Consider the following 69,499-nt stretch of genomic DNA (forward strand, 5'->3'; position numbering starts at 1 on the left):
TGAGGACAGCTGAGAAATGGGGAGATTCCAGGTCACAAAGAGAGTCTGGGTTGCTTTTATTTTGGGGAACAAGGAGGTTGGTGACCCCGATAAAAGTGATGTAATGGAGTGGTGGGCACCACTGGGAGGTGAGAAAGTGGAAATGAGAGGAAATCAACACTTCTTTTGAAGACTTTTTCTGTGAAGAGGAACAGAGAAGTGGAGAGGTGCTGAAGGAGAATTCGAAGTTAAGGAAAAGTTTATCTTACAAATGTGTGGCTGAAAATGATTATGATGAAAACGATGGAATTAATGGGCCAAGGAGAGAGGCAACAGCTCTGTCTGCCTAGCTGTGAGGTGAGAGGAGCCAGGGCCAGGGCACACACATCTTGGGAACAGGAAGGTCAGGAAGGAGCCAGTGCAGGTGCTGGTGCACTTACAGGTGAGGTGGTAGAAAGTGGATGGTGGTCACCTCTTTCTTTTTATATTCTAAATAAACATTCTATTTATTTTTTAAAAAATTTAAAGAGATTTTATTTATTTACTTTTAGAGAGAGGGGAAGGGAGGGAGAAAGAGAGAGAGAAACATCAGTGTGTGGTTGCCTCTTACGCACTCCCAACAGGGGACCGGCTCACAACCCGGGCATGTGCCCTGACTGGGGATCGAACCAGTGACCCTTTTGAGCCACAGCAGCCAGGGCTGATTTCTTAATTTTTCAAAAATAGTTGACATTCAATATTATATTGGTTTAGGTGTGGAGGGTGTGCACCTCTGTTGGATATCTGCAAGGTAGATGGACAGGGAGGGAAGGGAGAAGTTGTGAAGGTCTTGGGGAGGAGGAGTCAGCTACTCTGGGATGCAGAATCTCTGGGCAGCCTATGTGAGGTTTGAGGTCACTTGGTAAAAACAATGCAATCAGTCTGGTTGCACGAATTTCTCTGGCTGCGGGCAGCTGCCAGGCACAGAGGAGAGTTGGGTCCGCCCAAGGCTGGGGCTTTGCTGGACAAATTAGATGGAAGGGGAGAGGAGTGTGAGGGAGTGGAGCACAGAATCTAACTGGGACAAGGATAGAGTGGTGGACAGCAGCCATACGGATAGTCACAGAGGGTTACTCCAGTTCCAGGGAGCGGGGAGGAGCCGTATTGCCACACTAGAGGAAGTGGGCTGGAAGGAGGGAAGGAGGTGGCCAGAGGCAGATGGTTGGAAATAAGATGCTGTCACTCCGAAGTGACGATGGAGTGTCACTGTCATAAAGACAAAGTTCAAGATGTGCCGAAGCCGTGGGCAGCTGAGGCTGAGCTGTGGTCAAGGGGCCAGGAGGCCATATTTTCAGGGCATGCTGCTTGTGCACTTAGAGGCTGCAGGGGTAGTGACAGGAAGTAGAATGAGGGAGGACAATAAGAAGGCACTACAGTCTTCATGAGACCTGCTTGCCCCCCTCTGGGTCAGAGGCTCCTTGGACACAGCAATATCACCAGTGCCTGGCACAGCGTAGGCAGGTGATAAAACATGAATGAATGCATGCTGACTGTGTTGTTTATCTTAAGCCTTGACGGTTGAGGAAACTGAGGCCAGGGCTTCCCCAGAGTGTCTATGCACTTGTGTAGCAGGAGCGGGGTTTATTGTTTTTTAAGATTTTATTTATTTTTAGGGAGGGGGAAGGGAGGGAGACAGAGAGGGAAAGAAACATTGTTGTGTGAGAGATTGGTTGCCTTTCACATGCCCTCAGCTGGGGACCTGGCCTGCAACCCAGGTATGTGCCCTGACTGGGAATTGAACTGGTGACTCTTTGGTTCACAGCCTGGTGCTCAATCCACTGAGCCACACCAACCAGGGCAGGGTTTTTGGGTGTGCATACGTGTTGAGCCCCTTCCACCCACCCCTCCAGCCACCCCTGTCACCTTCTCCCCACCTCCATCACCTCCTCCCCAGCTCAGACCTCCCAGCCTCCAGCTGGGTTCCCTCAGATCAGGCCTCCACACTGCCCCTTCTATGGTTTGACTGTACCTCCACATAGGATGAGACCAAGATCACTGCAGGACAGTCAGGCTTCTCATGCTCAGCCACTAAGTCCCCTCAGCCCCTTGGAGCTCTCTATGTCCATGCTCTTCCCTTCCTCTCTGTGTTCACTATGCCCGCCCTTGGCCTGGGAGCCCCAGGGCCCCCTGCCTGCCTGGTGCAGCCCGGCCTGCCCTTCACAATCCACGCAGAGGGCATCTTGCTCCTCCTCTGCCCAACTGTCCTACTCTGATGCACACGGAGCTGTAATTATCTGCATCCTGCCCACCTGCTGGAGTGGACTAGAGACTACTGGGAACAGAGATCAGGTCCAGGTCATCCATGTCCCTGGAACCCAGCAGAGGGCACTGATGTTTGCTGCAACGGATGTGAGGCAGGGTCTATGTGCCTGTGTGAAGCCCAAGTGCCATTGCCAGGAGTCCAAGTGAGGAGGTGCGGGCTGTGGGCCACAAGGCAGGACCAGGGCGGGAGCTAGAGGCTTTATTCTCAGCACACCTGTACACAGTACGCTGGGGGCTGGCAGGGCTCTTGAGGGGCTTCCTCACAACACCTGCTTTGTCCCTGAGGCCAGAGTGGGTGCAGTGCTGTGTCCCCAGATGTCCATTGTTTGCCCACCCTCTCGTCCCATGCCCCGCCACAGCAGGCAGGCGTTCAGGGCCGGTCACAGGGAACCGGGCCCTTCTTTCGCTCTCGGCTCAGTAGCGTTACCAGCTTGGCCTTGAAGCCCGCTTGAGTACCATGGCGGCCAGAGACCCCGGACTCGTCACTGTTGTTGCCAAGCTCCAGCTCCAGCAGCCGCCTATACTGCGCCTCCAGGCTGCTGTCGGGTGCTGGGCCAGGCCAGCCCAGGTCCTCGCTGTTGTGGTAGATTGGACTGTCCGGGGGACTGCAGGCACCAGGGCGCTCCCGCGCAGGGCCCCCCAGATTGGGTGGTGTGGGGCCAGCTTCCAGCGCACACAGATTCTCATAGAGGTGCTCGCTGGGGACAGGGGGCCCGCTGGCCCGCTTGCACACAGCAGCATACAGCCCGGCCTCCACAGGCAGTGGCGGCAGGCTCTGTGGCCCAGGCTCGGCTAGGCGTGCCCTGCTGGAGCGCAAAGGCTCAGGCCCGGGGGGCAACTCCTCAAGCTCCCCAGGGGGGTCCAGCGAGGGCAGGGAGGTGGCCCGAGGCAGGGGGCAGGGCCGGAGCCCCACCAGCTCAGGCAGCCGCTCCCTCTGGCGAGCAATGGCGGCAGCCACGACCCCACACAGGTCTCGAGCTCGGGGGCTGCTGAAGGCGAAGAGGCCTGCGCCTGAGTCACAGCGGCGGCCAGCTTCAAAGGAGAACACATCCTGGTCGTGGGAGACATGGGTGGGTCAGCAGCCAAGGGGTTTCCCGCTTTCCAGCATCCCCTAATACCCCCACAGCAGGCCCAGTGCCCCACCTTGTCAGAACCAAACTTGCGCAGAAAGTGGTAGGGCCAGGTGTAGAGGGCCTGCGGGCTGGCTGGCTCGCTCAGCTGGATGGCATCTTGGCTCAGCAGCAGGACATAGGACCCCTTCAGCTGGCAGCGGGCAGCTGCCTCTGTCCTCTGCACCACCACTGGAAACTTGTCCACTGTAAGCAGAGGGCACGGCCGCCATGGTTCCCCAGAAGTCCCAGCCCTGCGTGTGGGGGCACTGAAGCTTTCCCTGCACCTCCCGACTCACCTTCCTGCAAGGAGGAGTAGATGGAGTTCTCTTCCATGGGGACCAGGCTCCGCTTAGGAGCCTCTGCCTCCTCCGCTGCAGTGGAATATTCCCCAGTGCCCTGGGGAATGGGTCAAGGTCAGAGATTAGAGTCTCCCACCAAACCACTTCCTGCAACCTTTTCTTGGGGAGAGAGGTCACCTGGGACTCCTGACAAGCAAGTGAATTTGGGGATCTGGTGCCAGTCCCAGCTCTGTCCTGACACACCGCACAGCTCTGGGCACCCCTTGTAGCCAGTTCTCCTCCTACAGTCCTGTCCTTCCCCAAAGGGTGCTGAGAGCTGTCAAGCAGGGACACACAACTGGATGGCCCCCCTCACCCTTGTGTGAGGACAGGGACCAGGCTGGCCCATGTGTGTACCCCACAGCTTAGAGCAGTGAAGGGGCAGGAGCTTCAGGGTTGGAACAAGTCAGCTGGCCACTCACTCCTGGTTCCTTTGCACCCCCAACCACACATCCAGTGCCCTCCCTCCTTCAGGGTGACTCTCAGCACAATGCACCAGGACCTCCCTGGCGCACAGGAGCAGGGCCAGGGCCAAGCACAGCAGGTTCCTCACTGGTGTCCTTTCTCCTGTTAATAGCCTTTCTTTTAATGTAAAAAAAATTTCAAATTAAAAAATTAAATATACAATGTAAAATTTACCATTTTAAAGTGTACAATTCAGTGTTCTGTTTTTTTTAAGTAAAGTCGCAAGGTTGTGCAACCATCACCTTTATCTAGTCCCAGAACTTTTCTTCTCTCCACATGGAAACCTGTACCCATGTCCCATTCCTGCCTGCCCCCAGCCCCTGGCAAACACCAACCTGTTTTCTGTTGCTGTGGGTTTGCCTATTCTGGGTATTCGTATAAATGGAATCATGCAATAGGTGGCTTTTTGTATCTGGCTTCTTTCACTTAGTGTAATGTTTCTGTGGTTCATCCACTGTGTAGTGTAGTGTAGTGTAGTGTGTCAGTACTGCCTTCCTTTCTATGGCGAATAGTATTTCATTGTATGGACAGACCACATCTGGTTTATCTATCATTGGCTGAGGGACACTGGATTGTTTGCACCTTTGGGCTATTGGGAATAGTCCTGCTCTGAATATTCCTGCACAGGTCTTTTTTTGAACATCTGTTTCAATTCTCTTGAGAATTGTTGGGTCACATGGTCACACTTTCACTCATTGAGGAACCCACCAGACTCATTTCCTTGTGGTCCATCAAGCCCTGTTAAGATTGAAAACTCAGTCCCCTAGCTCAACCCCCAGAGACTTCTCCTCTCACTAAGAATAAAACCCTAAACTCTACATGTGGCCTAGGAGCAACTCCCACCAAACTCTCTCCCCTTGGCCTCCTCCTGGGCCCTCCCACTGCTTGCCCTCCAGCCAAATCAAACTCTTCCCTGCCTCCGGGCCTTACTCACGCTGCTACTCCCCCTGTTCAGGACACTCCTGAGACCTCAGTGTTGGAGAAACACTTCTTAGATGTTTGCCTGCTGGGTTGTCCCTGAGGACTCAGGCCTACTGCCCCCTTCTGAGAGGCCTCCTTGGACCATTCTGCCTAATGTCCCCTGGTTCACTCCTGGTCCCACTCCAGCCTTTTATTTCCTCCACAGCACGTTTGGCTATCTAAGATTCGTTCTGTGGTTTCTGGGGTGTTTCCCAGGCTCCTAGGTGCTTGGCAGGTGCTTGGCAGGTGCTTGCTGCGTGACAGGGTGTGAGTGAATACAGGATAGATTAGGTAGGGGTGAGGCAGTACCCTGGACAGCCCCTGGGTGCCCTGCCCGCCCATCCTGTGCTCACCGGGAAGGCCAGCTGGCAGATGGGGGCCACCCACGCCTGGCGGTGCTGTGCGGCCAGCAGGTGGCTGCGCTCGGTGGTGGTGAGCAGGAAGGCACCAGTGTCACGGGGGCAGCTCTCGCAGTCCACGGGCAGCACAGATACGCAGTCAGCCAGGCGGATGACCCGCCGCTCTCCCCGTCGGCTAGGACCTGCTGGCCTGTCCCCAGCTGGTCCCAGGCCACCATCCCGGACCTCCCAGCTCTCCAGTCGTGCCACACCTGATGGGCCCCCTGCATACAGAAGAGCCCACACCTTCCGCCAGGACTTCTGCGGGAGATGAGGACGGGGTGAAGCCCCTCACTGCAGCAGGGCTCAGCAGGAGCCACCCACCACACACTCCTGGCCACCTGGGCTGGCCTCTGCCTCCCCCAATGCCTCAGGGCCTCAGAGAAGGAGGCCTTGCTGTAGCCAGCCTAGTGGGGGTGAGAGCTGTGCTTGGGACCAGTCAGCCCTGGGTGTGAACCCACCCACACTTTCCTGACTGGTACCCCCAGAAGCACTAGTGTCCTGGGCTCTCAAAAGGTCAGGACATGAGATCAGGGCTTCTACTGGATTAGGTCTGTGAACAGACCACGGGACACTGCTGTCATGTTGGTGCCCCTCCCCCCACAAAGGTCACTTGGGCCACAGGACTAGGACTGTGGTGGGAGGGAGGCCTTATTCCCATGATGACAAGGAAGGAAACATGCAAATAGTGTCAAGCAAAGGAAACAGACTGTTTATCTGCCCCTGCAGCAGCTGCAGTTGAGCTGTGGGGGTGCAGGGCTGACTGCCTGAGGAGAGGTGAACCCCCGACTATGTCCTATGACAGGCCGAGAGGAGCTGAGCCCTCTTCTGCAGGGTGGGGCTCCACCTCTGGGGGCTCCTCTAGCTCAGCCCCTGGCCCTCCAAAGGGTGGAAGGCGGTTGGATTAGTCAGCCTTCCAGTTCTGCCCTGCCCCGAGGTTTGGGTTCTTGGCTCCTCCTGACTTATGGCTTCCCCATCTAGAAATGAGGCCAGGTCTCCCTGACCCCACATTCAGGTTCAGCTCACCTGCTCAGGCTGAGGATGAGGCTCTGTCCCACCCCCACCCCTGAGTTTGATCCCCCCATCCTGATTCCCAACCCCATTCTCCCAGGGAGGCTGTCTGAAGCTGGGGTGGAGGCCCACCAATGATCCTGAGCAGCCAGGGTCCCCACCTTGCCAAACTTGATGTGTTGCTGGTAGAGGATGCCGTCCTTGATGGGGGTCTCCAGAGGCTCCATGGCCGCGGCAGGCCCTGGGCCGCCACTCCGAGGGCGTGAGGGGACTGGTGACAGGCTGAGGGGAACTCCTCACACTTCCCCTTCTGGCCACTTCCCCTCCCTCAGTCCTGAGGCAGCTGCTGGCTGGGGGAGGGGAACCCCTCCTTCAATCAAAGAACTAGGATGGGGGGTAGGGGCACCACATATTTCTTCCTAAGGGTCCTGGCTGGCCAAGGTGTCCACCCATGCCTTGCAGGGGCCACAGACCACCTGAGGGCAAGTGACCTGTGCCTGCACCTGAGTCAGGTGGGCGTGAGCACCTGACCCGCAGGTTGGTTCCTCAGTCACAGTCTTTGACCCTTCTCATTTCCCCCAGGGGGCAGCTGTGCACCCTGGGGTTTGGCATTCCTGCAGCCAGTCCCACAAACTGCTTGCTTCCCAACTTGCAACCCTGGTTGGTTGGCTTGTCCTTATCTCAAAAGATTTGTAACACTCACTTGCTCTCTGCCTCTTCACAGCCCCCGCCCAATGCCAGACTGTGTGTCTCCCCTTTGAACCACTGCCCCACCTGGGCCCATGCATCTCTCCCCTTCCTAGGCATTTTCTGGCTCCCACTGCCCTTGGGTCTAGCCTGGGCTTCTCAGCCCCACGCTCTAGGTGTTGAGTCCCGACCCCAGCTCAAGCCCCCAGGGGTCCCCTCACCATTATGCTACTCTGGGCACGGGCTCCCTCTTCCTCTGGGAGGCCTCCCCTGACCACCCCTTGCCTTCTGAGCAGAGGACCCCAGCAGTGAGCCCGTCCTCAGGCATGGCCCTGGCCACAGGAATGCAGGTGGCACACCCCCAATGGGACTGTACACATATATGCTCTCTTTAAGCTTTGCTTCTTGCTAGGGGCTTGTATTTATTTTCCTTTCCCTGCTGGAAACCAGTATCATGACTCTGAATTTTAGAAATCGATCTGAATTCTGTAAACAGCCTCATGTCATTCATTCAATAACAACTCTGGAAAGAAGTGTGTAAACAGGCTGAGGAATATAGTTTGGGGGGTCACATATGGAGTTTAGCTTCTCAGGCAGGAAGCCTTTTCCAAGGGCCTCCCGCACCCGGCTTTGTGCCAAACAGGGACCAGCGGCACAGAGCTGCAGCCTCACACCGGACCTTTGCATTCTGCCATTTCAAAGATGAGGAAATCAAGGCTCAGAAATGTTAAGTAACTTTCTCAAGGCCACACACCAAGTGACAAACATGGCTTGAGCAACTGCTGTCCTGCTGGGATAGGCGTGTGGCCTTGCACACAAGGTGCCTGGCACAGGGGAGGCACCATCAAGGCTGGTCCTCTGCCGACCCCCTGCCAGGTGTTGAAATCCTGGTCCATTTGCCAACAGTCTCGTGACTGCTGCCCACGTCCATCACACCTGGTCTCTCTCTCATTCACCTGTGAGCTGCCCAACAGACAGCCTCACACAGAGCATGCCAGGGAGTGCTTGTAGCCTGAGTGGCAGTCCTGGGTCACCTGCTGCCCCTCAGCAAACAGAGCAGAGGGTTCCCTACCAGGAACAAGTGGCACCAGGAGCTTCATACAGCTGACAAGAGGGAGGCTGGGGGAGGCCTGGAGATTTTGACAGCCAACCAAAGGGATCCAAACACCTTACCAGATTTTCCCATCTACCAATGTGGTGCCTTGAGTCACAAATACAGCTAGCCCAGAGGGGGCCCCAGCTAGATGCCTCTTTCCACAACTTAGGTGACTGGGTGTGGGTGCCCAGGCCCTGCCTCAGAAGGGCTCTGGAGGTGAGAGGGCGAGGCTGCCAGGAAGCAGGGGGCAGGCGAGGTGAATGAAGCACAGAGGCAGGACTAGGGCTGAGACTCCAGAGGCTTGAGCTTTAATGGCAGCAAGAATATGAATTCCAGGGGCACAGAGGGCAGGCAGCCAGGTGCAGCCTGGCTCAGCCGGGGCCAGCTGGGCCGAGGATGCTGACTTCTTGTCTGGAGGGCTAGTGTATGGGAGGCTGCTGGAACCCAGGGACAGAGGCCTCTTGGAGAGGAGGGACAACAGGTGGCTAAAAGTCCATGGAGCTGTGGGCCAGGTAGTCCTTGCGGCCGATGTTGCTGACTTGCTTGGTCTGCATTGCCTCGAGTTTGGGGCAGTCGGTGATCCGATGGCCCAGGCCCCCGCAGAAGGCACAGCCTCGTTCTCCTGGGGGCATGGGGTATGGGGAAATAGGGGTCAGCATGGTGACAGGGCCAGGATCCATGCCCCAGACCGTGCAGCCCCGTCCACTGATGTGCAGTGTGGACTTGTTTCATGGTGTTCCTGTCATGCCCCCAATGGACTACTGCCCCCTGTCCCACAGTTACCTCCGATGTCCAGCATGGACTCATCCCCACAGTGCAGCACTTGTAGCACAGGTGGCACCTTCTGCTTGGCCTCCAGCAGCAGAGCTTTGAGGTCCATCAGCACTGATTCATCTGTGGGGACAGCGGGAACCGTTAGGTCTGATCCTGGATGCTGTAATCAGGACCTGGAGGACTTGGGGACAGCAGAGGTGGCCCTGGCAGTAGACTCACCGCAGGCCTTGTTGATGAAGGTGGTGGCGATGCCTGTGTTTCCTGAGCGTCCGGTGCGTCCAATTCTGTGCACTGCAGGGAGAGGAAACAGCCTCTGGCTCACTGCCAGGCCTGGGGCCCAGCCCACACCCTAGTCCCGCACCCAAGTCCCACACCCCAGTCCCACAGCTCCCACCATAGTTCTCGATCTCCTCAGGCATGTCGTAATTGATGACGTGCTGGATGGCAGGGAAGTCCAGGCCCTTGGAGGCTACGTCTGTGGCCACTAGAACATCCTTCTTGCCCTCTCGGAATGCCTCGATGGCCTTGGTCCGTTCCTCCTGGTCTGGGGAGGGTCAGGCAGGAGCTGTCAGACAGCAGGAGTCTGGGGAGTAGTGGCAAGCCAGCCAGGCAGGGGAATGGTTAGGTGAGGGGCCATTATAGCAGCAGGGTCCATGCTTCGCATGTGCTGTCCTGACCTTTGCCCCCATGGATGGCCACGGCCTCAACCCCCTTGAGTAGGAGGTACTCATGGATGGCGTCCACATCTGCCTTCTTCTCTGCAAAGATGAGCACCTGTCCAGAAAGCCCAACCTGTCACGGGACTGCCTCTGCCCAGCGTCCCCCACCGTTTCCAGTGTGCTGCCCCTTTCCCCTTCCCTCTCATCCTGGGGGCCCTGGGCCAGCCTGGCTGCTACACTCACGGGTGGGGGTGTCTTCTGCAGGCACTCAAGCAGGTACACCATCTTGGCCTCCTCCTTCACATATTCCACTTCCTGCCACCACAGGGGCCAAGTCAGGTGGCCCTGAGAATAGGCTACCAGCCATGGCCATGCTCATAATGCTGGCCAGGTGGTGATTATAAACAAGTCTCTTGCCAGCAAGGGCTAGGCACCCCAAGAATGTTTCCTGCTGAGGGTTGGGGTTTTGAATGAGACCCCAGTGCCCACAAGGTGGACCACCCAGCCACTCTAATCAGCAACTAAGGGGCCTCAGCAGGGCCACCCTCAGTGGCGAGGGTGCCCACCAGGAGAGCTTGCCTACTTGTATGACATCCAGGCTGGCAGCCCCCGCACGCCCCACATTGATTGTGACAGGCTTCACCAGGGCGCTCTTGGCAAAGTTTTGTATCTTCTTAGGCATGGTGGCACTGAAGAGAAGGGTCTGTCGCTGGCCCTGAGGAAGAGGAGAGCTGGGGCTGAGAGCACAGGGTGGGGGGCTGGGGAGGCTGAGCTGCTGGGATAGTGGTTGGGCAGCCCTGATGGTGGCAGGAGTGGCCTGGCCAAGCAGGGATGGGCACCTTAAAGTAGGAGAAGATGGTGCGAATATCGCCCTCGAAGCCCATGTCAATCATGCGGTCAGCCTCGTCCAGGGCCAGGTAGCGACAGATGTCTAGGCTGACCATCTTCTTTTGCAGTAGATCCATGAGGCGCCCAGGGGTGGCCACCATCATGTGCACACCACTGGGGACCAAAGAGGGATGATGAGGTTGGGGCCAGCTGCTCAGCCCTACTTAAAGGCTGGCACTGTGACTTCCACCCTCTGACCTCCTTCCTGTCTCTCCTCACCTATCCCCTCCTCCTTACTCCCACCACCTTGCCCTATGTACAGCATACGTCTCTACTGGAGCAAGATGCAGCTTTCCTGACCAATCTCTATATTCCAGAGCTCTCCCCACCCATGTGGTCACCTCTGCCTGGCATGCCCTTCCCCATTCTCCCGGGTCATTCCTCTTGCTCCTAGATAGGCCACCGCTGGCACTCCCCCAGCTTCCTCTGTAGGCCTGGAAGGGCTCACTTTCCTGGTACACAGAATTCAACTGCTCTGAGTCAACATCTTCCCTAAGACTGGAAATGCCTATCAAACACGGACTGGGTGTGACCTGACTGTGACGACAGACAGCTGGTGATGTCTGCTGAGGACAGCACTGTGTGGCAAGGGTACGGGTCCAGCCCTTCCCAAGTGCCTCAGCCTCCTTGCTGGACCACACACTAAATGACCCTAACCTTCCTGGATATCCCAGGTCCCACCTCTGGGCCTTCTGTCTAGAATGCCTGATCCCTTGACTTTCCAGATGCCTCTGTTTCATCTGCTGTGTTCCCATATTCCCTCACCACATCCGATCCCACCCCAACCAATCTCTTCATGAGACTAGAGACTCCTTTAAATTAGGCCCCTGTAGGGACCTGCAGAGTAGCTAAAGCAAAGGACTCTAGGGGCTGTGCGGAGGCTCTAGGGGAAGGACTTCTCATGCTCACTGTCGGATGGTCTCCATCTGCTCTTTGACAGACATGCCCCCAATGCAGAGCGCGCAGCGCAGGAGTGGCGAGCTGTCCTCCTGCAGCAGGTGACAGTAGTACTCCAGGATGCCATGGGTCTGCCGGGCCAGTTCTCGCTGCAGATACAGGGAGAGGGGCTGGTATCAGGGGACAGTCTCATTGGTGCCCTGCCCTCCAGGCCAGCCGATCTTACCGAGGGGCAGATAATGAGTCCATAGGGCCCTTCACGCTTGGAGAAAGGTAACCTCTTCTCTTGTTCTAGGCAGAACATGATGACGGGCAAAGTGAACACCAGCGTCTTGCCTGAGCCTGTAAAGGCGATGCCTATCATGTCCCGGCCAGACAGACTGTTGGCAGAAGACAGGCCTGCAGGTGAGGTTCAGCAGAATACATCCAGGGACTGCTTCTCCAGCTGGACATCTGCTCCTGCCCGTCCACCCTCCTTCAGGTCCCAGGTCTACACTTACATGGTGGGGATGCCCTGGATCTGAATAGGTGTTGGGTGATGGATGCCCTTCTTCTTCAGGCCTCTCAGGATGGCTATGGAAAACAACCCTAACATCATGCATGTGTCTCACAGGTACTTTAGCAGGGCCCAGAGCCTGTAAAACTGGCCCTATTTCCCGCAAGCTACAGATAATGAAATTGAGGTCCAAAACACGAGGGAAAGAAAGACTGACAGACAGACCTGTTCAAAGCCGCTAGGCTAAGTGCAGGCAGGATTCACATCCAGATCTAAGGTCAGTTTCACGTGCCCAATGGAGGTCCCTAATGGCACACAACATGAAGTATGTTCAGCTGGCACAACTGAAAAAGGAGCCTAAAGAAACCCCTCCTCAAACCCTTCCATCCCCACAGGCTATGCTGCAGCTGCTGAGTTCAGTGCGGGCCAGGACACAGCCTCACAGATGTTTGCCTGTCCAAGTGTGGTGCCTCCCCCACTCGTCACGTACCTGCAGGAAACTTCATCTCCTTGAAGCTCTTGATGGGTGGTGGGATACCATCTCCTTCCACCAGGATGTGATACTTCTTCCGTACTCGCTCATGTCGCTCTTCAGACATGCTCAGAACGTAACGGGGAGGTGTCCAACTGTGAGAAGGTGGTAGGGGTCAAGAAAGGCACTGGGCATAGCTGGTTCTGGCATGTCCCTGTCAATCTCAGCCACATACTGTTCTAAGTAAGACTAGCTGCTTTTCCACAGACTGTAAAGACGCACCTGGTTTTGATTGGATCGTCGTATGTGATTCCCTTAGCCATCTCCTTCACTGACATCAAGGCTGAGAAGAAAGAAGTGGCTCAGGGCTGACTTCTGCTTCCCAGAGGCCGGGCCCCTTGAGATACAACAGGCCTGGGCTTGTGGAGGAGGCTCAGTCCACCTCCGCCCTGCCCCAGCTACAGCCATACCTCGGCCCTCAGCAACACTCTCCAGGATCTTCTCCTCTTCCTTTAGCTGCTTTTCCTTGGCAGACTCCTTGCGGGCTGAGAAAAAATGCAGACAGTGTCAGAGCAATGCCAAAGCGGTGCACCAAGCCGGGCCTCCAGCCGCCGCTGGGCTCACCTTCCGCCTTCTCTTTGAGGTGCTGGTGCTGATCCAGGAGGCTGACGTTGGACTGAGGGCCCAGCGGGATGTCGTCCTCATCTCCCCGGTAGTCACTGCCACTGTCCTGCTGCTCCTCCTCCGCAGCTCCCTTGCGTCTTCGCTGCAGCAGCTTCTGGAGCTGAGATTCCACCAGCGTCTCTCAGAGCCGAGCCCAACACAGAGAAGGGGATCGCGCCCAGGATCGTACCCCGAGGTGCAGAGCCGCTCTACCCTGAGATGAGGTCGCCAGTGCCTCTGTGCCTGGGGGCCACGCTCCCGGGTACTGACACCTCCCGTCCCCGTCGCCATGCGAGACCCCATCCCCTACCCCCATTGCTCCTGCGCCCCCAAGCTCTCACCAGCAGCTGCCGGCGCTGTCGCAAAGGCACATAGGGCACATAGTCCTCGTCGTCCTCATCTTCCGCCTCGGAAGGGCTCCCTGCGGCAGTCGCCTCATCGGCACGAGCCCGCTGCGGAGACACAACAGTCAAGCCCAGCCCCCCTCCCCGTCTTAACTGCAGCTCTCCACCCGCGCGAACCCCACCGCTTCGCTCCCACCTTCCGCTCGGGTTCCGACTCCTCCATCTATTTCTGCACACAAGCGCCCCACGGCAAAAAAGCCCCGCCTTACCTCTGAGATCCAACCAGATGCGAAGGAGGGGCCGTCGGCGCCTAGCAACGACTTCTGAGTGCCGGATCGCGCCAAGGGACATACTTTCTTCTGAGCCTCTGTCCTGAGGCGCGGCGTTAACGCTCTCCGTGTGGCTACGCAGCTGAAGCCAGAGCTGAAAGCGAAAGCGTCAGGCAAAGCATTGTGGGATGCTGGAGGATTTGGAGCCTGCGCTAAAGGCTCAATCCAAGCCCGGGGGCGGTGCAGGCGTCCCGAGTGGAGCCGCGGGCCCCGCCAGCTGCCCAGCCTCGCTCAGGGCTTCACGTCACCGGCGCGCCCCCGCGGGGGACACTGCGCCCTCTAGTGGCTGGGGAACTCTCGCCGCAGGGCCGAGGCGGCAGAGTGCGGTTTGCGGAATAAATGACTCAAGCACTGCAGCTCTGAGTCGTGGCCTCATCTGTGAGACATTGATGTTCAGAGTAGAGAGGGGTAAATAAAAATGCTGATGATGGTGGTTTTTAACTGAGGATCTGTGCATGTGTAAGCGATTATTGTACAATGTTCTAATAGAGCTCACAGGAAACCTGAGGATTCGAGGAGACACTGGATCTGAGCTTCCAGGGAGGTGTGGGTCTCAGAGCGGGAAATGGGGAGGAGAGGAAGAGGCCTCCTGACAGAGGTTCAGCCGGAGGGGCCTAGCCACCTGCAAGTGCAGATCCCCAGGGAATAGTGATCCCTGAGCCCGCATGGAGCCGGTTAGTCAGAGGAAGGGCTGGAGAGGAAAATGGGCCCAGAGCATGCAGGGCTGTGGCTGTCAGAGTGATTTTGTCACTGGAGACCTTTGAGAGAGGAGTGAGGGGCCAGTGTTGTCTGTTCTTTCTTCATATATTCAACATGAGCATGTGCTGGGCACTGTGCCGTGCTGAAGCAGATAAAAGATGAGCAAGACACAAACCTGGCTTGTGAGATTATGGGTTTGTTGAGGAGACAGAAAATATAAGTCTTGAGTAGTATCAAAAGACATGGTACCACTTTGGGAATTATCACAAAGGCAGGGCAAACTGATTCTCATAGTAAAAGTGGCTTCTCAACTGGGAAGTGAAGAATGAGCAGGGATTTATGAAGGAAGTATAATCTGGTAAGTGTCGCTGGTTCGATCTTCCAGTCAGGGCACATCAGAGAAGGAAAACTCTGATTCCAAAAAACCTCCGCTGCCTTGCGGCATACCTCTTCAGGGGAAAGGCTAAGGGAGTAAACCCCGACAGAAAATCCGGAGCCGGAGTCCCTAAGGCGGTTTGACGTTGTATTCAACACTGGCAACTCCTGCGGCGCACCTGAAGCCAAGCTGTATCGACTCCGTCTTTCCCTTGGACCCTTCAGCTGCGAAGAGAGGGGGGGTCTGCTGCATGGGCAATAGCAGACCCTCCATATTACCCTGCCCAGGCTCTGTAGCTTCAGCGTCATCGCAAGATGTCAATTCAACACGGGAGGAGACAGATACGATGTCACTCCCGAGTCGGACTGCACAGCCATTCTCGGCGGTGCAGATGGACTCTTAAGAAGCTACACCATCGTCTCTCGAGACGGACGGCTGCCGACGACGACGACGACGATAATCTGGGAAGAGGGGAACTATGTGAGCAAAAGTCAGGAGATCTAAGGGTGCCAGGCCCAGCTGCAAACTGAGGTGGTAGGTGTGGCTGGAGCAAGTGCTGGAGGTAGAGGCCAGGCATAAGGAGCCCAGGACGCCACTCACAGAAGTCATGTCTGTAGGAAAACTGCTGCTTCAGTAAGACCTGTAGTTTTCAAATGAGGCAGTATTCTAGATAGCTGTGCCAATTCAAATGCAGGACAGGAGGCCAGTGCAAGTTCAAGGGTGAGAGGAACACAGGTAATAAATGTACAGAAAAAGGTTTCACAGGGGAGTATCCATGCTTCCTTGGGGATTGGGAAAGGCCAGGGGCCAGGAACTGTGCACTTGAGAGCAACGCTGATTCCCTTTAGGAGAGGAAGCCAGCACTGACTGCCGGCCAATGGTGCAGCTCAACCAAGTGGGGATGGGGAGGGAGGAGGGAGTGTTTTTTTTTTTTTAAAGATTTTATTTTCAGAGGGAGAGAAACTTCAGTGTGTGGTTGCCTCTCACAGGCCCCCAACTGAGGACCTGGACTGCAACCCAGGCATGTGCCCTGACTGGGAATCAAACCGGTGACCTTTTGGTTTGCAGGCCAGTTCTTAATCCACTGAGCCACACCAGCCAGGGTGGGAGTGGTTTCTGATCCTGCTCAACACTTCAAAAAGGGATCTTAGTGTTTTTATGTCCACTACCTCAATCACTCCCCCCTGAGCTCAAACTAAGAGTTGGGACACACACATCTGAGGCATTTTTAGCAAATATATATTAAAACCTGAATTTACAAACCAGATTTACTTGCTGGGGGAAGGGGGGGAGGGTGAAGTAGTTAGCTTTACTTTACAGAAGGGTTCATTATCCTCTTAACTCTCAAGTATTTAAGCTACATCTCATTCCCATCGGAAAGTCAGATCCAATTTATAAAATCTCCATCTACCCATCTACTACCGTCCCACTACCCCAAACACCCAGGCTACAGGTGTGCTGCCCATAATGTACCCAAGCCTTCCCATATCAGCTACCCACAGACCAACTTCCATTCCTCTAATCCACCCATTTTACAGAGGCAGAAACAGGGCTGCTCCCATTTGAGGCCCCCTAACAGGAGGAAAGGGCCCAGAGACTGCAGTCACATGGGCCCATGCTCTCTCAACCAGGCTGAAATCACTACAGCCTTCGCTGTCTTATCTTTAGTTTCATTTATAAAAGTCCCATTTAACAGTCCCACTCAAACCAACTGCAATTAGGTGGAGACAATGCTGCCAAGTCATTGATACACAGCATGTACCTAACATGGTTAGTGACTACAACAGGCCCCATGCTTCTGATCACTTCCCTCACCTCCACCCTGACCCAGCCCAGCAGGTGACCAACACACAGACTCTGTGTCCAAATGTTGCTTTATCTTTCGGCTGGAAAGATCTTCACAGTATCAAAAGTAAAGAATTAAAAAAAAACCAAACAAAAAAAACAAAACAAAACAAAAAACCAAACACAAAAAGAGCAGTGTTGGGCCAGCAGTACCATCAGCCCCGCTGCCCACAGGCCAGCCCAGCCCCCGGGGCTCTGAGTGTGGAGGCTGCATAGCACCAGGAGGTGGCTCTGTGGAGGTCCTGAGGGGCCCCTGCCCAGCTCTGCATCCACTCAGCTTCTGGTTGGTCCGGATGGTGGGAGCAGGGTGGGGCTTGGGCAGGTGGATGGGATATGGAGGAGGAAGAAACTGTAGACCTTCAGCTGGCAGATGGGCATCTCAGGAGTGCCTGAAGACGATGGACCCAGCAGGGGCTGAGGAAACAGAAGGGCATGGCCACATGGTGAGCAACGGCCTTCCCAGGCCAGCTCTGGGTTTCCATGGGTCTCCGCAGGGCAGGAACAGTTGTCTCCTACTTTTGCTCCCACTGACTTTCTCAGTCCCCTCCAGCAGAGCATGAAAGTTAAGACCCTGCCAGGAAACATGGCCACAGCCCTGGCATTCTACCCACAGGTGAAACGTCACCCTAGATCACGAGGAACATGGCACCATCCCCAAGGAGTCCCCAGCTCTCTGTGGCAGTATGCTGTCCCAGGCCAGCGTGGTGACAGGCAGGGGACAGGCAACCTCTGTGCCCAGATGCACAGCCCAGGCTGGGCCCAAGTCCGTGCCAGCAGCACTACGTTCTCTCACACTCAGGGCTCCCAGCCCTGCTCTGAGGAGGCGAAAGGTCAAAGGAGACGGGGAGGGAGCATCTCCTGTCTTGGGAGAGAGATCAGCCAAAGAGACATAATATGGCTGGAGGTTTCCTGGATGACAGGGGAACTGGGCCTGTGGGAGGAGATGCACACCTTTTTCTCAGAAGGGGCAACAGGTGAAAGTGGGGTCCCTGCTACTCCTGGCTCCCGTGGAGGTGGAAAAGACAGGCAAGAGGGCACCCTGACCTGGCAGAAGCTCTTGGGGGTGTGAACATCTCAGACTGGCAAAAGATCAGGGAGCCCAGACCCTCAGAGCAGCAGGGCTGAGGCAGGACTGAGGCGGGTCTGAGGACAGCTGAGGCTCCAGGGCAGCACAAGGGTGCACAGGGATCTCATCCCCAGACGGTGCCCCTGGGGAGCTGGGGCCAACAGCAAATGTGGGGGATCCTGACCCAAAATGGGAAAGCAGACAGACTCAGCCAAGGACCCAGGAAGTCTACTGCTCTGGCACTGGAAAGGGGAGGAGGAGGGCAGGGGAGCTCAGCTTGCCTGCCCCGGCATCCTGTTGCCGTAAGGGTACTGTGTGGTTGCCAACCAGAAGAGGCCTGACCCGGAGATGCAGCTCAGGGTCAAGACACGCACTGAGCACAGCATCACAGCCTGCCTGCCGGCACCCCTTCGCTTTTATACTACGGTTCTCAGTCCAGAGCACCACTGGTCAATAACGCAGACAAAAGGGACTGTACTGGTGGCTGGAAGGGGTGGCCAAAGGCCAGCTGGGGGCCAGGTCTCTCCTGTCAGGGGAAGCTTCCCTATCAATTTCCTCACAGAACCTATCCTGTCTTGAAAGAGAGGCTCACCAACTCCTCTGTGCCTAAACGACCTCTAAGGCCTTGGCCCAGCTTGGCGGTGCCTCGCTGCTCCCTCAGGGCTGACCCTGGTAGCCTGCATGGAGGAGCCAGGACCAGCAAGTGAGATTCAACCCCGAGGCTGATGTCAGGGGTGGGGGCAGCCCTCTGGGGCCCGAGTTGGGAAGTAGAGGTCTGTCGGAGATACCCTAGGGATGGCAGTGCAGGAAGGGGTCCTTACGAACATGGACAGGGTTCAAAAGAGGGCCTGGCCCAGGGAGGAGCGATGAAGGGGCAGAGCCTGTGCCTCTGGAGAGCACAGGCTGCTGTGCCGTCACTGCGGAGGTGCAGGGGCCAGGGGTCCAAGTCCTCAGTCCAGCTCCCTGTGCTTCAGAGCATGCAATGGTCTGGTGGACACAGGAGCTGGCAGAGCACTGGGAAGGATACATGTGCTGCCGGGGGTCTCTACCTCACTGTGCTGTGCTGGGAGTGGTTTTCTTGAGGCTGAAGTTGGTCCAGTTCACAGCAACTTTCTGACGTGTTTGCTTTGCGGAATCCAAACAGAATCTGTCAGGTTTGGGGGGGCGACAGAGCAGAAGCACAATCAGAGACTGCCCCCTACCTACTGGACCTCTCTCCTAGATCTATGTGTCCTGGTCTCTAAAGCCAGGTCAGCTCGGCACAAGCCCCCCAGCTCCTGGGCACTGGGAACTGTGTTGGTGGGGGGCTATCTGGATGGGGCACCCACAGGCCCAGGGAACAATGTATGAAGAGAGCTGATACTGCCTTAGGATACTGCCCCCTCCCCAGCTGGTATTTCACTCCAGACATACTGGGCTGCCTTCTGTTCCCCGGAGGGCATCGTGCTTCTTGCACCCTCAAACCCTTGTATGTGCTGACCCTGCTGCCACAAACATCCTTTCGGTTTGCCAGGCCCACTCATTCCTATTCCTCTAGTTTCAGCCTGGTTACCTCTCCTTCTCAGAGGGCTGCCCTGGCCGCCACACCCTGCAGCTTGGTCTTCTAGCCACCGCCAGCTCTACCCCCTTCCCTGTGATAGCGCTGATTACCAGACTGTGTGTTTAAGTTTCCTCCCCACCTAGCCTGGCTGATTCACTTCTGCCCCAGAGCTCAGACCAGGCAGAGCAGAGGAAATACAGGGGAACAAATGAAGTGAACGAAGCTGGAAAAAACCCTGGTTTTTAAGGATCTGACACACATGCCTCCTTCACTGGGTCCCGGGCACCTTCCCAAGTGCCCTGTCCTGCCAAGCAGCTGCCTGGGTGCCAGGATGGAGGCCTGGAGGGAAAAAGCCAGGGCAGGGTGGGGGGAGGCTCGACACCCAAGGGCTCAGGGCCAAGGAACAGACCCTTATGAAAGATCTGGGTGTGGGCAGGACAGTGGGTGGCCCTACACCTACCTCTTGAAGTATTCCACTTCCCGGTCAGTCTCATCCATCTCCATCCCATCCATGTCCTTGGGCAGGAACACGTCGTCTAGGAAGACACAGCCAGGAGGGCTCAGTGCCCGCAGCCGGGCCAGCACTGCCCTCCACCCCGTGGATGGGCAGGGTGGGGGTCAGCCACCGTTCCTGGTGCACTCACCCAAGGAGGCGGCAGACTTCTGCTTGTTGCGGCTGCGGCGGCTGCGGCCCTTGCCCTGCAACAAGATCTGTGGCCTTGCTGGGCCGGGGGGCTGTACAGACTCTTGTTGTGGAGGCTGTGCCTTGGCCTCACCTGGCCAGTTCCGCCAGGAGCTGCCCTTCTTGTCAGCTTTGGGGCTGCTCGCCAAGCCTGGTCCTGGACGGCTCCCTTGGCCCCCTTCTCCTGCCTCAGCACAGCTGCCCACCCTGGGAGGCTCTGGGGTCTTGCCTGGCTGTTTGGGGCTGGAGGTCTGTCTCTTAGCACCAGCAGCCTCCAGGCTGGCTGCAGACTGGGGGGCGGGACTTGCCTCACTCTTCTTGGCCTGGCCACCCTGTCGTTTGCCTTTCTGAAGCTTCCCACCTGAGGCCACAGGCTCAGGCAGCTCCTGCTTGCAACTAGGAACTTCCTTTGGGCTTGGTTCCTCAGAGCTGGTGTTGCCTGGCTTGGGTGTTTTGACCCAGATCACCCGGGACAGGTTGGGCACAGTGTTGAGTCTCCTCACTAGCCCGTTCTCGGGGATGACACCAGGAGGGGGGCCCCTCACCTCTGTCCATGGTGGCTGGGGGCCTCTCGTTTCTGCCCATGGTGGGGCTGACTCGCTTGGAGCTTGTAACGTGTGGTTCCGAGGGGAGCCCAAAGTCAAAGGGGACAGGTCAAGGTTGATGTCAGGCTGGTGCTCTGAGGAGCCGTTGAGTTTCAAGAGGGGTAGACTCTGGGTCTCTGGCTCAGCAGCCCTCTCCTTAGAGAAGCCACTGCTCTCCACACCAAGCTCATACACACTGAAGCTGGCATGGATGGAGTCCTTGACAGTGTTCCTGATCTCCTGCAGCCGGCTGCTCAGGAAGCTGTTGACCCGATCCAATTCCTGGTCAGGCCACTCCAGAAGCCTCTCCCTGGCAGACATCAGCTCCCGGCTTCCAGAAACACCACGATTCACTTGCTTTAGAGCTTCTGCTGCCAACTGGGCCTTCTCCTTTTCCTGCCAATATAAGAGGCAGTTTCAGCAAGGGCCTGGCAGCTACTAGGCACAATGTGACACCTGACACACCAGCCTGGGGGCCAGCTCTGCCACTACCTCACTGGAGGCAGGGCCCTGCAACCCTGGCCTGCCCACCCACCCTGCGGGAGTGACGAGGGAGAGCAATTGGACAGGTTTACGTCCTGGGAATGGCGGCAGTCAGGCCCAGAGGACAAGGTTTTCACAGCTTGTTTGTTCAGAGCCCAGTGTCTGGTCCTAGGGTGTAAGAAGGCTAGACTCAAAGGAGTGGAAACACAGCTCAGAGAATCTTGCCTGAGCTTGAGCAAGCCACCTATTGGTTGAGTCTCGGTGGACTTGACAAAATGGGGACAATAATTCTGGAGCTGAGACCAAAGTGGGGACACGTGTGAGGAAGATGGCTGCTGCAGAGGCACCTCTAGTTCTGCAGGCTTCAGAGAAGAGCTGTGTCATAATGTGGGTCTCCCAGGAAGGGACACATGGGACTGAGATTGCCGTGGTAGGCCAGACTGCTCTAGGTGGCCTGAAATGTGTGCCCTCCTGATGCCATGTACAGCCACTAAAGAAGGCCAAGTCTCATAGAAAGGCCATTCCCTGCACAGATGGCCTCAAGCAGTCAACACCACGCCTGAAGTGTGCCCACAGAATACAGTGGACAGCCACCTGGGACCCCAGGACAAGTCCTAAAAGCAGCCCCTTTGTCCAGGGGAGGCCTGGGAGGCTGGACCTTACCATCAGTGTTGACAGAGACAGATCTGGATATTGAAAAGGGAAGTCTGTGGGCTGAGTCACCCCATCCCTGTGCCCATCTCCAAGCCATCGGCAGGCCATGGAGGCCTTTAGAGGGAGACAGGAGACAGATGTCAAACATCTATAGGTGGTGGTAGTGGCAGTGTGCCAGGGGCTGGACAACTCCCACAATTCCACCTATTTCCAGCTGATTTGGGACTGAAGGGGAGAAAAAGGAAAGTGGAGAGAGAGAAGAGGGCCTGCCATCCCCACAGAATCTACTTAGAAGAGGGTGACCCTGTGACCCAGAGGGTACACGTGTTACTCTCTCATCTGTCTTTGAACACTGGCTCCACAACTGACCAGGACCACAACAGTGGGACCTTGGACAAACCACTTCTTCTTTTTGAACCTCACTACTCCCATTTGTAAATTTGGGAGAAAAACAGCCTGCCTATGCCTTATAGGGTTGCTAGGAGGACACACCTGAGAGGGTGTTTGTTCCTTTCCCTGGGAATGAGTAAGGCTGCGCCTTGGCGCTGTGCTGCTCAGGCGAGGGAGCTTGTCCAGCCATGCACCATGGAGTTCAGGGCCACAGGCAGAGCGCTGCGGCCATGGGGATGCATGAAGGGTTAGAAGGCCCTTCTCTTCACTCCTCACCTGCACCAGAACACCTTTGCTTTTGTCAGAACCTGAACTCCATGGAAGATTCCATTTGCAGAAGAGAACTCTGCTGCTTAACAAAGGTGTCTGAAAACTAGTACAGAGGGAGCAATATAGAACCACAAACAACTTTAGTGGCGAGAAGGGGAAAACACAATGCATTTTCTGCTGGGCACCATGAGCTCAGTACGTCCCAGCAATTGTCACATTTAATCGTCACAAGTGCCCTTGTTGCATCATTATGCTCAATTTACAGATGAGGACACTTGACTTTGGGAAGAATAAGGAACTGGCCCAAGGTTACATGGCTAGTAAGTGGCAGCTGAGACAGCACACCCAACTGTGGTCTGCAGAAGTTCTCATGCTTTTCAATCCTGAAAATCATTTCGTGATCATCGGCTTGGAGGCCCTGGGCTGGGTTCTGAGAACTCAGCTGAGCAGCACTCTCTGCTCACCAACTATGCTGGGGGAGACAGACATACAAACAGGTTGTTTAATTCTGGGTGACAGGGATAGGAGCCATAGGGAAGCAAGCACAGGATGGTCTGGGAACACTGACCGGACCATCAGGTAGTGTTTCCCAGGGGCAACAAGGTTTCTCTGAGCATGAAGAGGGAGGGGGATTACCCTGGAGAGAGGGAGACAAGCGCTTTCCAGATAGAAGAGCAAGTGGGAAGGCTGCGAAAAGGAAAAGCACATGATCTTTAGGGAATGAAAACCACTGAGAGGTACAGCTAGAGCCCAGATTTCTTTTGGGGGATGGGACTGGGCAAGAAGGCCAGAAGGGGCAGGTTGAGATGGAGCTGGCAAGCTAAGCAGTGGCTAGATTCTGAAGAGCATGCAGGCCACACCTGGGTCTGGGTTCAGTCCTGAGGGCAACGTTCAGCCACTGAAGGCTTTTTAAGCAGTGGCCATAGGGCGGGGGGAAGTGGATGATTTGAGCTCCCTGGGAGGTACCATGGCCAGGACCCTCAGCGATGGGTAGGGAGAATGCAATGAATCATGGAAGCAATCCCAACAACTCCTATGCTGCTGTAGCAGCTACACTGACCAAATGCTCATCCGCTGACCCTCTTCCAAGCACCGCTTCATTTCATTATCACAACGATCTGAGTTAGATTCTACTGTTATTTTCATTTTATGGGTGAAGAAACTGAGGCATGGAGGCTAAGTGATTTGCCCAAGGTCATAGAGCATGGGTGGCAGAGCCAGGTTTCAAACTGAGATCCAATCCCAAGGCCCGCTGCTCCCGATCGCCACGATGCATTCCTCCCAAGATGACGCGCCCAGGTTCTGGTTCAGGCAGCTGGGTGGATGGCAGTGCCTCCAGCTAGACAGATGACAGAGGAGGAGCAGCAGACCTCTTGGAAAAAGACAAGAAGCTCAGTTTCTGATGTGCTGAGTTTGAGTACCTGTGGAAGTCATGAGGAGGTGCCTGGTAGTGGCAGTAGACATCAGTGTGACGTGTAGGGAGGAATCAGGTGGCCAGACCAAACCTGGAGGCAACACTAACTAGATGGCTTCTTTCCCAGGAAGGGGTCCTGAAGGGGGAGGGTTAGGTACAGGAAGAGGAGCTCACAAAGGAGACAGAAAAGAGGGCAGAGAGGAAGGTGGGAAATGTGGTGAACCTGGCATTCCCACTGTCCTTTCCCTGTACCTGCCAACTGAGGGTGGAGGTGCCCAAGAAAATACAATGTTCGAAAAGGAGAACAAACACAAAATGCGACATGTTGCTTAGTGAACTGAGAAGATGGAACAGGAGAATATGACTTGGATTTGGGAAAAAAGGAAGTCACTGGTAGCTCTCTGTGGGGTGGGGGTGGAAAAGTGTTTGCAGTGAGATGGGAGAAGACAGTGAATGCAGAAAACACCTGCATGGATTTGGCTGCGATGAGAGGAAAGAGATGAGGGGCAAGGCAGAGGTTGTGCGCTCAAGGAAGTTTGCTTCAAAAAAGACAGCACTGGGCACAGTGGAATGCTGAGGGGAAAGAGCCCGGAGAAGAGGCTGCAAACGCAGGACTGGGAGGTGATGGCAGCCTGAGGAGGCAGGAAAGGACTGCATGGACCTTAGCTAGGAAAAGGGTTGATTTGTCATGACAAGAAGAAAACTTGCAAGTGGCATGGTAAGATGTTGTGAGAGTGCCTGTCCACTGGCCTCATTGGAACAGGAAATGGTTATTTGATTAAAAATGAGGTGGGGGTGGGCGGAAACCTGTAAGTTAGAGAAGAATGGAGGTCTGACAAAGGGACTGTGATGAAGAGGTGAAGAACAATAAGTCTTGGGAGCTCCAGAGGCTGGCTAGGCAATGTAGGGGCTCAAGAAAGCAGCGTGGGTGCCAGAGGGAGATTAGATTTGCTTCTCTCCTAGAGGTGCAGAAGTGGAGAGGTGGGTCGGGTTCCAAAGCAGTGCTACAGTTTTTCTGAGTGGGCGTGAATGGAAGGAAAATGGGACAGGGAGTTGAGAGTATTGGTAAGGGTGAGTAAATGGTCTCGCATGGCCTGGGAAGAGGAGGAAGAGGCAGGTGACAGTCTTCAGTGAATAAAGAGGAGTGGCTGGTAGGCTGCAGATGACAGAGCCAGGGGTCAGTTCCAAAGGATCAGGAGAGAGAGTCGTGGTCTGGAAATAGTCTAAGGAGGCAGAAAGACACTTGGCTTTATTCGTCTCCCGAGGTGGACAGAATGAGCACTCCGCTGGATGACTACCAGGGAGGCTGGGTTTTGGTGTGCAGCCAAGTTGTAAGGCCAAGGGTAGGTGGAGGCATATGGGGAGAAGGCTCATGTATAAACACATAATGACCATGACTGCCTACCACATGACACTGCAGCTGCCTGCTTCCCTTGTTTTCTGGCCTCTACACTGGGCTGGGCAGACAGTAGCTGTGCAGTAAGTTTCTTTTATTTTTTTTATATTTTTTACTTTGTGCTATGACACTCAGAAACAATCAGATACAACATCATATCAGAGAATAGAGGAATATCAAACGGAAATCCCAAAATAAACGGGGGGACATTAAGAACAGTATAGAAAATGGAGAAGCCAAAGAACCTATATGCACAACACATGGACATGAACTAAGGGAGAGGGGGATTACTGGAAGAAAGGGAGGTACTGGACAGAGAGGGGAAAATGGGAAAAAATTGGACAACTGTAATAGTGTAATCAATAAAATATACTTAAAAAAAAAAGATGGCCAATAGACATATGAAATGATGGTCAACATGATTCATCATCAGAGAACTGAAATTGAGACCACAGTGAAATACTAGCACACATGTATCAGGGGGACAATTATCAATAAGTTAACAGCCCTGGTAGGTGTAGTTCAGTATATTGAGTGCCAGCCTGTAAACAAAAGTTCACAGGTTGTGCAGTAAGTTTTTGAGCAAGTGAGTCATGTGTGATAAACGGCGGACTAGAGAGATGTGTGAGGTGTAGCAGGAGTACAGTGGGAGAAGTTACCTGAGCAAGGCTGCAAGAGAATACACCTGAACTGAGCTCAGAAGGAAGCTGCCAGGAGGAAAAGGACAGGAGAGAAGAGAGCATTACTGGTAAAGGAGAAAGAATGTGCTGCACACACATTTGTGAAAAGCACACCAGGCCTGGGAACTGTGAAGTGTGCTCGCTGAGACCTAACTGCCTTAGGAGACCAGGAAGGGCCAGAGTGACCACTGCTGCCCACTGGACACTCCTAGCCTGGCAGTGCTGGATAGGAGGAGGAAAATGATAACCACTTTCTGAAGGCAGTGGTGGGACCCCTTGGCTCACTGCTTCAGGGTGCAGCGCAAAGGTCCTGGTTTGTCCTCTGGGCTGGAAAAAGGTGGAGAACCACTGCTGCTTTCCAGGGCACCAGGGCTGTTTGACCACCCAGGACCTGGAGCTAGCTGGATGTCAAACCCAATCTCCTTGGCTGCTGGACTCCCAAGTGTGGCACTGTATAGATGCAGCTGGGGGTGGGCAGGCGAAGAGGTGATGAGGCGGCAGGGGACCAGCCACTGAGCTCTGGGGCTTGCTTGGCATCAGTGCTGCCTGGGAAGGGCTCATTGGCCTCAGCCTGGATCACTCCCATGGTTCCACTTACATCTCCACGTTGGCAACTCCCTGCCCCACACCTCCATCTCTACTTGGATGTCTTCTGAGAACCTCTGCAGCAATGTGCCCCAGATAAATTCCTGTTTTCTGCCAACCCCGATCCTTGCTCAGTGAAAGATACGCTACCCTGCCCGGCACCCAAGCAAACACCTGGGAAACATCCTTGACTCTTCATCTCCCAGTCCGGTAATCCGATCACCAAAGCCTGTCCCTTCTCCTTCCTCTAAAAATCCACCTCCTGCTCCATCCCCACCATTAATCGTCTATCCTGGCTTTCGACCTCCTGGCCTGGAGTATCACCCTGCCACGTGACCTTCCATATCGCCATACAATCATCTCGGAATACAGAATCGACCAAGTGCATTATTTGATTAAAGCCCTCCAGTGACTCCCCGTCAGCCTTAGGGTAAAGTCAAAGCTCTTCAGCAGGGCCACGAGGCCTTTCTTCACCTCCACCGGCTGTCGTGACTCTCCTGTTGGGAGCCCTGGGTGCACCAAGCTGCTATGGATGTGCTGTGCCTGCTGCCAGGAGGGTGCTCCTGGTGCATCTGTACTCACTTGCGAGCTAGCCTCTCATGATGGCCATTTCCAGCAAGTCCAGGCAGGATGGGGGTGGGGTGGGGTGTGGCGCAGTGCTTCCCTCATGCCAGTACTTGTCACACACTAATGTGCTTGTCCAGTTTTGTGTCACTTTCTCCACTGGACCGAGCTTCTCCAGGGTGAACTTAACAAATTCTTTGGCTCTCAGTATTTGCTGTGTTTTCCGAACAAATAAATACATAACTGACTGACTGAAGCAAGTCCTGGGCTTGGAGGAATCCAGCTCTGAGGCCTGGATTTGTTTGTCCTCCAGTCATTGGGACCCAATCTCCCTGACCCTGATGCCTCCCAAACTCACTCGGACCTCCCAGAGCAGTGAGCCATACCAAAGTCTTTGGCAGCCAGCACCATTCGTCCCCCAGAAGTCTTGGGGGTTGGGGCAAGGGATTCCTTGAGAAGAGGTGGTAGAGGTGGGCTTCCCCCCCCCTCCACACCCACCTTCTTTTTCAGCTTGTGCCGGGCCCGTTTGGCGGCCCTGGCACTGTTGGGGACTTTGGGTTCCGTGCTGTTGATGAATTCCAGCAGTTCATCCACATCTCGGTGGTCCACGGCGGGCTCCCCAGGGATCCCGCCCAGGACGCCCCCCTTCATGGGCAGCTCCTCTTTCCGCCTGGTCAGCCTCGAACGGAGCTTCTCTCGGATCTCAGTATAATTCCGACTCGTCGGGGCAGCGGGTGGCTGGGGGAGGGGGAGGTGCTGACATTACACCCAAGGCCTAGGAAGCCCAGAGCACTCCCACCCGCTGGCACTGAACATGTGGTGAGAAGCAAGACAATTGTTCTTTCTACCAGAGCCATGGAGGCCAAATGGCTTAACCTCAGCCAGGCAGGAGCCAAGGCAGCAGTGGGTGGAGGGTGTTACAGGAGCACACTGGCCTGGGAGCCAGGAACACAGGTTTGAGTCTAGGCGTTGTCACTGGGAAGATGTATGACCTTGGGCAGGTCACTGAGTCTGTGAGCCTCCATTTCGTCACCTCTAAAATGAGGGTAAGCACTAGCTCGAAGGTGACTAGCACCATCATCGCTTTCATTTCTCCTGCCCTCAACTGCTCTCCCCTAGCCGGCGGCCCTTCCTCTTCACTTAGCAGACTTCTGAACTCTTTTCTCCCCATCCAGAGACAGCATGTACTCTGCTCTGTGCCTCCTTGCTGGCACCATCTGTGCTCACGGCCTGTCCCTCGGCTGACTCTCACAGTTGGGGGACTGAGAACCTTTGCTTCCACTCTCCCTTCATCACGCACAAGCGTTCACTTCTCTGTGATTATACACATACACAGAATCATAGCTTTCCTCTCTGTCATTTCCTTTCCTTTTGCCTAAAGAGAAAAAGTTAATCTTAAGAGAAACCACAAAAAGAGCAAATGTTTAAAAATCCCTACCTCACCAGTTTGCTGTGAGGATCAAGTAAGTGGACGCAGGTGCAGAGACTCACAGTGTCCCAGTGTGGTTATTATCCCCTTGAGCAAGGGGTCTCTGGGGAGAGCAGGTGCTCCTCCGGCTCACCTTGGCTGGCCCCCAGCCCTCTCTGGACTGGGCAGGCTCACTCACCGCATTGTGGCCGAAGAACTCACAGTAGCAGCAGTCACAGAACTTCCCATCTCTCTGGTGGGTGGAGGACGAGGTGCAGGAGCTCCGTTCTGAGCTGCTGTCCTCTTCCTCACCCAGCCCCTCATCTGCCTCGCAGGGCTGGGGCAGCTGGCAGGCCAGGCCACTGTGTGTAAACTTGTGCCCCTTGCACCCCAGGTCTCTGCTGACGGGGAAGAAAGAGAAGCCCACAGGTGAGAGAGGGCAGGGAAGGAGCAGGCCGCAGCAGGAACCTGAGGAAGCAGCCTCGCCATCACTGTCCCCACTGCCCATGATGGCAGTCTGGCTGTGTCAGTGCCTCTCACAGGAACAGGGACAACACCCTTGCTGTCCCATAGGGCCCAGCTCAGCGGCACAGTTCTGGAAAGGTCCCCATGCCTCTTCTGCCCACACCCAACATGGGGCCTTCCTGGGCTCCGACAGCATTGCACATATCTTTCTCTGTCCTACCATCTATCACACTTTACTGTGACTATCTGTTTGCCTGTTTGTCTCGGACCAACCATGCACTCTCCAAGGCAGGGACTACGCCACTTCTATTTTTGGGTCCCAGTGTGTAGCGTAACAACTTTGCACAAAGTGGGTGCTCAGTAAGTAGGTGTCTGAACAGATTTAGTGGTTTGATGGCTGCCCTGGGACACACAAAGGTCAGCAGGGTCAGTCCCCAGTGGCCAAGCTGCCTTAGCCATGGGGCTCTGAGGTTGGGAAAGCAAATGTGCCTCATGGGCCACAGACTCTAAGAGCTACTGTTTGTGCAGGTACTGTATTCAATGTATTCTTTTGTTTTTTAAAAAAATCACTTTAATTTTTAGAAGTTATTGAATTTGGAGAGGGGGAGGGGCAGAGAGAGAGAGAGAGAGAGAGAGAGAGAGAGAGAGAGAGAGAGAGAGAGAGAGAGACATTAATTTGTTGTTCTATGTATTTATGCGATCATTGGTTTTTTCTTGTCTGTGCCCTGACTGTGATCAAACCCACAACCTTGGCATGTCTGGGTGACACTAACCGAATGAGCTAGCCAGCCAGGGCTCAATGTGTTATTTCTAACAATTCACAAGGCCTGCAAAACAGGTGTTGCTGTCCCCACCTTGCAGTGGAGGAGACAGGCTCAGAGTGCTTCATTGCTTTGCTCAGGGAGTAGCAGGACTCAGCCCATGTCTATCTGCAAAGTCCATGCTTTCCCATTGCGCTGCCGACTGGACCTGAGGAAGCACAGGGCATCTTCTCATACAGACTGGTATCTCAGTGGGAGCCAGGGGGAAGGGTGGGGAAGGCGGCTGGGAGGAGGCTCGGCTCCAGGCCAGGGCAGTCCATGGGTGGAAAAGAAGGGGCTGGAACCATTATCAGTGGTGCTTAGAGAAACTTAATCCAAACTGACCACTCTTCATTCATCTGTTACATCAGCAAAGTCACAGTGTCCAGTGTCCCTGGGAATACGGAGACCAGCACCCAGACTCCGGTGCTATGGCATTGTGAAGAACTCCTTGGACGGCAATTTTTCAGGATATTAGAAACCCTTCTTAACAAAACAAAAAATTATATCCTGACTTCCTTTCAAACGAGAACTTCTTTTCATTCTGAGGGATCTATTCCAAGGAGAAAAATCCAATAGATGGAAAAAGCTTTAGGCAAAGACACCTTTAGAGACATTCTTTATAATATTAAAATGTTGGAATGACCTAAATGTTCAGCAACTGAAGAATGGTAAAATGTACCTTGGAGAATACCCTCCCGCCCGTGAAGCTGAGACTTGGAAGACCACAGAGGAGCCTAACAACGCTGAGTGGAACCACCGACTCTATAGACACCACCGACGCATGTGGGGGAGACTAGAGGGGCAACTGCCAAGAGAGGTGGGGTTTCAGAGCAGGCAGCTATAAGTGTATAATAAACACAGATTTGAATTATAATACAAAAACAGACATCTGTCTTCTCCATAGAATTGTATCTTTCGAATATACAGTACTATAACCTTTCTCGGTAACTAGTTACTCTAGGACTCTAGCTGAAGGATGTGATTCCTAACTCAAAACACAGATTTGGGTGCAACGATGTTTTTGACAGCCTTGTTTATGACTGTTAAAAACAGGAAACCTATCTGTTCAGGAATAAGGGAATGATAAAAACAAATTATGCTAGAGCTATACAATGAGACATTATGTGGCCACTAAAAAATGTTTTGAAGAATTTTAACTGGGGAAAATGATCATGGTATAATGTTAAAAAAAAAATCACTACACAAAAATGTATATAGAACAGGGACTTGCCCTGGCTGGGTAGGTCAGCTGGTTAGGGCGCGTCGTCCCGATATGCCAAGGTTGCAGCTCCGGTCCCCCGTCAGGGCACATACAAGAATCAACCAATGAGTGCATCAGTAAGTGGAACAGCAAATCAATGTTTCTCTCTCTTTCTTCCTTCCTGTCCCTCTCTGAAATCAATAAATAAAATTAAAACAAAAACACAAAACAACAACCACTCCCCAGGGACCTAACCACGGTACACACAGAAACAACAGGAAGACTATACTGCAGCATTACAAGTTTATCTTTCAGTTGAGGACATTTTTCTTTAGACATTTCTAAATTTTTCCAAGTTAAAAAAAGTAATAAAACACATATTTCTTTTATAACTGCAAAAAAAAAATGAAAAATATAAACTGAGCCTACTCTTTTAAGTTCCACCCCAAAGGCCTTTGTAAAGTTTTCCAAAACCCTAAGCCCACGGCCCAGGGTATTTGGCCCGCAGGCCACTCACTTACCTGTGCATGCCAGGGAGCTGCTGCGAGCTCGTTGGTGGGAGCAGAGGCCCACCACAGTGCCCGCTGCAGTGCCCACTACAGGGGTGGCTGCACCCCGAGAAAGAAGGTGGCATCTTCAGGAGTGGCATGCTGGTGGAAGGCAGGTGGGGGCTCTGACAGGCCCCTGGGGTGTGTGGCACGGTTGCAGTGGCAACAGGGCATTTTGAAGCCTGCGCGGGGAACGATGCTGTGGGGGTGGCAGGCAGCAGGTGTGGGTGGGATGGTGAACTGAAGGGTCCAGAGTGAGATGGGATCAGCGACGCTGGCAGGGGGTGGTGGCCAGTGGGGCTGTTAGGTGGAGCAGCAAGGTCTGAGTGCCGACGGTGTTCTGAGATGGGGAAGATCTCACCTATGGGCAGAGTGGAGCAAGGTGTCAGAGTGGGAGCCTAGATCTCAGGGTGGAAAGTCCAAGGGCCCACTGCCCCAGCACCCTGCTTCCTGGGATCTGGGCTTAGCATCTCAGCACAGCAGACCCATGAGTTTCTGGGAACGTCTAGCAGGACCAGCTTGGGCTGGAGAGTTTCTCTGTAGGCAGCAGCTCGGATGGACAGGCTTGGGGACCTAGGCCTGAGGGGGAAGGCCCCAAGAATGCCAGCCCCATGGAAGACCACACAGTTCTCCTGTGGCACAAGTAGGGAAATGTGTTCTGTCTGTCAGGCTCTTCGAGGAGCAGTAGGCTGAAGCCACGAGGAGTGAGGCAGTGGGGTGGCCCCGGATTTCAGAGAAGTGAAAAAAAGCTCCCATGACTCTCTTTGGTTTATGCATCAAAACAACTGGAGGTATGTACTGCTTAACCCTCAGGGGAGGGGACAGGCCCGTCTGAAGAACTCAGCCCCTCTACTTACAAATAGACAGTAATTCCATATTTACACAGGGCATCCATAAACCATGATGCTTTCTTTCAGTCTCTAAGAGCTACCACACTCAGGGTCTAAAGAAGACATACAGGGCTGTGAAACAGGCTAATAAGCATGGCAGCTTGCACTGCTAACCTCCTACGGAGAGAAGTGCAGCCTTTTCTGCCCAGCCCTTCGGTGGAGACAAGGAGGCCTAGGAAGACAAAGGCAGGCAGGTTCTCAACGGCTGCAGGGCCGGTGCTATGCGTTCTAAGTCCTAATTTCCTAAGGGTCCTCCAAGACCCTACTTACTCTTCACCCAGGGCTCGCCAGGTCCCTCCTGGCTGCAAGGGGAACAGGTGCCAGCGCCAACGACAGCCATGTTGCCAACCTCAGAGTCCTGGGGAGAGGAGCGACCCTCTGTTTCCACCAGAACAACTCTGCATTCGCTTAATAATTTATCTTCTTGTTTGCTTGAACAAAATGATTTGGAAAACACAGCCACCTACGTTCATGAGGCCCGTCTGTCTCCCGAGCTTGGAGACTCACCGGGGATGGAAGGAGGACTCCCGAGTGTGCCTCCCGGCACGGCCCCACTGGAATGTGGGGAGTTCCAGAGGCCCGAGAGCTTATGCGCTGACAGGAACGAGCTGGGATCCCAGTCCCCTGAATTCCCGTGGTAGGATGAGGATGAGGATGAAGACGAGGACGATGAAGAGGATGACGAAGAGGAATGAGAGTCACCCCCACAAGACTGTGATTTGCAGGACGTGTGTGACAAGGAGATCTGGAGAAGAGGGAAGAAAAAGGCTCATGATGAACCAGTAAACATCAGAGCGGACCCTCTGCTGCCTAAGCTTACCCAAGAGCACTTCCTTCTCTAGGCCCCATGGCCAGAGCTCGATTCCCAGCACTCCAGGTGCCAGGGCCCAGGCGGGCCCCGCCGTGGCTGGGGGACTGTGCTGCTCCAGGTAAAGTAAATGTGTGTGGATACTGGTGAGACTTGGGGCGGGGTCGGCGGAGGACGGGACAGCGGCACAGAGAATGCCTGTCAACTGTGGGCCTCTGGGAGTCGTGAGCATTGCCAGGGAGAGGAGTATCTATAAGTCAGGAGTCCTGAAGCTGAACTGGTCCTGGGTAAGAGGGGCTGCAGGGGAGTGAGAAAGGAAGGGGTTGATTGCTGTGATTCAGGGGCTGGCAGACTTATGGCTGCCAGCATCTTGGAGGCTTTCTGAGGCACGCTGTAGACCCTCAAAATGTCCTTTGCCCTTTATGGCATACTGGTGGGCTTTCAAGCTGTTGCAGAACCGAAGGCAGCCTGAAAGGTAGATGAAAAAGGGCAGGGCCTCCATCCACCAGTCCCTATGAGCTGGCCCTCACATTGTGCAGACTCTCCTAAGGGGCCGGGGGCTGCCTGAAACCTCTCTCTTCTCCTCTGACCTATGAGCCCAAGCCACTAACGCTGTGTGGATATAGCCCCGCTGCCTCAGCACCTGGGCACAGGGGCCACTGGAGGAGAGTCGCCTCAGAGGATAGGGAAGGAACAGCTCAGCAGCCTGACTTTGGGCAGGCGGCCCTCCTGTACCCAGGGGCCTCTTCATAGTGGGTACCTACCGCCACTGCGTGCTCTGGACCGGTCTGCCTTTCATCTTCCTCCATGCTCCTTCGGCAGCTCTGGCAGACCCACAGAGGCATCTCACCTAGGAGATTCTTGACGAGCTTTGGCATGAAGTCAGGGGGCAGCTTCTCACCCTGCAACACCAGTCCGTTTTGGGAAGGGCCTTCTTCCCAGCCTTTGCGTTCCCGATGACACAGCAGGCAGCAAGTCTGCACAGATTGGCTGGAGGGGTGGGGAACCTGTCCAACAGACAGAAATAGGGTTTCCCAGGAGGGGAAAGGCTCTGCTTAGAAATATAAATGACAATAATAATGTCACTTATTATGTGCCATGCACTGGGTTAGGCACTTTATATACAAAATTTTAGCTCTTGTAACAGCTCTGCGAAGTAGGTGTTATTATTCCCATTTTTTAAAGATGAAGAAACAGATTTTAAAAAGTTAAGTAAGCTGCCCAAGGTTACAGAACTAGTTAAGTGGTTGAACTAGGATTTCAACCTCAGTGAGGATGATTCCAGAGCTCATGCTCGAATGCTCTAATGCCTCAATGTCCCCAAGTCTTGAAGGTTAAAGAAAAGATGGCCCTCCCTTCTCTGACATGTCTGGGACAGGCCACAATCCCTGGGCTGCCTGTGCAGTCTACAGACCAACCCCCATCTGGGAGGAAAGCATATTTCAGGTAACGCAGAATGTGGGATGACACGTGGGCTTCCTGTAGAGCTATGATATTCTACTAGGATCAAAACTGCATTTGGGGAAAGGGTTTGTATGGCTAGTCAGAAGGCATCAGCTGAATTGAAAACTGAGTTGGAGACAAGGTAAAGCAGATCCTGGTACTTCTGAGAAGCAAAAGGTCGGTGAAAAGAACTTGGGCACCTTGGCTCAGTGGAGTGAGTGCTGGCCTGCAAACCACAAGGTTGCTAGTTCGATTCCCAGTCAGGGCACATGCCTGGGTTGTGGGCCAGGTCCCTGGTTGGGGACATGTGAGAGGTAGCTGACCGATGTTCCTCTCCCTCTCTTTCGCCATCCTTTCCCCTTCCTCTAAAAATAAATAAATAAAATTTTAAGAACATGGGCTTTGGGGGTCAAACCAACATGTACTCTAACCCCTGGCCGATGACATTATTAGCTGGGTGACCTTGAGCAAGTTTATTTAACCTCCCAAGCTCTAATTTCCTATGCACCTTGCAGAGTTGTGAGGCTTGGTGCATAAGCAGGGAAAGCACCAGCCCTGTGTATGCCCATAGCATAGCCCCAATACACAGTAATTCTCATTTGTACTTTTTTTTTTTTTAGGAGAAACGACCTATATATGTATATATATGTGTGTGTGTGTGTATATATACATATACACATATACATACATATATACATATACATACACACACGTGTGTGTGTGTGTGTGTGTATGTATCAGTTTTCTTTCACACTGAGAGGTACTAAGAGACTTATTGGATTTAATGATCCCAATTAATGGCTTTCCTGTATCCTGCAACTTTGTAGTCCCCCCTCACTTTGACAGCAGACTCGGTCATGTCCCTCTCTTTGGCCTACAGGATGTTAGCAAATGTGCTGTCTGCATTAACTTGAAAGTGAATGCACTTCTACTTGCTTCCTTGCATGGCTGGGTTTTTCCTTGCTCTTGTACCTCTGCCATGTCACGAGACTGACCACCCTAGTTGATGCAGGGACGTGAGAGATGTGTGAAGAAAACTGAGTCTTTCTGGCTGACTGGCTGGCAGATCAAACACACAAGTAAGCACAGCTGAGATCAGCCAAGCTGGCCCTGACTGTCAACTCAGAGACTCATAAGAGGTAGTAAGTCGTGTTGTTTTAAGTCACTAAGTTTATTTTTATTTTTATTTTTGGGGGGAGACATTGTTACATGCGATAGTTAAATGATAAACTTTCCAACTTACTCAGCACTAGGTAACAGGTGTTTGCAGAGAGCTAAGCAGAGAAATAATAAGGGTATCATCCTCATTCTACCAATAAAATTAAAGCCATGATCTTTTTTTGAATAAAATCATCTTCTCACAGTAAGCTGGCATCAGCGTATCCTTTACATTGGTCACATTACAATTACACTGACCTTGGTCCCTGAATTTTAGGGGAAAAAAGGGACCAAACAATAGTACCAGAAACATATGGAAACATTTGGGGAAGTACAAGGACATTGGAAAAGTGTACCAGAGATAGAGAGAAACCTTCCCTGTGGAACTCATACGGGATACTAAGAGTCTAAACAGCCTCTGCCCAAGAGAACACTGCAGTGAGCAAGGCAGCTGCCCAGTGGCAACTGCAAAGGATACAGCCTCCCGCCCTGGCTGGTGTGGCTCAAATGGCTGCAGTGTCAACCCGTAAACTGAAAGGTTGCGGGTTCCATTCCCGGTCAGGTTACATGTCTGGGTGGTGAGCCTGGTTCCCGGTTGGGGGCATGGGAGAGGCAACTGATTTGATGTCTCTTTCTCTCTCTTCCTCCCTTTCCCTGTCTCTAAAAATCAATAAGCATGTCCTCAGGTGAGGATTAAAACACACCACCACCACCACCACCACCACCACCACCACCACCACCACCACCACCCAGCCTCCTTGAACCTGTGGAAAGCATGGAAGGTGGATGGAGAACAATGGTGGTCAGAGAAGTTAAGGCAAAGGAAGGCTTTTTGCAAAGTGTACCTAGAAAACTTTCCATAGCTACAAGGTGCCATAGTAACTACGGGGGCAGGGGGCAAGGTGGTGAGGCCAACACCCATATCCCTTTTCTGTAATGATGGTGACTACAGTCTTAAAGCAAATACCTGGACATGTAATTTTACTACAACAGAATTTCATTTCATTTGGGTGTTAGGTTCTAAAGTTACCACAAAAAATGAAAATCTTTTATGAGTAAAATTATTCTTTAAATTCTTTTTTTTTTTTTTTTTTTTTTTTTTTTTAGATTTTATTTATTTTTAGTGAGGGGAAGAGAAGGAGAGAGGGAGAGAAACATCAATGTGTGGGTGCCTCTCGCACGCCCCCAACTGGGAACCTGACGTGAAACCCAGGCATGTGCCCTAAATGGGAATTGAACAAGCAACCCTTTGGTTTGCAGGCCAGCACTCAATCCACTGAGCCACACCAGTCAGGGTTCTTTACATTCTTTATATGGCCTGTGAAATTCAAATGTATAATATGCAGTATATGGCAATATATGATTTTCCCCCCCCGTTTTCTTTTAAAAGCAAATACAGAATTCTTATAAGTTAAATGTGTGATCAATGTGACTGCATTCAGTGCCAGAGTCCATATGGGATGCACAGGGGTGCTGTGTAAACAACACTGGCTTTGGCCTTGAATCTCTATTACTTACCCACTGTATGATGTGAGACAAGTTATACTTACTCTGTCACCTCACCTGTAAAATGAGATTAAATCCCAACCTGTACAATTGGCTGTGAAGTCCAGTGCCAGGACCATAATATATTGCTCAATATATGGTACTAATTATGTAAAGATTTTATTTATTTATTTATTTTTAGAGAGAGGGCAAGGGAGGAAGAAGGAGAGGAAGAGAATCACCGATGTGAGAGAGAAACATATATCAGTTGCCTCTCTTATGCTTCCTAGCTAGAGACCTGGCCTGCGACCCAGGCATGTGCCTGACCGGGAATCAAACTGGTGACCTTTTGCTTTGTGGGACGACACTCAACCAGTGAGCCACACTGGTCAGAGCAACATACAGTACTAATTGTGAACCAGATGGGAGTGATAGAAAACAGTATTTAAAATCAGGATTAGAGTGGAAAATATAGAAATACAGGTAATTGTATTTTACAAAAATGCAAGAATCTCTCATATACAATGACTCTAAGGTGACTTGTTAGACATCTTTCTTTTTTAAGATTTTATTCATTTACTTTTAGAGAGGGGAAGGGAGGGAGAAAGAGAGAGGGAGAGAAACATCAATGTGTGTGGTTGCCTCTTGCGCATCCTCTGCAGCCCAGGCATGTGCCCTGACTGGGAATTTAACAAGTGACCCTTTGGTTTGCAGGCTGGTGCTCAATCCACTGAGCCACATCAGCCAGGGCAGACATCGTAATCTCTGCCATCAACTCCACAAAGTTATTCTTTAAGTTCCCCAAATGCTTCCTCTACTCTCCTACCTCATGCCTTTGCTAAAGGGCTCTGCTTAAAACTGTCTTCCTTCTCATGTTTACCAATAAGGAGCTGGGAAGGGCTTAAATCCAACCTTTCCTCCAGAGTCCTCTTATAATTCCCCTTCCTTCCCATATCCCACAGCACACTGTGCCTTAGTCACAGCATCTGTGCCTCCCATTTTATTTATTTATCTACATCTTCTGTCACTTCTACAAGGCTGTGCTCCTAGGAGGCAAGCACCAGGTCGGATTCTTGTCTGGCTCCCTCACACTGCAGCCCAGGGCCTAGGCTCAGCTGGGCACATGGTGGCTAAATCAGATTTGTTAAGTGTTCCAACGGCGACACTGCTGGCAGACAGCTTGGTGAGACACTGCTTGAAGTTACTGCTTCCCAAAGAGAAAGGCCATCTCCCCACCCTGGATCTTCACCCAAATGATTCCAACCTCACGTGGAAGAATGGGAGACTACATTCTGTAAAGATTACCACGAGATGCCTCTGTTCGTGGAAATAAAGTGACTCTCCCTAGAGCCAAACTGGTATACACAATAAACAAGATTAGCCATCAGTGGATGTGAATTTATAGGAAAGGCTGTCTTTCCAGTTAAAGGGGAAAGCAAAGGGCTGGGAAGCTAATTAAGCCCTAACTGAAGATGCCACCTATAATACATTGCATAAGGTTGCCCAGAGGATTAAGGAACGTTAGAGATGCAAAGCTTAGCTCAAAGGATCCAGCAGTGGACACTCAATCTATTATCTAGGCCCCTGAGCTGTACTGTTCTTAATAAGTCTATACCAGAAACTAGCTTATCCACTGAACTGAGTTCAGTATACTTGAGTCCTTCTTTCTAGGCCCAGGCAGTTCTAGAAGTGACCCCCAAAGCTGTCTTAACCCTCAGCCTTGGTGCCTGCATTTGGATACAATGCTGGTGGGGCCTGGGGACTTTTCTCTCTGGCATTTTCATCTCTAATTGCCAGAGGGTGGTGAGAAGCCCGAGCCATAGAGATGTTATACTCAGTCAGTACTACCATGGTCCCTTCACGTGCCTGCTTTGGCAGAGAAAAGCTCTTGGTTCAGAATTAATGCCCTCTGACTACAATCTCCTGCCATTTTCCAAAGCCCTGGCACTCATGACCCCTGATGCCCGGAGGTCAACCCAGGCTTTGAATGAGCTGTTCTCAAGAAGTGTTTTTAGCATCTGGCACACACAATGAACATGATCAACAAATATTTATGAAATGAATAAAATATCCAACCATTTTTCTTCATCACAAAGGTTGACAGAACTGATTATTAAACCCAACAGTTCTGGGCAACAACCAATTATTCCTTCTCACCTCGGGTTAATTTCAGAGCCTCTCCAGACACAGATCTAGACTTAGGCCAAAGATGGAGGAAGAGCAAAGGTACTAGTGGTTCTCTTGGGTTGGGATCTGCTCAAACAGGTTCCAAGATAATTCTCCTTCACTCTCTGAGCAAAACCAGAATCTCTGGAGAGCGTGGGGTTACTCACATAGGATCCATGTTACAGCATGCACATCCCCAGAGCAATCAAGGAACCAGGTGAGCTCCAGACTGTAGCCACTCCCAGCCCACAGGGGCTGGCATGTACAGCCATCAAAACCAGCACCTCTGCTCCCTCACCTGACCAGGCCTGAGACTTTTCATCTAAGAAGCATTATAGTAGGCATTCTAGTTTTTCCTGAAAAAAAGAGAGGCAGGGCAGGGTGGGGAAATGAAAGAATAACTGATAAACTTGTTATCTGGACTTGTGTACTGGTAGACATAAAAAAAAAAAAAAAAAAAAAAGGAAAAGCCTGTCACTTCAAGGAAAGCAACTTATTTGTGGCCAATGATAAAATTCAACCTTTCAAGCAAAACTCAGAATTTTGGAAAATGGGTATCCACAACCATGAGCTCAAGATCTTCCCAATGCTTAAAGACTTTTCTGATGTAACTGATATTAATATTAACAAATGTTATCTTTTAATATTATAAAAATGAAATGGGAAAACATTTGGAAAATCTGCATAGCTTGGTGAACCTATTTTCCAAAGGATCAAAGCATGTTAAAGAACTAAACATTGATTAAAAGTCCAGCAATTTTAATTTAAATGAGTATTTGGTCACAGATTTCATACTGCAAAGAATACCAACAATCATATCTGGAAAGGCTATTAAAATACTCCTCCATTCCCAACTAGGATATCTATGTGAGACTGGACTTTTTAATATACTTCAACCAAAACAACACATTGCAAAGGTTTAAATACAGAAGTGTATAGAAGAATCCAGCTTTTTTTGTATCAAGCCAGACATTTAAAAATTTGCCTGATGTGTTAGAGTTGTCACCTGAAACCTGTTAACTAGTATCACCCCAATAAATTCAATAAAAAGGAAAAAAAAATAGCAAAAACAAAAACAAGACTATAAGAAATGAGAGTCTTCTTCCTTATTTTTTGAAAATGTAGTTTTTTCATTAAAAAATTATTTATGAACAGCATAATCAATAAAATATACTTAAAAAAAAATAAAAAAAAAATAAAAAATTATTTATGTTAACATGAAAGTTTTAAAATTGCTATTCTCAAGTGACTTAGTAACTAAATATTTTTAAACTTTCTCAGCTTTAATACTTAATTTGGTAGATATCAATAGATATAACCAACAAAAGCTCTTTTAGGTCCTCAATAATTTTTACGGACATAAAAGGGTCCCAAGACCAAACACTTGGAGAGCTGCTGATGTAAAGCATCCAGTGGCACCTGTCACCCACTGGGTGCAAAAAGTGCAACAGTGATAAACAATGACAGAGTTCACAGCGTATCTGGATAGCTCTTTGGAGGCATGAATAAATTTCCACCCCAGCCTTTCTATCCACAATTTAGGAATTAATGGGGAATAACCCTGGCTGCCAGACTAGGCAGCGGCCAAGGACTCTTCTGAAGCTGGGTCTAATTTCCAGCACTAAACCTGCTTTCTCATGGATTCCTTACACTTCCAAGAGTTCATGCATGTTTATAGAGGGTTCCCCCAAGACACATGCTGTATCTAACCAGCAACTCTGCAACGGCTTCCAAATTCTATTCTGAAGCGACCCACAGAGCACTCTACTCTGAAGGCACCCAACTTCAACAACTCTCTTGTCACCAAGGCAGAGGTCATCAGTAGCGGCTAACACTCCCTTTTCATAAGCAGAGAAAATAATGAATTCCTGGCCTGGAAAAACTCATGAGCTCGGTCATCATCATTCACTCTTCCATTTACCCATTCATCCCCTCATTCAACAAACGTTCTAAGAGCCCTACCTGATGCCAGCCATTGTGCTGGGTGCTGGGAAACAAAACCGTATAGAGTTCCTGCCTTAAGAGCCAGGCAGTTTCATGCACTGTGTTTCAATGCTCCCAAACTACCAGGATGCCTCACATTCGTTTTAGAGAATCAGGTAGGAACATAAAATAGTACACAATTGAAATTAATATGCAAAATACACAAATTAAAAACCACCAACTAACTAGGACTTTTATTTTATTTTATTTATTTACTTTTAGAGAAGGGAAGGGAGGGAGAAAGTGAGTGAGAGAAACAGCAATGTGCGTGGGAACACGGGTTGCCTCTTGTGTGCCCCCAACTGGGGACCTACCTGGTCCACAACCCAGGCATCAAACCGGTGACCTCCTGGTTCACAGGCCGGCACTCAATCCACTGAGCCACACCAGCCAGGGCAGGACATCTTTACTTCATGTAAATCTACTATTTGCCTTCTTGAATACCTATCCAGTGTGATGACCTTCCTTTGGCTCTTCTTTCCTATCCCGGTCTCTTTAATCTCCAGTCTCCTTGCTGGATGAGCTTACTACCAGGACACTCTCTGACCTCTGGCATTCACACCTTGGCCCCAGCTCACCTCTCCATGCTCCATTTCTATCTGAGAACCTTAGGTTCTATTCACACTCAGCACCTCAGCACTACTCCTTGGCCTATTTCTACTCATTCCCTAAGATCCTGGTTAAAGGTCAATGAAGCTTTTGTGGGACCAAACTAAGTAGAACTAATTCTGTTAGTATCGTACCTATTACTTTGTGCCACAGACATATTCTCCATCTGTCCCTAAACGCCCGGTTGAATGGGGGCTCTCTGAGGGCAGGGAGTGCACCTTGATCATTTAAGTGTGCCCAGGGACCTAGGCTTGGCTTGGACCTGGTATACAGCAGTCCTTCCCTGAATAAATGAACAAATGCTTAAAGCCCATCTGGCTCACGTCTCAGCTGTCCATATGAACAGAACCTAAAACGCAGTTGAACCAGCCTTTATTGGACAAGCTGTGCTAAGGCATGGCTGTGTCACTCCAGGCCCTGATGGGAGGGCTTCAGTGCTAAGATTCCAGACCATTTAATGCTGGCAATCAGAGCTGCAGTGAATTCTTAGCAAGCTGATATAACTGCACCTCAATGCCCTAGAGCTTTCTCCCAAATTCCCACCCAGGCTCTTGGCTCAGGGCCTCCCAGGAAGCAGGACAAGTTGTTTCACACCATAAAGCCAGTTTGTGGAGAATCTGCTCCTATTGTATAAGCCACGTCAGGGAGAGGGCAGGGAGTCCTCTGACCTGAGTAGCCTTCCACCCTGCCAAGTCCAGCTCATCTGTCCAACCTGTTTCCTGGGTGCAATCAGCCACAGGAAGGCCTAAGCTGCTGCTTACTGAGCTGGAACTGTATTACCTACTACTCTAACGCCAGCACAGATCTCTCATGGGTGGAAAAGTATGACTTTGGAGACAGACTGTTTTGAGTTCAAATCCCAGTTCTGTCATTTTCAGTAGAATCCTGGATTATTATTCAATTTGAGCCTTAATTTCCTCATTTATAAAATTAGAATAAAACAATATTTCACAGAGTTGTGAGGACACAAGGAAATAAATTATGCAAAGTACCTGGCCTGGGCCTGGCACACAGTAGGTGCTCAATACCCGTTAGTTTCTTTCCTCTTCTGTCCTGAAAGAAATGACAGGGAAACTTACTAAGTGAGACTTGCTCAATCCAAAATTATTACTTGAAGCACCGGACAGAGGACCAGACAGGTGACCTTCAAGGCCTCGTAGAACTCCCCAGTCTTTGTTCTTTAGCTACAATTTCCTAATAAGAACGTTCAGTGTTTCAGGCCCGTTTTTCTGCCTTAGTTCCCTCTATCTATTCATTTCAGAATGGAAGGGGACCACGAAGAGAGCCGGGGATCTAAAACCTAGAGGGGAGAAGGCCTATGGGATGGCAGCATGGGCAACGAACTGAAGGGTGCAAACACAGGGCCTTTCTCGGGACACAAGCACAGTCCTTTTCTGCTCTGCACATCCTGCCACAAAGAACCATTATTCACTCCCTTCCCCAAATACATAAAGCACTCACTCATACCTTTCCTCTGCCTATTAAGTTTTAGGATCAGTTTGGTTGTTATATTCTCCTAAGGCCACAGGCAGAATGAACTGTGCTTTGCTCTGGAAAGCCCTAACACTACTTTTACATGTATCTTGAATAGAGTTTATCACAAGTATTCCAGTGGTTGAGATCTACCTTCTCTACAACACTGGGGGCTTTTCATGGGCAAGGTCTATGTCCTATGGTTCAATGCATCCCAATTGTTCAACAGAGGTGGCAGTATGAAGCAGGCATGGGTAAGTGTTCCAATATGTAAAAGAAGATTAGTAGCTGCAGAATAGCATTAATAAGGCAGCAACTGAAGAATCAGGGAGTTTTTTTTTTTTTTTTTTTTTTTTAATTAAGGCTGTTTCTATTCCTGTTCATGGGAAAGCTCCTCCTGGGATGCCCCATTCTTTGAAGATATCCTAGGCCTCTACAAAGGTCCCCATGGCACCCTCAATTCAGCAGTTCCCAAACTCAGCCACAGAATCACCTGGGGCAATTTAACAATAGACTCCAATTCTGTAGGTCTGGGATGGGGTCCAGAAAAGCACAGGGGATCTGATGATTAGCTAGGCAGGGCTGAGAGAGAGGGGAGAATCAAGCCATCACAGCTGCCTTTCCCACTGTGAATTAGTGGCTCCTCCTATGGTATCAGAGAATTTACTGAAGCACATTGCGTCTGTTTTCCCACTTAAAATCTTTCATTGATTCATCACTGCCTACAAGATAACATCCAAACTTCTTGGTGTGGTTTTCAAGAACCTGTTAACCTCTCCAGTCTGACCTCTCGTCACTCTTCCATGAGTTGGGTGCTTCTTGCCTCTGGGTCTCTATGCTGCTTCCTTTGTTTAAACGCTTTCTCCCATCCTGTCTTCTGCAGGAACTTCTACTCAGCCTTGAAGCCACTCTGAACAGCCTTCTCTCTAGGCTATCACGTCTGTGCATCCTCAGCACCCAGCACCTATAATAATCATAGCTACCACTTGTGCTCCATGTTTCACATGTAGTCCCTAATGGGAGCCTGGTGTCACTGTCATTTTGTACATGAGAAAGCAGACCAAGAGACCAAACACTTCCTAAGATTGATACTAGGATCTAGGGTTTGTTTGGACCTTAACTCAGAGGAAGCAATACTCTTCTAGCCTTATTGCAATTACTATACATCTGTTCTCTAGGCCATGAACCCCTGTGGGCAGGGACCATGCCTGATTCACTTCTGACCCCCAGCTCACCCTGTGCTTGGCCCAGATCTGGTGTCCATTTGTGTTTGCAGAATAAATGAATGCCCAAGTCAGACATGAGAAGACTGGGCATGGTGTGTACCATGGGTCTAAATGAATGACTGCTAGCCTGGCCCAGCAGTGGGGGCAGGTAAGAACAAAGTGGTAGAAACCTAACTTACTTCTTTTATTATAATTTAGTTTAACAGCCATTTTTTGAACATATAAGGACCATGTACAATAAATACCCCCGAAATGAATTAAAACATAACCCCTGTTCTCACAAATTCTAGGTTAAGTAAAAGTGTTAAGATTGTAAGAGTCCACCTAATATCAGGTAGAGCTTATAGCTCTGGGATGTTTCAAAGAAACTAAAATTAAAAAAATCTTGGCAGGTAAGTCTTCCTCTTCAAAGGGCTTTTGGTATTGCTACATGGTGAGTCTCTTATTAGGTTACAAAGAAAAATGAGAGGCAGCAGGGATCCCCCCTCAATATCATTTCCCCTACTTGCAATGTAAGTGCCCAGGCTGGGTGGCTGTGACTTTAAGGGGCAGGCCCTTTGTTATCTGTATGTCCAATATAAAGACCCTGCCACAGAAGTTGTAATGCTTGCTGAATGGATTAAAAATGAGATGGTTGTAGTAAAGACACTGATTGATCATCTGCTCTAGTCCCCTGACGGAGCAGGTTGCACTCTGAGCAGTAGAGGAACCATGTCTCTCGAGTCCCTTTAAACTAGGCTGGGCACAGTCGCAGGGTATGCTATAGGGAGATCAAAGCAGGGTAAGGCAGCCTAAGCTCAACCCCCACCAATTGCTGGGTTACGGTCCAGCAAGTTTCTTGGGGCTTTACTGAGTGTGCACACCTGGATTACAAGCTGAGTGATCCAGAGAAACCTAAAGACAGCCAGTAGAAGTGGCAGGTGAGAATACTGACTCCGGATGGCCATCTGGCACAGCTCCCATTGCACACTACTTCTGACTCCTGTCCTTGTGGAAGCCTTGATGTACTAGGTGCTACATGGGTTACTCCACATTCTCTTGTGAAGTTGCTGACGAAGCTTACAGAGGGGAAGGATGTGTCCAGAGTCACAAAGCTGGAAGGAGCCTGAGCCTGGAGTTCACTCCAAGTCTGTAACACTGAACACTATTTGTTATGCCTAGTTCAAACTGCTTAGTACTTTTTTTTTTCTTTGCTAACAGGGCAGTAACTGTTTGTCTTCTTATGAAGTAAAGGAGAATTTGGGTTCTTAGTGAACAGATCAATATAGTTTAGTGGCCTGAAACAACTGGAAGCTCAAGACCCTGCATTTAAACGTGTACATGTTATGTAAACGAGCGAAGAGGATTTGATGAAACCAAAGTGAGTGGCCCGTGAAGCTTAACTCAGAGGACGCGAAGCTCTTCTAGCCTTATCGCAATTACTACACACGTTCTCTAGACGGAGCCCCTTGTGGGCAGGCACCATGTCTGATTCAATTCTGTATTCCCACCCAGCCCAGGGCCTGGTATAAATCATGTGTCCTTCATATGCTAAAGGGAGCAGACACCACTCAGAGACTGCAGATTACTGCCTTGTGGAAATGTGGGTCCAGCAGCAGATTCTTAAAGAGTTTTAAGAGATGACACAAATCCAGTTCTGTGGGAAATCGTTCAATTTTTAACATATTGGTTCAAATCAAAACAAGACTAGAAACAAAATGATGTGTGACTTAGGACGTCAGAACCTGTCTGTGGATTGGAAATGGTCCAATTAGCCATCTCGGGATTCAGCTTGGCACACAACACTGAGTTTCACTTTACTTACCCACTCTGTACATAAGACAGGCTTATAATCGGCGCTGGGAGCCAGTGATCCTCGCCTCGGGGCAGAGCAATAACTGACCCTCTTGGCAGGTGCTTTCACCAAGCCCAAAACCTTGCTTCTGGCATCGAGAGCCCCCCTCCTCTCCAGCTACAAGAGTGTCCTTTGGGGAGGAGGGAGTGCACTGAGACCTATAATGGGAGTTTTTTTGGGCAGATGTTTAGTTGTTCTGAGTTTCTGTTTCTTCATCTGAAAAATGGGGTAACAGTATTTGTATTCTTCAGTTCATTCATTAACATTTGTTAATCACCAAGCATGGAGTATAATGATGACTGACATGGTTCCTGCACACTCAAGAGTTTATGTAGCAAAAGCAGACCAACAATTACACTAGTAGTTAACTCATCATATTTGTGCTAAATGCTGAGGAGGATACAAGGGTGATAGGAAGATTAGAAATAAAGTATGTAAAGTGCCTGGCATGAATAAATCAATGAAATAGCAGGTCAAGCAGTGGAGTAGGTAAGAACATGGTAGAAACATACCATGTTAATGAAAGTTACAACTCTTAGGAAAGATGCATCCTAAATAAAACCAAAGATGAAGCTGCTAGCCTAACTTTCTGGCCTTGAGTACTCAGGCTGACTAAGTGGCAGGGAACTCTAAAGTTGGATAACAGCACTCCCAGGCCTTCCCCCTTCACCCGTACCCCACCACCCAAGAAGGGAAAGAAAAAGCTAGAAGGGGAAGCAGCTTCAGGGTCAGAAGTGAAACCAGATGAGGGTGGGGTCCAACCTGGGCAGTGCCATCCTTTGGAACCAGTCTCAGCCCAAGGCAGGAGATGGGGTGAAGGTGGGACTTTTAACAGTAAGTAGTGACATTAATTAATGAACAATTAAGAATCGTATTGTGACCTGAGACACAAAGGAGACCAGCATCAAAACTGGTTATACTAGGCACATGTTCTGCAGATTCCTTTTCCCTCTCATTCACCTAGTTCTTTGTATACCACGTCAGCAAGGCCCTGGGCTAGGTGTCGAAGATCAGGCAGATGGCACTGAATGTGCCCCTGTGGAAGTCACAGTCCAGGATGGAAATAGACACATCAATGGCATGTTTCATCACAGAATGGAGAGTAACACCAGAGGGGAGCACAGGGAGCTGTGGGTGTAGAGGGGGCACCTCACATAACTGGGGAGGTGAGGGAAGGCTTTCTGGGAATGGTACCCCAAATGGCATCCCCACTCACATGCACAATTCCAGAGATTCTACTAGAAGGCTGTCAAGAGCCATGCCTTCTGGCTGCACCAGCCTCCCAGAGTCCCCTGCTGCCCGATGCAGTGTCTGCAGAGCCAAACGCATCTTCCGCCACGCCTCAGCACACGCCTCAGCCTCATCCGGAACCGCATCCGACCCTCCAAGACTCCTGCAGGAGCCCGCCTTCCCTGGCAGGCTCAGCCAAAAGACCAACTCAAAACTCTTTTGTCAGAGCAAGCTTAGGGTGAGCCACCCAGCCCCAGGTGCCACAACCCTCCCAGAGCAACTGTGGCTGATGCCACCCGGGCCTCTCGGTGAACACTGGTAGGGTAGCTCCCAGTATCTCCTTTGCTCAAAAGAAAGTGACCTTTCTCCAGGCGGCCAGCTGGAAGCTTTGGCGAGTCCTTCCACTGCTCGCTCTCAGAATGCACCAAACCCAGGGTCGTGGGGGCCTGGGCAGGCGGCTCGTGGGTCAGGGGTATAGGGGAGAGAGAGGGTGGGCTCTGCTGGGTTTCCACCTCATGCAGGGGCCTCACCACCGTCTTCTGCTCAGCCTGGCTGTCTGCTCCAACAGCTCCGCTGGGCAGGGATGGCAGGGAGGCCCCAGGAGGTACAGCTGGGGGCACAGCTGCGGAGGGAGCAGTGGCAGCAGGCAGTTGAAGGGAAGGGGTGGAGCCGTTCCCGGGGGAGAGGGAAGAGGCTGCAGCTTCCAGGCCCCTGCGCCCGAGCTGGCCCGTGGGTGAGGGAACGCGGCGTCATGTGGGACCAGGGGCAAGGCTAAGTAAGGGCAGAGGGCTGAGCTGTACCGTCAGGATCAGAGCCCGGTCCCAGGGTGGCTGTACCACCAGAACGCTTCTTTTCTGCTCCAGCCGGGAGGCGGCGGAAGGCGCAGGCAGCCTGGACTCAGGAGAGCCCGACCGGCCGTCCTCGGCTTGAGAGAGAATCCAGTCTCCACTCCTGCCTCGGCGGAGAAAACCCAGCCCCGGCCCTGGGGCTCCGAGGGTCCCTCCCCGAACCCATCCCCGCTCCGGCGAAGTGAAAGCCGAACTCGCCTCGCTCGCCCCTACCTGCAGGCCAGGCGCCAGCTTGGGCTCGTCCTCCTCTTTGGTGCCGTCGCAGTCGGGCTCCGCCGGTGCCTCGGGGGGCCCTGCACCGGCTCCCGCTTCCAAGCTTGGGGGCAGCGGCGGGGGCTCGGGTATCTGGGGCTTCTGCGGCCCCGCGGCCCGAGCCCGCTCGCGCCGGCACGCGCCGCCGCTCGGCCTGCTCCGTCTCCGAGTCATGCTGCCACTCGCGCCTCTCCCTCGCTCCACTTGCGCCGCCGCCACCGCCGCCACCGCCGCCGCCGCTCCCCTCTCAGGACAACAGCCAATATGGCGGCGCCCAGCTCCCCCTCCACCGCTGCCAGCAGGTCAGAGGGCACGCGGAGCCCGCGCCGCCGCACTAGCCCCCGAGGCTGCCTGCGCCATTTTGAGTAAGGTCACCACCCAGAGTTCCGTGGGAGAAAGAGCGTGGTGGGAAGGCACCCTCCAGGTCCCGCGACCTGCGTCAGGAAAGGGTGTCCCCCACGCTGCACGGCCCTGGTCACTTAATCTCTTAAATGGATGTGAATGAAGTATTTCCTGTAGTGCTACGGTACATGCACACCCGTCACCTGGCTTCTCGCACTCACGTGGAGTGGTATGGACGGAGTGGCATGTGTCCTTACGATCGTTCCGATTTTGTGGTGGAGAAAATCGAGGCTATACAAGGCAAAATGGTTGTTCAACATCGTCGAGCCTGTTTGGTTCGCGGACAGCCTGGGCTGAAAGGGACGAAGGGAGCGCCCAGGCCTTTACTTGTAATGTGTGGTCCACTGGGAGTGCCGCTTTCCGTGCTTGGGACGCAGGACTCAGCCCCGTATCCTCTCCAAGTCTACTGGGGAAAGTGGGCACTTAATTAATTACAACCACTGTGATAAGAATAGATAACTGGAGAACGTGGATTTTGAGTAGTACACAAAGGAACATTTAAAAAATTAATAATTTTGTATTGTTAAAAATGAGATTTCTCCCCTTTCCTTTTTTGAATATATAACACATGCACCCAGTACAAATTTTTAAAAGGATTTGAGTGCAGTCTGTTTCATGTCAGGGCCAGTGCTACCATGATACTATATGATGGTTATATGTAGAGTTGCTGTTGTCATCAGCAGGGGCAGGACCTTGACACTGGCCTAAACCAACTTGAGCAAGGGCTCTTGAGAGGAAAGGTTAATTGGAAGGCCCTGGAGCTCTCCCCTTAGTTGCCAAGAACATATATAAACATTAATACTTCAGGAAACTAACAACACAAACAAAAAAGCAAAATTGAACCAGAGGCATGCAAACAAGGAGCCAACTAACAGTTACCAGGGGGGAGGAGGGAGGAGAAGGGGTGTAAGTAAGGGAAGCATCTAGTCAAGGAACTAGTATAAATGACCCATGGACATGGACAACGGGATTGGGATTGACTGGGAGAAGGGGTGGGCTGGGGGCGGGGACCAATGGGGGAGAAAGTGGAACAACTGTAATAGAAAAAACAATAAATGAAAAAAAAAGACAACAAACTCACAACTATCAACAACTGAATCTAAAAAATAAAAACAAAATCCAACTAGGCAAACCAGAATTGGAACAGAATCATAGGTATGGGGATCATTGGAGGGTTATTATTAGCTGGGAGGGGGAAGGGGGATAAATCGAGAAATGGTACAGGATGAAGAAGCATAATTGATTTGTACAAAATAGACAAGGGTAAGTTAAGGATAATACAGGAAAGGGTGAAGAAAAAAAAAAAACATCAATACTTCATCTCAGCACAGGGTTTAGTGCCACTATAAAAGACTTAAAAGATTCAGGGTAATTCCCACTATATATAGTTGGTACTTTTAAATTTACTTTTATTTAAAATACACAGAAGAAAACTTACTATCTTAACCATTTTAAGTATACAGTTAGGTGATATTAAATACATGCAATCATCACCACCATCCATCTCCAGAACTCTTAATCTTGCAAAACTGACACTCTGTACTCATTAAATAATAACTTACCCATTCTCCCCTCTACCCAAGCATCTGTCAACCACCATTCTATTAAAAAAAAAAAAATCTTCCCATTTTTCTCACATTCTAGTCTCTGGTAACCACTATTTTAATTTCTGTTACTGTGAGTTCAGTTTTTTGTTTTTGAATTCCACATATAAGTGAGATCATATGATATTTTTTTTTGTGTGTGACTGGCTTATTTCACTTCACAAAATGTTCTCCAGTTTCATCCATGTTGTTGTAAATGGCAGGATTTCCTTCTTCTTTTTTCGTTTTTTTTTTTTTTTTTAGTTGAAAAACAGAGAAATATAATTCATTAGTTAAAAACAAAAACATAATGTTTTAAAAATTACCTTTTATGTATAGTTACAACAATGCCTTGATTATTCCAGTGGTACTCGTCGGCAGCCGTCTGTCTCGGGAGACGATGGTGTAGCTTCTTAAGAGTCTATCTGCACCGCCGAGAATGGCTGTGCAGTCCAACTCGGGAGTGACACGGTATCTGTCTCCTCCCGTGTTGAATCGACATCTTGCGATGACGCTGGAGTGTCCTCTCCAGTGAAGCTGAAGCTACAGAGCCTGGGCAGGGTGATATGGAGGGTCTGCTGTTGCCCATGCAGCAGACCCCCCCTCTCTTCGCAGCTGAAGGGTCCAAGGGAAAGACGGAGTCAATACAGCTTGGCTTCAGGTGCGCCGCAGGAGTTGCCGGTGTTGACTACAACGTCGAACCGCCTTAGGGACTCCGGCTCCGGATTTTCTGTTGGGGTTTACTCCCTTAGCCTTTCCCCTGAAGAGGTATGCCGCAAGGCAGCGGAGGTTTTTTGGAGTCAGAGTTTTCCTTCTCTGATTCCAGTGGTACTACATTTTTTTAAATTTTAATTTTATTGTTTTTGTATTACAGTTGCCCCATTTTTTTCCCCCATTAATCCCCCCGCAGCCCACCCCTTCTCCCACAGTCATTCCCCACCCTGTTGTCTATGTCCATGGGTCATTCATATTAGTTCCTTTACTAAACTCTTCCCCAACTTACTCTCTTTCTCCCCCTCTCCCCTATCCCTTGATAACTGTTAATTCTGATCCTCGTTCAATTTTGTTCATTTGTTTGTGTTGTTCATTAGTCTCCTGTAGCAGATGATATCATATGTTTTTCTTTCATTGCCTGGCTTATTTCGCTAAGCGTAGTTCTCTCTAGTTCCATCCATGTTGTCGCAAATGGCAGGAGTTCCTTCTTTCTTTCTGCTGCATAGTATTCCATTGTGTAAATGTACCACAGTTTTTTTATCCACTATCTACAGATGGGCACTTAGGCTGTTTCCAGCACTTGGCTATAGTAAACAGCACTGCTATGAACATAGGAGTGCATAAGTTCTTTTGAGTTGGGGTTTCAGGATTCTTTGGGTATAATCCTAGCAGTGGAATCGCTGGTTCAAAAGGCAGTTCCATTTTTAGTTTTTTGAGGGTCCTTCTTTTTTAAGGCTGGATGGTATTCCTTTATATGCTTTTCTATATTCCTATATATCAGAGAAGGAAAACTCTGATTCCAAAAAACCTCCGCTGCCTTGCGGCATACCTCTTCAGGGGAAAGGCTAGGGGAGTAAACCCCGACAGAAAATCCGGAGCCGGAGTCCCTAAGGCGGTTTGACGTTGTAGTCAACACCGGCAACTCCTGCGGCGCACCTGAAGCCAAGCTGTATTGACTCCGTCTTTCCCTTGGACCCTTCAGCTGCGAAGAGAGGGGGGGTCTGCTGCATGGGCAACAGCAGACCCTCCATATCACCCTGCCCAGGCTCTGTAGCTTCAGCTTCACTGGAGAGGACACTCCAGCGACATCGCAAGATGTCGATTCAACACGGGAGGAGACAGATACCGTGTCACTCCCGAGTCGGACTGCACAGCCATTCTCGGCGGTGCAGATAGACTCTTAAGAAGCTACACCATCGTCTCTCGAGACGGACGGCTGCCGACGAGATTCCTATATATTTATAGGTATATTTTATATACATTCCTATATGTACAAGTGCATATGTATATACCACACTTTCTTTACCTATATATACATCAACAGAGAAGATAGATGGTCTTGAACAGGACAGAGTATTATGAGACTTGTTCTGGTAGGGACCCCACTGTAGGCCCTTTTGCAGAATGGTCATTCTTGGAGCACAACAGCGTTGTTGTTGGCTTCTAATAGACAATGTAGGTTTAGTCCAGCTTTTTTCTTCTACACCAAACCTCAGGAGTAGTTCATGTTCCTCTAGCAGGAGCAGCAGTAAATCTTTACTGTCTTGCTTCAGGGGGTATGTCACTCTCTGGACATACTTAGTTTATAGGAACTTTTTTTTTTTGCCATATCACCATTGCAGTGGATATCAGGCTAATCTATAGTGACACTGTTGATATCATGCTGATGGACCTCGAGAACAAAAAATAACAGATCCCTTGGGTGACTTGGTAAGCATGATGTATGTGCTAGAGAACAGATAATATATTCCACAAATATACAGGGGCTTATTTATTCAGTGAACTATCTAGGAGTCTGGGGTTTGTTGAGTTATTCCCTACAAGATGAAGGACGAGCTGCTGTACACATCACATTGCCTACTACTAAGAGATATAAAACTTGGTGGGCTTCTTTAGACTTGGTTGGTAAAATATACCATATTTAAGTACATTATTTTTACCTGTTACTGGGTCTCTTGAAGGTTGCCAACTTAAGGGGGGTGGGGCTGTACAAGGAGAGGTGGTTCTATTACCGGATCAGGCTGCAGAGCAAGTAGTTCTGCCTTTGGCCTTTATACTCAGGCATTTGGTTTTTGAAACAAAGTCATGTTCTCCTTCAGCAAATTGTCTTCTCCTTTTGAGAAACAGCTCTTGACTTGCTCCAGGTGTCTGGTGGAATTGGATGCCTGACCATGGCGTACTGACCATGGCATACTAGATGACCATGTCATCCAAGCTACTATGCTATCTGATCTACGCAGCCATAATATCAGGGTGGCCCGCAGCACTCCATCATTGAAAGGAAATGACATATATGGTCTGGGTCCAAGCAAGCTGTACAGGAAAAGTTGGTTGCCTGAGCAAGAGCTTTACATTTCTCCCCTGCTACTTACATTCATGGTCTTATAGAGAGTTATGATGAGTTGACTGAGGAAGAAAAATCCAAAGCCCTGTTTGCAGATGGCTCCAACCAGAGGTGGATTGCTGGGTTGTCCCAGCCTTCCTGTGAGGGGGCCAGAGGGACCTAGCAAAGGGACCTGCACCCAGAGGGTCTGAAATAAAGACACACTGATTCATGGGTGTGGAATAATGTTTAGTCTGTTTTTCAGAGACTTGAAGGAAATAGATGGAAGGCTTAGTGACAGGAAGTTTTGAGGAAGACAAGTGTGACTAGCCTGCCCAGAATGGCTTCAGAGCATAAGGGTATCTGTGTCCCAGATGAGCATTCAAAAGAGGGCCTTACTACAGAAGGATCTCTTTTTATTTTTAAAATATTTTATTTATTTTTAGAGGGAAGGGAAAAAGGGGAGAAAGAAAGGGAGAGAAATACCAATTGGTTGCCTCTCACATGCTCCCAACCAGGGACTGGCCTGCCACCCAGGCATGTACCCCAACTGGGAACCGAACCAGCTACCCCTTGGTTCACAGGCTGGCACTCAATCCACTGAGCAACACAAGCCAGGGCTGGAACAACCAAGTTGGTGGGTACTGTGGCTCCTGTGGCTCTCAGACACTCTCCTGCCCTAGCCATATCAGGGCTTGCTCGATGGTTTAGGAGAAATGGGCCCAGCAATACAGACTACTCCCTCCTGCAGCTGGCCTCTCTGCTCTCAGTGTTAAGCCTCAAGGAACCAGCCCAAGTTCCAGGCAAAATCTGACTTTGAGAGGATCAGCCAGCTCTCTCTGGCAGGGAAATTACACTGGACTATGTATTAGTCAGGACTGGCTAACTGCCATAACAAACAGTCCCAACATATTGAGTTCAATGCAATAATAGTTCCATTTTTATTCATGCCACAGTCCAATGCCAGTTGAAGGGAACTTGGCTGCATGCAGTCATCCAGGGACCCAGTCCCCTATATCTTGTGGGTCTTCCCTCATCTAGGTTCTCTTCATTCAGCTAGAAGATGGGACAGAAGACAAAGTGAGGGTTGTGTGGGATGCTTTTATGAGCAATACCCAGAAATGACTATATATTGTTTTCACTCCCATTCCTTTGATGAGATTTCAGCCATGTGGCCCGACCTGACTCCTCTCATCCTGCCCTCCCACTCTTTCCCTCTCCCCAGGCAATCGCTGATATGCTGTCTTTGTGAATATTTGCATTTCCAAACAAACATTTCTGTTTTGCTTGACTTCTTTCCATCAGCATGAGTATTTCAAGATTCATTCATGTCAGTGTGCATACATAGTTGTCACTGCTGAGTAGTAGGCCATTGTATGGAAGTACTGCAGTTTGTTTTTCCATTGGATGTAGATGAGCAGGCATGGCAGATGTTTCTCACACATTAAATTAGATCAATATGTTGTTCTGAGAACTGGAAAAAAAATTTTAAGCAAGAATACGATGTACAACATACTGAAATTGCATCTTTTGCAACTTTCTGAATTTATATATATTTTTTACATGTTAACTTAAAAATGCATGGGAGTAGGGCTGGCTTCATGGAGGTACATGCAACCTGCACAGCCACACTGTCCTGCATTTAGAAGAGATCTGAGCTCAGCTTAAAGCCAGCAGTTGCCTTCTTGAAAAAAAAATTTTTTTAACGATTTTATTTATTTATTTTTAGAGAGAGAGGAAGGGAGGGAGAAAGAGAGGGAGAGAAACATTGATGTGAGAGAGATACATCCATTGGTTGCTTCTTGCACGCCCCCAACCAGGACCCTGGCCTGCAACCCAGGCATGTGCCCTGACTGGGAATCAAACTGGCAACTTTCTGGTTCACAGGCTGGCACTCAACCCACTGAGCCACACCAGCCAGGGTACCTTCTGGAAATTCTTAATAATGTTTGAGCAAGGGGTCGACTTTCATTTTCCACTGGGCACTACAGGGTTTTCTTTATGGTCTTTCCTCTATGCCTGTGGTGTCCTCCTCCTCTGGCTCTGGGCACTACAATTTATGTAGCTGTGTAAGAGGGTATGTAGTTTTTTAACTGATTTTATGGGGCATGCAGTCAAGAATTTGAAGGCCACTGGCTTAACCCTGAAGTCTGTGAGGGCTAGGCTTGGAACATAAGATCCACAGTGGTTTGCCAGTTCTTCTACTTTCCATCCTGTGATTCACGTTCCACTCCCACCCCAAGGCCAGAGGTACACAACTAACTACAGGTACCCCTTGTTTTATTGTGTCCACAGTCTTGCACTTCACAGATGTTGTGATTTTTACAAAGTGAAGAGACAACACCCACCATCAGCAAAAAGATTATGACTTGTTTATTGCGGAGGTCTGGAACCAAACCCATAATACTATCTATTTTTGAGGTACGCCTGTAATTGTTTGTGTGGAGAGGAGGGAAGGAGAAATGATAAGGGCAATGCAAGCTAGGTAATCACTTAAGCATCGTTTCCCATTTGCACAGGTGCGTGGGCACCATAGGCCACACACACAGTTGTGCTTCAGACAGCCCCTCTGCAGTGAGTGATCCCCACCCAGCTCACCACCCTTGTCAGGTGGCTTCTGGGAAGAACTGGTTCCACCAGCGGAAGGCAGATCAGGGTCCCCTGAGTCCTGAAGTGGGGTCTCAGCCTAACTAAGGACTTTCTTAGCACTTTTTGAGAGGTAACCAGTTCTGCCCCTCTCTCCCTCAATCTTCCACCCTCTAAGCTTGAAAATGGCCTTGCACCTTTGGGATGGAGGGCCTGGGGCAGGGTCTCCCCACCTCCTGGGGAGAGGAAAGTGTAGAGGACACAAAACGAGGCTGGAGAGGAGGAGATCTGGGGTCCAGTGTGAAAGATCCTGACTCCCAGGGTGAGCAATGGACCTTCCACGAAGGTGATGGAGCCTGGGCACAGGGAGGAACAAAGTAGGGAGGTCCCCGCCCGGCACTCTGCGGATGAAGTGTGTGGACTTTGCCTTGGCCTCTCCAAGCCCTACAGGCCTAGTTGTTACAGCAACCACTGTACAGTTGTCTGAACTGTGCAAATTTAACAGCTCTGTTTTCTAGGCTGTAAATAGAAAATTGTTAGTAAAGTGGATTGTTTTATTAGAGTGACTGGTAATTGCTCCTAATTATTGGTGAACTGGGCAAGAACAATTCAACTTGTGTTACAGAGCATGAAGGAAGACCATCAGGGGAAGGAATGAAAACTTGGCAGACAGTATTGAAGAATTTGAACTTGGCTGGGAAGTTTGGGAACAGATCTCTCAAAGGGAGGAGAGACTTCCTTTTCCTCCTCACCCCATTACACTCCTGACCTCCAAGTCTTGTTGATTCTGCCTTCAAAACATTTACTCCAGCAAGAAGGAATCTCTGTTCATAAATTCACCTGTGTAAGAAATATAATTAAAGTTTTCTATAACAACTTAATTTTTATTTTGAATTCCCATTCTGCTGGAGTGGCAGAAACTTAATCTCAGCTAATTGAGGGTTTTACCCCTTCCCTGGGGTTATAGTTAAGGCCCAGAGCTTCATGTAGTACTTCGGTGTGAGTGTGTGTGTGTGTGAGTATATGTGTGTGCACGCGCACATGTGTGTTGGAGGAGAGTTTTCAAGGTCATCTGTGAACACAGGTTCTCATGGAGATGCCATTGGTCCTCACTGGTTGCTGGAGAGACCTGGCTGTCCTCACTCACTCTCTGCTAGAGACTACAGCTCTCTTCCTGCCTCTGGCCACTCTGGCCTGTGGGAATCTCCCTGCGATTACCTAAGGTCCTTTGTACCTAGGCATATCTCAGAAACATCTTCACACCAGGTTTTGCTGCTCCCTGGGGCAGCATTCCCCTCCCTCTTGGATTCTTCGACTCTTCCTTGGGCCCCTGTCTGATCTTATCACTTCCCTCCATCCTCAACCTCTTCCTTTTTTCACCAGACTCTGAAACCCTCAGTTTGGGGTTTTTGGAGGACCTCCAATAGGTGCCACTGTCGTCCTGACTAAGGTTCTACACATGCTGGAAAGTGAAGTAAAGGAGTGGCAGGCAGAGGCCAGATTATGACCCTATTACTGACAAAGGCCAGGTCCAAGCATGTGCTCTGTGTGGATTTATGGATAACTGAGCTCCTGAGTTGGGTAGACTTCCCCATACCCACGTTGTGGCCATGCTGCACTGGGTAGGCCTCCCTCCCAGGGTCCCCAGAGGGGCAGTTGAGTGTACCCCCTGCAGGTGGGCAGATCCTAGGAGAAAGAAGGGCAGAGCTGAGCAGGGCATATACCATGTTCTCCCCAACTATGCTAATCAGATGAGTTCCTCTCTCTCTCAGGTGCAGAAGTTTCTTGCCAGTGAGACTAGTTCTCCCCATCCTCTTGCTCACGAAGTTTCTTGCAACTTGTTGGCTATGTCTGAGATTTCTTTTCTTTTCCCGAAGTCTTTTTGAAACCAAATACAGAAATACCTAAAAATCTTCTCTTAATAAAACTTTTGATAATAGACCAATGAAGATAGAATTCTATAATGAATCCCCTGGCAGCCATTCCTCAGGTTCCACAGTTATCAAATCATGGCCAGTCTTAATTCATCTATAACAACCCTCCCCACACCCACACTACTGTGTTATTTGAAACAAGTTCGACACATTATACCAGAATGACTACTTATTTTGCTTTCTGCCCTATCACATCCCACCCAAGAGGCACAATGAGCGCTGAATGCACCATAGACTTTAAAGGAAGTTGGGGGTGAATTACTAGAAAAATGAAGAACAAAGGTGAACGTTATGAAAACATCATCCTGCCTTAGCAGTTAGCCTGTGTCCATTCATTTTCTTTGCCAGTGCTGGAGTTTAGGGCTCATCGTTTGTCTCTGGCAGCCACTTTGGAATTATTCTCCTTGCTGATGTTTCTTTAAGTGAGCACCTGCATCAGAATGACTTGGAAAGCTTGTTAATATGCAGATCACTGGGCCTCTTTCCAGCCTCGCTGAATCCAACTCCGAGGGTGGGTTCCAGGTATCTTTTTATAAGCAGTCCATGTGGTTCTGAAGCACAGTGATGTTGAAAACTGCTGTTACAATCAAGCCTCCATACTGTCCCACATTGTCTTAAAACACCAAGTCTGACAACATCACCCTCGCTGAGGACAACCCTGGAGGCTCCTACCCATAGTATAAGTTTAGAGTTACCAGGCCTGGAATTTAGGACCTGCAGCAGCCTTTTTCCCCACCTCTCTCTTCCTTGAACCTTGGGTTTCAGCCCTGTCTTACAATTCTGATGTGCTTAATACTGTTTGCATCTCTCCCTTACCCTCCTGGGTCTGATAAACTTGTACTGCTCATTTGAGGACCAGTCCAAGGGTCTTTTCTTTGATGCCATCTGTGACTCACTTCTTTGCACATGGTAGTTGAAAGGCTTGGGGGTTAGACCTAGGTTGCAATCTAAGCTCTGCTGCTTACTGGCTATGTGACCTTGGAAAGTTTCTGGTTCCTCTGGGTCTCAGTCTCATTGTCTAGAGAATGAGGATAAAAGCAATGTCTCCCAGGACTGCGAGAAGTAAATAGAGACCTTTGTACCATAGGGAGGCAAAACTTTACCACTGTCCTTTCAGGGTCTCCAGCTGGACCTGAGACCTAAATTAACATAGGACAGATTCATAGGAGAAAGGCACACAGTTGAGCCTTGTGCAATGTGGGTTTGAACTGTGAGGGTCCACTTATATGTGGGTTTTTTCAATAAATATTGTAAATGTATTTTCCTTATGATTTTCTTAATAATATTTTCTTTTCTGAAGCTTATTTTATTGTAAGAATACAGTATATAATACATATAATATACAAACATGGGTTACTTGACTGTATATTATAGGTAAGTTTTCTTCTCAACCGTAGGCTATTAGCAGATGAATTTTTTTGTGGTGGGGTCAGCACCCTATTACCCCTGCATTGTTTAGGGTCAACTATAGAGATTTATAGATGTACATGGGAGCCCTCACAGGAAAATGAAGACCCAAAGAAGTAGCGAGGCCTAAGTGTTTATTTTATATACTAGGTTGAATGAAGAGAGGCTATTGTGGAAAAGTAACTAATACATGGGGAGACTAGAGATAAAAGCTTTCTTTATTTTTAACAAGGTTGGTTTGTTCAAATTTCTCTTGGCTTCAACCTACCATCTCTGGTGATAAGACTCTTTCCTCCTGGTATATTATAGGGAGAGCATCTTTCATCTGCTTCCAGGAAGAGTGCCCTTTGCCAGCTGTTTTTTCAAGTGCCTTTTACTCAATAATTCTTATGCCAAAGTGGCATATTTTGGGGTGACATATTCTGCCACCCTTCAGCACAGTGCCTGGCACATACAGTAGGATATTCATAAACATGAGATCCATAACAAGGCCTAGCAAAGAGAGGGTTAAAGGCCAGGGCATCTTGAAATACTCTGACAGTCTGCTCTGTCAGAAGTCAGCTAATAAAATGATTTTTCATGGAAACAACAATGACATCATCACAACACCGAGGTCATCACAACATTGAGGTCATCACAACACTGAAATTATCACAACACTGAAGTGATCACAACATTAAGGTCATCACAACAACAGGGTCATCAATACTGAGATTATTGCAACATTGAAGTAATCATTACCACAACACTGAGGTCATCACAACACTGAGGTCATCACAGCACTGGGGTCATTATAACACTGAGGTTATCACAACATTGAAGTCATCATAACAATGGGGTCATCACAACAATGAGGTAAGCTCCAGCATTTTGTCTAATCACAGGGCACTCTGACTCCAGTTTTGTTCCTTTCAGCTTCTTGACACCCACTTCTTTAGAGTGACTTTTCTAATAGGTATAATAATATCGTAACTCAGTCTTTCAGTAATTTCCCATTCCAAAATGGCATTTCATGCCTGTGGTTTTGACTCATACCTTTTCCCAGTTTCCCACTGACATAGTCAAGCCAAAGTAATAGGAAAAGTAGTATCACCTGCACTCCTGAGACTATATAGTCATTCAGAAAATCATTCTGATGAGGGCAGAGTATGGACAAGGAGTCTGCTACTGGCATTCACTCCTAAAGTCCCTAGTCCCACTGATACCTCTTGGATTTAGGTGGGGCCAGGAGAGGAGGCCCTAGTGGCTAGCAAGGGATGGGTTGGAGCCCATAGCCAGGGCCCTGAATCTATGGGGAGTGGGGATCCTGCACTGCTCATGTCCACATGCCCATGACTGGGGCCAAGGGAGGGTGGAGTGGGTCTAGAAGAAGGTGAGAAGGTGGCTTCTCAATGGGTAGTTAATTGGGAAGGAGGACTGTTTTAGTGATAAATTACAGCAAAACTTAGTGGCTTAAAACAAAAATAGATATATAAAATCTCACATCGTTTCTGTGGGTCAAGACTTCAGAAGCAGCTTAGCTGGGTGGTTCTGTCCAGTCTCTCATAAGGTGCAATCAAGATGTCACTGTGGCTGCAACATCTGAAGGCTTTGATGGGGCTGGGGGGTCTTCTCACAAGATAGCTCACTCGCATGGCTGTTCGCAGGAGGTCTCATCTCCTCACTATGTGGATCTCTCCACAGGGCTGAGGGAGGGTCCTCATGGGTGGTGGCTGGCTTCCCTCAGGTGAGTGATTCAAGTGAGAGCAAGGTGAAAGGAAGTGCAATGCTTTTATGACCCAGCCTTGGAAGTCACATGTTCTCATTTCTGCAATAGCCTATTGGTTATACAGATCAACACCGTTCAGTGTGAGATGGGCCTATGGGGACCAGTAAAGAAGGATGACTAGGGGCCACTTGGAGGCTGGCTACTGTAGGGATGCTGCCTCAAGCATCTTTGGGTAACCAAGACAGAGGGGAAGAGGAGAGGTCCCCCTATTCTACACAAAATATTGTACAAAATTTAGATACATTGCTCAGCTTGAAAAGAAGAAAAGGGTGCCCAGACTGGGTAGCTCAGTTGGTTAGAGTGTCGTCCCCATACACCAAGGTTGCTGGTTTGATCTCCAGTCGGGGCACATACAACAAGCAAGTAAGTAAGTGAATGTGTAAGTAAGTGGAACAACAAATTGATGTTTCTCTCTCTCCCTCTCCCTCCCTCTCCCTCCCTCTCCCTCCCTCTCTGTCCCTCTCCCTTCTTCTCTCTCTAAAACCAATAAATAAAATTTAAAAAACAAGTTAAGGGCATCTTCAGAGTCAGGAGAAAGAGGCACATCCCCACTGTGTGGCCAGAAGTCCAGATAGAGTGCCCTTGGGAAGCTGAGGCTCTGCCTTCGTGGCTTGCGTTGCCACCACTTCTGCCGTCATCAGTGGCTCTGGGAGGAGGGAGAGAGCAGAGGGGGGACTCAGGACATGGCTCGCCTTGGCCATCTTCTTGAAGAGAGAAGCAGTTTTTCCCCATGAGAGCCTCCAGAGGCTCTCTGATGCTTGCCTGGACCACACTGGTGGCTTTGAATATGGGAGAAGACTTCCTTCCCTCCATTCCAAGGCCCACCCGAATTTCCTGTCCCAGAAGAGTCACATCCTGTGGGGAGATGGGAAGAAATGAATCTGGCTACGTTCTCCACTGCAGATATAAGTCTTTGCAGTTAGTTACAAGGGTGACAACCTCCCTCCAGAAGCCCTTTCTTGGATGGCACCTTGTGGTGGGGACATTGCATTTCTGGCCTGGGCCTCCAGGGCTGAGATTTCAACCCAGATCGCCCTTCACAACGCCTGAAGCACCAAGGGGGCATTTTATCATTGCCTTGTGTGGCAACTGCTGTCTGTTCTGGCAACTGCTGCCTGTTGATCCCTTATATAGGTGATACATTTATTTCCCATGGTTGAGTCCTCTGGGTCCCCCAGATCCTCAGATATATCAAAGACATGCCAGCGTTCAGCTAGATCTTCTGCACACCATGAGAGCTGAAGTCCTCAGCGTGGTCTACAAGGCTTTATCTGATCCCTTCCTACTTCTGAGCTTCTCCTTTACCCTTGCTTGCTCTGCCCCATTGGCCAGGTCCCTTCCTCCCCATGCTCTCACCTCAGGGCCTTTGCATATGCTGTTGCCTCTGCAAGGAATGTGGTGGCTGACCAAGGACGGGTGGTAGAATCTTCTGCCCAAGACACAAGCAATAAAGGGTTTGTCTGTAGAGATTTTAAAAAGAGCAACACCAAGTAAAAGCTAGTCTGCACTTTATCATCATCACCATGGGCTGCCAATTCTACAAGATGACACTGGTAAGATACTCTGCTCTGAAAAAAACTTCCAATTCATCTAAGTTCTAAGCAGTTGTTGCTTTTACTATGAGTTTTAATTACCCTTCAGTAAACCTAAACTTCTGTCCTACATGGAAGTTAATTGAAAGAATGACCACAACCATTCTTGTTGCCTTAAACAAAAGCCAAGAAGCATTCACTTCAAGAATGAGACTAACAGTTTGGGATGGTTTGAGCCACATTTAAGGGCATATTGTGTCTCCAAACCCTGTGATAGGACATATTCTGGGGTTTTAACAAAAGATTTGAAATAAGCAAAGATAGCCTAATGACTTTAAGGACAAAGAAACAGAATTGGAGTGACTTAATTTCTGTCATTCTAACGTGACCACATTTAGTTTTCACATGTACAACAGTGAGAGAGAAACAGTGTGAACTGTGAGGTGTAATTATTCTTGCTTGGGTTTAGTTCATATAAAAATATGGAGTGGGACTTCTGGCCAAAATGGAGGTGTAGACAGGCATGCTGTGTCTCCCTCCACAACTAAGAAGGAATACAACTACCTCAAAACTATAAACAACCAGAAGTTCCAGAAAATCAAACTGCTTGGAAGTCCAGCAAACAAAGATATAAAGAAGAAATACTCATCCATACAGGTAGGAGGGGTGGAGAGGATTCGGTGTGGTGGCGGCAACAGTGGCAGACCGGCAGAAAACGCAGTTACACGTTTTAAAAAGTCAGGAGGGACACCTGGGGTGCGTTCCCAGCTCCTCAGCAGACTGTGTAGCTCATTGTTCCAGCACTGGAAAAAATCAAGCCTCATTGCTTTTGACTGTGAAAACCAGTGGGGGTTGGGACAGAGGCAGAAACTGCTGGTCTCTCAGCAGAGACCGCTTGTTTAAAGGGCCCCCACATTCCTAGAACGTCCGCAGACCCAACCACTCTGGGAACGACAGCCAGGGCAGCAGTAGAGGGGCACGGTGCGGCAGTGGGAGAGATGCCTGGAAAAGGGGCGAGTGCTGGGCAAGCGGCATTGTTCCTTCTCAGACCCCTCCCCCCACATACAGCACCACAATGTGGTGAAACAGGTCCCCCTTTACTGACGAATACCTAAGGCTCTGCCCCTTCCAACGTAGTGGGAGTGACAGCTCTCCCTGGGTCATGGAAGCAAACAAACACAGGAGACTTCTGACCAAGATGGAGGCCTAGACTGACACTCTCCATCTCCCTCCACAACTAAGAAGGAATACAACTACTGCAAAACCAGAAATAACCAGAAGTTCCAGAAAATAAATGGAAACCCAACATATGAAGTTATAAAGAAGTGGTGCTTGTCCAGACAGGTAGGAGGAGCGAAGCCGGGGAGGAGAGTTCAAGCAGTGCTGTCCGCGGACACAGTAGCGATGGCAGCAGGACGCGGTAAGCACAGACACCCGTATTAAAGGGGAGGCAAGAAGTGCCTGGGGAGTACCCCCAGCTGCAGACCAGACCTGTCAGCTTGTGATTCCAAAGCCAGGGAATGCAGACCTCCATTGCCTTGGACTGTGAGGCCCGGTGGGGGTGGGGACGGAGGAGGAGGCTCCCGGTCTCTCAGCAGAGTGAACAGCAAGACTCCATCTTGGAGCCCCACTCCCACAGAAAACGCCACAGCGTGATGAGATGGGTCACCCAGTTGTGACGAGTGCACGGGGCTCCACCCTCTATAGTGTAGGAGGTGTGACAGCCCTGCCCAGGAAGCAAAGGTAAACACAAAACTGTTCAAGATGGCACAGATCATGATAGAAATCCCAGTGATGCAGCTGACCAGACAGCAAACTTCTAATCTAATGAAGAGCAGACAAAATCTTTCTGAGGCATAGTTCAGAGCTTTGGTTATAAAAGCGCTTACAGATCTAACAGCAGATCTTAAACAAGATGGGGAAGGAATAAGGGCTAGTTCTGCTGAAATGAACAAAACACATATGAAACTACTGGTGAGGGCAAGAAAACCAGGGATCAAATCAACAAATTGTAACATAGGAAAGGAACAGTCAACCAGTACAGAAACAGGGAACGAGAAGTGAGGAAAGTGAAGACAGGCTCAGAAACTTATCGGACAGCTATAAGCGGGCCAATACCTGAATCATACGGTTGCCAGGAGGTGAAGAAGAAGAACTAGAAATGGAAAAATCATGTGAAAAAATAATGAAGCAGAACTTCCCTAACTTGGGAAAGGAAATAGACTTACAGGTCCAGGAAGCACAGAGAGTTCCAAAAAAACTGGACCCAGGGAGAACCGCACCAAGACACATTATAATCAAAATATCAAAAATTAAGGATAAAGAGAGAATCTTAAAAGCAGCAAGAGAGAAGAAAAGAATTACATACAAAGAGTCCCAATAAGACTATCAGTTGACTTCTCAAAAGAAATTCTGCAGGCAAGAAGGGACTGGCCAGAAATATTTGAAGTAATGAAAAGCAAAAACCTACAACCACGATTACTCTATCCAGTGAAACTGTCATTCAGAATAGAAGGGCAGAGAAAGTGCTTCCAGGACCAAGTAAAACTGAAGGAGTTCATCAGATTCAAACCACTGTTATATGAGATGTTAAAGGGACTTTTTAGGAGAAAGAGGATCAAAACTATGAACATTAAAATGAAAACTGTATCACAACAACCAACAACAGAAGCTAGAGAATTGAAACAAAGGCAGACTAAGTAGGCAATGAGAGTGGGAAAAGAATCTTAGATATGGGGAACATATTGGGGGGAGATCAGTGGGGAGGGGGAAGGGGGGAAAGGGAGAGAGATGGTACAGGAATTAAGAAGCATAGTAGGAGGGAGTGGAGTAGATAGGAAGATGTTGAGAAGAACTATATGCACAACCAATGGGCATGGTCTAAGGGAGGGGACAACAGGAGGGAGGGGGGTTACTGGGTGGAGGGGAACAAAGGGAAAATAAATTGGGACAGCTGTAATAGCATAAACAATAAAGCATATTTTAAAAAATTGAAAAAAATGAGGAAAACTTCCCAAATTTTGTGAAGGAGATGGACATACAAGTCCGAGAAGCACAGAGGGTCCCGGTCGAGCTGGACCCAGAGGGGACCACACCAGGACACATTATGATTGAGAATCCAAAGGTGAAAGATAAAGACAGAGTCCTGGGGGCAGCAAGAGAGAGGTGGACAGTTGCCTACAGGGGGGTGCCTATAGGACTATCAGCTGATTTCTCAGAGGACACTTTGCAGGCAGGAAGGGACCGGCAAGCAGTATTTAATCTGATGAAAGGCAACATGCAACCAGGATTACTCTATCCAGCAAGGCTATCATTTGGAATGGAAGGGCAGATGAAATGCTTCCCAGACAAGGTAAAGCTAAAGGATTCATCATCACCAAGCCATTATTATATGAAATGTCAAAGGGACTTATTTAAGAAAGAGAAGATCAAAACTATGAACACTAAAATGACAACAAACTCACAACTATCAACAACTGAATCTAAAAAATAAATACAAAATCCAACTAAGCAAACCAGAATAGGAACAGAATCATAGGTATGGGGATCATTTGGAGCGTTATCAACTGGGAGGGGGAGGGGGAGAAATGGGGATATGGTGCAGGGATTAAGAAGCATCATTTGTTGGTACAAAATAGAGAGGGGGAAGTTAAGAATAATATAGGAAAGGGTGAAGCCAAAGAACTTACATCCATGACCCATGGACATGAACTAAGGGGAATGGGATTGCTAGAGGGAAATGGGGTACTGGGCAGAGGGAAGCAAAGGGAAAAATAATTGGAATTACTGTAACAACATAATCAATAAAATATACTTAAAAAAAGTATGGAGTGAATCTAATATCTTTGAATTTGTACTGTGTTTAAATTGTTAATTTTTCTTCTAATAAATAAATAAAATATCAGTGGTACAACTTAATAGTTACCTCAAACTTTTTGACAAATGTTTTAAATTATTTTACTTATAAAATCGTGGTAAAATACACACAACATAAAACTTACTGCTTTAATCATTTTTAAGTGTACAGTTCAGTGGCATTAAGTACATTTACACTGTTGTGCAGCTATTACCAACATCCATTGACAGAACTTGTCTTATCTTGCAAAACTGAACTTTGTCCTCATGAAACACTAATTCCCCATTCTTTCTCCCAGCCCCTGGGCAACCATTGTTCTATTTTCTGTCTCTATGAATTTGACACTTTTAGTTCCTCTTATAAGTGGAATAATACAATGGGTGTTTTTATTTTATTCAAATTCATTTGTTAGTTAATCTACTAACTAATAATAATAACTGGAGAATTATTCACATGCAGTATTATTAAATTAGACTATAAAAAAGAGAGAAACAGCCCCTGACATCTGGAATCTAGCCTGGCATCCACAATTTGGTTAGTATTCTCCTGTTGAACATGACCAATTTCACAGAATGTCAATATCAGACAGGTTGCTGTGTGACTGTGATGGAGCCAGAAAACAAGACCCTGCTCAATAACCAGGTGTGACCACAGACTAAAACATGAGTGTTGTCCAAATCTTCCCACGTGACCAAACATACTTCAATCCTAGCTTGCATGAGTGGGTGGCTGCTACTTCTTTGCCAATTACATTAGCCTTCATTCATTCTTCCTGCCTTGTAGATAAGATTTATTAGCCACTGAATCATAGAATTACCCCAGCTTCCTGACAGCATACAATCCAGAGCAAAGCCCATTTCCTTGAATGCTCCCCCAAACACCTACCATGAGCCCTAACATGAAGATTCTGTATCTATGAGTTTGTGTTTTTTTAAAAAATTCCACATATAAGTGAGATCATATGGTATTCGTTTTTCTCCATCGGGCTTATTTCACTTACATAATGCTTTCTAGGTTCATTCATGTTGTCACAAATGGCAGGATTTCCTTTTTTATGTCTAAGTAATATTCCATTACGTAGATGAGGTCTGTCCGGAAAAAGTCCAGCCATTGTTAATATAACAAGGACGGTTTGTGTGACATTGATGCAACCTGACGGCCAAGGAGAGTGGATTGGAATACGTATGGATGAAAAGTGAAGACTTCACTGTACTAGTCAGTGGGGATGTAGATGCTGTTGAGTGAGCATGTGTACTATGTGGCCATCCCATTCAAAATGACCGAGCTAGTAGAGCAATGAATCTGCATCAACTTTTGTGTTAAGTTTGAACATTCCTCCATGGAAACTATTCAGATGATTCAGAAGGCTGCAGCTATGGGCAACTAGTGACTGACAGCTTCATCACAACAACATGCCTGCTCATGCATCATGTGCTGTGCAGAGTTAATTTTTTAAAGTATATTGTATTGATTATGCTGTTACAGTTATCCCAACTTCTTTTCCCTTTGCTTGCCTCTACCTACTTCCCTCATTCACTCCAGCAATCCAACACCCCCTTAGTTCATATCCATGGGTCATGCATATAAGTTCTTTGGCTTCACCCTTCCCTATATTATTCTGAACTTCCCCTTGTTCATTTTGTACCTACCAATTATGCTTCTTAATCCCTGCACCATTTCATCATTTCTCCCCTTCCCCCTCCCAGCAGATAACCCTCCGATGATTCTCATCGATTCTCTTCCTATTCTGGTTGTTTGCTTTGTTTGTTTTTATTTTTTCAGGTTCTGTTACTGATAGGTATGAACTTGTTGTCATTTTAATGTTCATAGTTTTGATCTTCTTTTTCTTAAAAAAAAATGTCCCTTTAATATAATAATGGCTTGATGATGATGAACTCCTTTGGCTTTACCTTGTTTGCGAAGCACTTTATCTGCCCTTCCATTCTAAATGATAGCTTTGCTGGATAGAGTAATCCTGGTTGTAGGTCCTTGCTTTTCATCACATTGAATATTTCTTGCCAGTCCCTTCTAGCCTGCAAAGTTTCATTTGAGAAATCCACTGATAGTCTTATAGGCACCCCTTCGTAGGTAACTCTCTTCTTTTCTCTTGCTGCTTTAAAAAAAATTCTCTCTTTATCTTTATCCTTTGGTATTTTAATTATGATATGTCTTAATGTGGTTCTCTTTGAGTACAACTTGTTTGGAACTCTGGACTTCCTGGACTTGTGTGTCTAGTTCCTTTGACAAATTTAGGAAGTTTTCTTTCATATTTTTTAAAATAAGTTTTCAATTTTTTGCTCTTCCTCTTCTCCTTCTGGCATCCCTATGATTAAGATATTGGCACGTTTAAAGTTGTCCCAGAGGTCCCTACGCCTCTCTCTCTTTTTTTTCTTCCAATTATTGTTTCTTCATTCTGTACTGGTTGACTGTTTATTCCTTCCTTATGTTCCAAACCATTGATTTGAAC

At 49.7% G+C, this 69,499-nt stretch overlaps 3 protein-coding genes across 10 annotated transcripts; all 3 read right to left on the reverse strand.

The window, feature by feature from the left end:
- Positions 1 to 2,459: 2,459 nt before the first annotated feature.
- DOK3 (docking protein 3) lies at positions 2,460 to 6,868 on the reverse strand. The gene is made up of 5 exons (XM_090287982.1): positions 6,726 to 6,868; positions 5,509 to 5,814; positions 3,689 to 3,788; positions 3,424 to 3,596; positions 2,460 to 3,331 (listed from the first exon to the last, which is right to left on the reverse strand). The coding sequence occupies exons 1-5, from the start codon at positions 6,789 to 6,791 to the stop codon at positions 2,651 to 2,653; spliced, it is 1,326 nt and encodes a 441-aa protein (XP_090144108.1). The 5' UTR covers positions 6,792 to 6,868; the 3' UTR covers positions 2,460 to 2,650.
- A 1,765-nt stretch (positions 6,869 to 8,633) lies between these two features.
- DDX41 (DEAD-box helicase 41) lies at positions 8,634 to 13,941 on the reverse strand. Of its 4 annotated transcripts, none has more exons than XM_090287986.1 (17): positions 13,810 to 13,941; positions 13,538 to 13,648; positions 13,158 to 13,317; positions 13,004 to 13,078; positions 12,816 to 12,876; positions 12,552 to 12,688; positions 12,066 to 12,138; positions 11,792 to 11,945; positions 11,578 to 11,735; positions 10,620 to 10,782; positions 10,364 to 10,495; positions 10,024 to 10,095; positions 9,799 to 9,895; positions 9,516 to 9,665; positions 9,341 to 9,412; positions 9,131 to 9,241; positions 8,634 to 8,969 (listed from the first exon to the last, which is right to left on the reverse strand). In XM_090287986.1, exons 5-17 carry the CDS (start codon positions 12,869 to 12,871, stop codon positions 8,833 to 8,835), a joined length of 1,512 nt encoding a protein of 503 aa, XP_090144112.1. In that variant the 5' UTR covers positions 12,872 to 12,876; positions 13,004 to 13,078; positions 13,158 to 13,317; positions 13,538 to 13,648; positions 13,810 to 13,941; the 3' UTR covers positions 8,634 to 8,832. The 4 variants fall into 4 exon arrangements, with proteins under 4 accessions (XP_090144112.1, XP_090144110.1, XP_090144109.1 ...); XM_090287984.1 differs by lacking the exon at positions 13,810 to 13,941 and adding an exon at positions 13,737 to 13,801 and having other exon boundaries at positions 11,578 to 11,714; XM_090287983.1 differs by lacking the exon at positions 13,810 to 13,941 and adding an exon at positions 13,737 to 13,801.
- Positions 13,942 to 16,800: 2,859 nt separating this feature from the next.
- On the reverse strand, positions 16,801 to 49,138 carry FAM193B (family with sequence similarity 193 member B). 5 transcript variants are annotated; one of them, XM_090287988.1, is made up of 10 exons: positions 48,889 to 49,138; positions 33,985 to 34,227; positions 32,920 to 33,157; positions 31,496 to 31,883; positions 28,705 to 28,903; positions 27,596 to 27,835; positions 20,040 to 21,057; positions 19,856 to 19,931; positions 18,905 to 19,002; positions 16,801 to 17,203 (listed from the first exon to the last, which is right to left on the reverse strand). In XM_090287988.1, the coding sequence occupies exons 1-9, from the start codon at positions 49,099 to 49,101 to the stop codon at positions 18,906 to 18,908; spliced, it is 2,712 nt and encodes a 903-aa protein (XP_090144114.1). In that variant the 5' UTR covers positions 49,102 to 49,138; the 3' UTR covers positions 16,801 to 17,203; position 18,905. The 5 variants fall into 5 exon arrangements, with proteins under 5 accessions (XP_090144114.1, XP_090144113.1, XP_090144116.1 ...); XM_090287987.1 differs by having other exon boundaries at positions 28,705 to 28,906; XM_090287990.1 differs by lacking the exon at positions 27,596 to 27,835.
- Between the last annotated feature and the right edge of the window lie 20,361 nt (positions 49,139 to 69,499).

Source organism: Furipterus horrens, unplaced genomic scaffold (genome assembly GCF_987537825.1).
Source record: "Furipterus horrens unplaced genomic scaffold, mFurHor1.1.pri manual_scaffold_10, whole genome shotgun sequence".
NCBI lineage: Eukaryota > Metazoa > Chordata > Mammalia > Chiroptera > Furipteridae > Furipterus > Furipterus horrens.

Bases quoted from the DNA above. Each gene is read 5' to 3' on its own strand.
- DOK3 (XM_090287982.1), bottom strand. From the start codon at position 6,791: ATGGAGCCTCTGGAGACCCCCATCAAGGACGGCATCCTCTACCAGCAA. The intron at 3,789-5,508 runs GTGAGCACAGGA...CCCATTCCCCAG, and splicing joins TCTGCCAGCTGGCCTTCCCG to GGCACTGGGGAATATTCCAC. The intron at 3,597-3,688 runs GTGAGTCGGGAG...CTCTGCTTACAG, and splicing joins CTACTCCTCCTTGCAGGAAG to TGGACAAGTTTCCAGTGGTG.
- DDX41 (XM_090287983.1), bottom strand. From the start codon at position 13,763: ATGGAGGAGTCGGAACCCGAGCGGAAG. The intron at 13,649-13,736 runs GTGGGAGCGAAG...GTGTCTCCGCAG, and splicing joins AGTCGGAACCCGAGCGGAAG to CGGGCTCGTGCCGATGAGGC. The intron at 8,970-9,130 runs GTAACTGTGGGA...CCATGCCCCCAG, and splicing joins GTCCATGCTGGACATCGGAG to GAGAACGAGGCTGTGCCTTC.
- FAM193B (XM_090287987.1), bottom strand. From the start codon at position 49,101: ATGACTCGGAGACGGAGCAGGCCGAGCGGCGGCGCGTGCCGGCGCGAG. The intron at 33,158-33,984 runs GTAGGTACCCAC...CCTCTTCTCCAG, and splicing joins GTCCAGAGCACGCAGTGGCG to ATCTCCTTGTCACACACGTC. The intron at 19,932-20,039 runs GTGAGTGCACCA...GTGTCTTCCTAG, and splicing joins GAAGTCTGCCGCCTCCTTGG to ACGACGTGTTCCTGCCCAAG.